Source organism: Corylus avellana, chromosome 2 (genome assembly GCF_965113065.1).
Source record: "Corylus avellana chromosome 2, dhCorAvel1.hap1.2, whole genome shotgun sequence".
Lineage (NCBI taxonomy): Eukaryota > Viridiplantae > Streptophyta > Magnoliopsida > Fagales > Betulaceae > Corylus > Corylus avellana.
The window spans coordinates 33540589-33611821 of record NC_142491.1 but is presented as its reverse complement, the minus strand read 5'-3'; the positions used below and the strand labels follow the sequence as shown (position 1 = coordinate 33611821).

The 71233-nt window shown below is 35.9% G+C and overlaps 7 protein-coding genes and 2 pseudogenes across 12 annotated transcripts in view; 7 read left to right on the top strand and 2 right to left on the bottom strand.

The window, feature by feature from the left end:
* Positions 1-2105, top strand: part of LOC132164410 (Signal recognition particle, SRP9/SRP14 subunit) — a 4316-nt gene extending 2211 nt beyond the window's left edge. For all 3 annotated transcript variants that reach the window (XM_059574921.2, XM_059574937.2, XM_059574929.2), the window contains exon 4: positions 1404-2105. In XM_059574921.2, coding sequence (XP_059430904.1) covers positions 1404-1559 — 156 coding nt within the window. In that variant the 3' untranslated portion in view covers positions 1560-2105. The remainder of the gene's footprint in view (positions 1-1403) is intronic.
* A 2540-nt stretch (positions 2106-4645) lies between these two features.
* Positions 4646-8231, top strand: LOC132162028 (uncharacterized). Of its 2 annotated transcripts, XM_059572276.2 has the most exons (3): positions 4646-4746; positions 5877-5928; positions 6076-8231. In XM_059572276.2, the coding sequence occupies exon 3, from the start codon at positions 6361-6363 to the stop codon at positions 8131-8133; it is 1773 nt and encodes a 590-aa protein (XP_059428259.2). In that variant the 5' UTR covers positions 4646-4746; positions 5877-5928; positions 6076-6360; the 3' UTR covers positions 8134-8231. The 2 variants fall into 2 exon arrangements, with proteins under 2 accessions (XP_059428259.2, XP_088369867.1); XM_088513741.1 differs by having other exon boundaries at positions 5877-8231.
* A 2507-nt stretch (positions 8232-10738) lies between these two features.
* LOC148587672 (zinc finger BED domain-containing protein RICESLEEPER 2-like) lies at positions 10739-13075 on the bottom strand (annotated as a pseudogene).
* A 5945-nt stretch (positions 13076-19020) lies between these two features.
* Positions 19021-23065, bottom strand: LOC132181444 (uncharacterized). Of its 2 annotated transcripts, none has more exons than XM_059594667.2 (4): positions 22911-23065; positions 21469-21766; positions 20028-20291; positions 19021-19487 (listed from the first exon to the last, which is right to left on the bottom strand). In XM_059594667.2, exons 2-4 carry the CDS (start codon positions 21709-21711, stop codon positions 19221-19223), a joined length of 774 nt encoding a protein of 257 aa, XP_059450650.1. In that variant the 5' UTR covers positions 21712-21766; positions 22911-23065; the 3' UTR covers positions 19021-19220. The 2 variants fall into 2 exon arrangements, with proteins under 2 accessions (XP_059450650.1, XP_059450659.1); XM_059594676.2 differs by having other exon boundaries at positions 22968-23064.
* Positions 23066-23216: 151 nt separating this feature from the next.
* LOC132181436 (diphthamide synthesis DPH2 family protein) lies at positions 23217-34586 on the top strand. The gene is made up of 10 exons (XM_059594653.2): positions 23217-23336; positions 23818-24041; positions 24252-24360; positions 25587-25941; positions 26738-26807; positions 26980-27047; positions 27737-27852; positions 27923-28029; positions 32859-32995; positions 33897-34586. The coding sequence occupies exons 1-10, from the start codon at positions 23256-23258 to the stop codon at positions 34151-34153; spliced, it is 1524 nt and encodes a 507-aa protein (XP_059450636.2). The 5' UTR covers positions 23217-23255; the 3' UTR covers positions 34154-34586.
* A 4317-nt stretch (positions 34587-38903) lies between these two features.
* Positions 38904-40685, top strand: LOC132177504 (endochitinase EP3-like). Its single transcript, XM_088513309.1, has 2 exons — positions 38904-39356; positions 40115-40685. Exons 1-2 carry the CDS (start codon positions 38936-38938, stop codon positions 40519-40521), a joined length of 828 nt encoding a protein of 275 aa, XP_088369435.1. The 5' UTR covers positions 38904-38935; the 3' UTR covers positions 40522-40685.
* A 3913-nt stretch (positions 40686-44598) lies between these two features.
* LOC148587671 (uncharacterized) lies at positions 44599-45216 on the top strand. Its single transcript, XM_088512751.1, has one exon. The coding sequence runs from the start codon at positions 44599-44601 to the stop codon at positions 45214-45216; it is 618 nt and encodes a 205-aa protein (XP_088368877.1).
* An 8059-nt stretch (positions 45217-53275) lies between these two features.
* LOC148587670 (endochitinase EP3-like) lies at positions 53276-54831 on the top strand (annotated as a pseudogene).
* Positions 54832-60492: 5661 nt separating this feature from the next.
* LOC132177519 (endochitinase EP3-like) lies at positions 60493-61605 on the top strand. Of its 2 annotated transcripts, XM_088513525.1 has the most exons (3): positions 60511-60595; positions 60716-60910; positions 61199-61605. In XM_088513525.1, exons 1-3 carry the CDS (start codon positions 60511-60513, stop codon positions 61603-61605), a joined length of 687 nt encoding a protein of 228 aa, XP_088369651.1. The 2 variants fall into 2 exon arrangements, with proteins under 2 accessions (XP_059445868.1, XP_088369651.1); XM_059589885.1 differs by having other exon boundaries at positions 60493-60910.
* Positions 61606-71233: the final 9628 nt, after the last annotated feature.

Here is a 71233-nt window from a genome sequence, read left to right as displayed (position 1 = left end):
TAACTAGCATGTCAAATCGATGCCTGGTCCAAATATTTTGTTGGACTGAATGGCTTTTCAACTGAAAGCTTTGATAGTCTGTTAGGGTCCATCTGTTATTTTAAAATTGAAATAAGCTTTGATTTTGTATAGGATTAGGATGTCTATTGTAGCAGAAGTTGCAATCTCCTTGATGAGCAAGATGTCATGTAAAAAAGTAATTGCCTTTTTGTTAACAATTTGAAGATGTCATGTAAAAAAGTCTTTTGCCCTTTTGCTTGATTAAATGGAAGCATTTCTTACTTTAAGGTAACAGCTAATGCAAGGTATTGTAATTGCCTTGCATTTAAAGTAGCTTTGCTCCAAATTACAGTAGTTATTTTGCTTTATCATTTGGAAGTAGCTTGGAATTTCTCTTGTACCTAGGGGCGCCTTACGCTTTTAATAAAACACTCTTTACTTATCAAAAAAAAAAAAAAAGTAGCTTGGAATTCAGGACCTCACAAGGTACCATGATTACCTTGCTGGTGCAGCTGTGATTTTGGACTACGCTATACCATCATATAGCATGATGATTCTGTAGTTTCAAAACATATATTAGATAAACAAGGTGGAACATATTTCTGAGGTTTTGCTGCCAGCTCTTTTCCAGGAATTTTAAGCTCTTTTTAATAGTGTAATTTTCTTCTTTTTTTCCTTCCATGTGTGATTGCTTTGGAAACTTAGGTGTGATTGCCTAGGTTTTACTTATTTAATTTTTTTTTTAGAAAGCTATAAAGATAATCTATAATTCCCATCCGAAACAGTTTTTCTTTCTAGATCCAACCATCCTTGAACCTACAGACTTTAAAACGAAACCTGTAATCCCCCTCTACAGTTCTGTTATTTTAACATTTTGCATTAGAATCTGGAAGCTATGCTCATTTTTACTGGCACTTTTATTTTTAAATCAAAGTTTCCTAATCAGAATTCTTTGTGTTTTTCATGTAGCCATGTTCTGGCAGAAATTCAAATGTTCTTGGGAAAAGAATATTTTTTTTTTGAAATTCAAGATAATAGATTCTTTTAGGTATCACCTGCTAGAGTGAGAAAAGCATGTAGTTGCGGCCACATGGTTGTGGTTGGAGGTTTCCTCGTTCTATTTGATGATAGAGAATGATTATAAGTGGGTGTTTAGGTTAAAGAGAAATTGATACTTTGTGGAGAAGCATTACAAAATTATGTAAAACGTCTGTGATTTATTTCATAGGTTTTGGGCCATGGTACCAAAATAGGGTCCGAAGCTAGAGCATTCTCTTGTTTGTGCTAGGTTGATGGACATTCTTTGTTTTTTTTTTTTGACTTCAATGGAACTTTATGCTTGTTGAGATTACAGCCTACTTTTAGTGCATGGCTTACAGTTTTCACTGGTTTTGATTGGAAAGGTTGGAGCAAAGGATCATCAGCGCTTTCAAGCTTCTTATGCAACTATCCTCAAGGCCCACATGACAGCTCTAAAGAAAAGGGAGAGAAAGGATAAGAAAAAAGCTGCAGAGGGTGATAAGAAAGAAGGGGCTGCGAAGAAGCCCAAGAGGGTGTAAATAATTCCCCTTTTTACTCCTTAGGCTCCTCCTCCTTTTTGAGAAAGAAAAAGAAAGAAAAAAAAAAAAAAAAAATCAACTTGAAGCAAGTTTAGGGACGAAGTATAGGTTTTTTTTAGATGTTACCTTTTGATTGATGGTATTTTCATGACCTGGTTGAATGGAAAGATTTGGAAGGTAGTCTTTAATGTTCTGCAGCTAAAATTAATTTTGAAAAAATTGTAGGATATATTTATTTTTTTGTTTTCAGCCTTGCGTGGATTTGTGTTCTCAAATTTCCTGAAGTTAACATCAAAAGATACAAATTGCACTAAAATCGATTGATTGGTATAAAGTGATTAGTAAACAGATGATATGTAATCATATTTGCTTAAATAGGATATCTGGATATGTGCTTCTTCATCTTTTAACAGATAATGAGAGTAGTATGTTGGTTCAGATTTATATATTCTTGGCCAAATGTAGATTATTTTTCCAGACATGACCAAAATCTGTATGTTGTTGGATTATTTGCAAGATGCTGTAAAATAAACCTTCAGTTTTTTCGACGGTCCAAATGCAAGAATGATGTGTGGGGCTGATATTTTGTAATTACCATCACATTTGTTTGGACAGATTGGCACGTTCCAAGTTTGGGGTCATGACCCATCTGAACAGAATTTGGTGCTTCTGTCGACTGAAAACATTTTTCACTTATTTCACATGAACTTACGCTCTTTTTGCAAATACTCTCTAATGTTCAATGTCTCTTACTTTAGTGTATTGAATTTTCGTTTCGTTCCAAATATCACTTTACTATTAGATATTGCAGTTAAAACAAACGGTGAAATGAGTAAAAGACTTTTATACATTATACTCCTAAAAATTTTTAAAATTTCAAATTTACCCTTATTCATAAATAAAAAATTATTATATTAAAAAAAAAAATTTGGCGGGTCTGACCCGGTGGGTCATAGAGGGCCACTTGGTCACTTGGTGACCCATCGTGGGCCACTTCTTTATTTTTTTATTTTTTTTTAATATAATAATTATAATAATATGACCCGTGGGTCACAATACAGGTGGGTTAGATCCACCGATAAACCCACGGGTTGCAATCTTAAAAAAGTGACTATTTTTTATTTATTTTTTGTATAGATGTTTGCATTCTTGAAAATGGTTTGAGAAACTCTTTTTGGGTGTGCTGCAAGAAAGAGAGAGAGCGGAGGAAAAGTGTGTGACAATAGACCGTTTTCATGGATAAAATTGAGATTTAGTGTAATTGTGTCATATTACTTGCAATTTGAATAGACAATTGTGAAAGAGCCCTTGTGAAGTCCATCTTCCTATGTAAGTGTTCAGGCAGTCCGAGACCTGTTCGGATAAGTATGCCTTATAAGGGACTTTCTCACAATTGTATGCTTGAAGTCCATTTTCAAGTAGACAATTTGGATAGACAATTGTGAAAGAATCCTTGTGAGGTGTATCTTCATAGGTAGGCGTTCGAAAAGTCTGAAATCGGCTCGAGTAGGTAGGCCACATATGGGATTTTCTCACAATTGTCTACTCAAAGGTGTAAGAGAGCGGCGGAAAATGATTTACGCAAATTAAAAGAGTAAACTATTTTATATTTTCAAGTTGACAAATATTTTGTGTTACATCATGCATTCAAAATAAGAAAAATATTTTTCACCCAAAAAAAACAAAATTTTGCCTGGTACCAGGGGTCCTGGTTGTGTCATGGACAGAAGGAAAATATTTTTTACCGTCAAATCCATGTACAAATAGTAGCTCCAAAACCAGGATTTTGCCCTTGTTGTTCTGGACTTCTAGGTGATAGAAAAAATAGAAATACAATCACAATAAGATTGTCAGTAATATTCTTTCCTTTTTGTTTGCAGAAACCGAAATCCCAACATACCTTAAACAATTTTTTTTTTTTGGTTGTATAATAGTAAATCGAGGGTAAATAAAATCAATAAAATATCCTCTTTTGTAAAGAAGTAAAAGAATAGTTGAGTCTCTCGGCTCAAATAGAATCTAACCAAGATTTTATTCAATTACTTTTTCTCTTCTTGCTTTGTTTCTTTTTTGTTGACTTAATCGATTAATCTATTATTCAGTTTGGAAGACAAATAATACTCTGTCCAACATGGCGACTTATTCACAATTTTTGTGTGAATTTTCAAGAAACTTTGACTCAAATAATATTTTCTCCAACTATAAAAATGGAATAGGTGATGAGATTATGAATTCAAATCCGTGCAATTTTTCATAAACAACAGTAAAAAAATTAGAGAAAAAAAAAATATTTAGCGTGTACTTTATCTGTGATGAGAATGTGAAAGATGAAAGAGTTTTTTTTTTTTTTTTTTTTTTGGGTGGGGGAAAAATTCAAAATTTGTTCTTGTGCTTTACCATATTTAAGTATCAAAATGAACTAAAGTCCTTAAGGTATGCCAAAAAAATAATTTAGTCTATACAGTTAAATTTAGTCCAATAATTTAAAATGTTCTGTTAGTGTGACACTGATTTAAATATGACAAATATTACAATTTTATTGGCTCTAACGTTTCACGCTATCAGAATCTGTTAAGTCAGTAAACGCAATTTGGCTGTAGAGACTAAATTTTTTTTTGGCATACATCAATAACATTTGAGTTTATTTTGATACTACCAGAAGTAAATTGTAAATCAGATAAATTATAAGGACTAATTTTACAATTTTTCTTTCCGTTTTTTTTTGATAAAAAATGGTTAGTATGGTCCACGTACCGGAGTCGAGTATAGTGTTGGCCCCATTATAAGGACATGTACTCCATTTTGAGAAAAAAAATGTTACAAAAACTCTCAAATTTATAATCTCAAATCTTACTCTCTACTTGATGTGACGGTAAAAATCTAATGGTAATTTAACCAAAATGAAAAGAGAAATACTGCAAAAAATACACAATAAAAATTAATATTAAATTTTAAATAAATTACTATTAAATTTTAAATTTAATAATTTTTATTGCGAAGTATTTAAATAACATTTCTCATTCCATTTCGTCGCTTCCCATAAAATCGTAACGAACTGTTGAGTGAAGAGAGAGAGAGAGAGAGAGAGAGAGAGAGAGTATTTATCACTATAATGTTGACACTGTAAATGTTATTTGGATAATACGTGCACATGATTTCTTGGATTAGGGTTTTGGCGGCACTGAAGGTATGTCATGTTTATTCTACCTTTTTGGAATTTTCCAGTTTTTACCATTTTTTTTTTTTTTTTTTTTTTTTTTTTTTTTTAAACTGTGTTTGGTTGTTGAGAAAAACTCGTGTAAAGGAGCGGGAGTTTATTAATGTTTCATGTTGTTTTTTTGGTTTCTTTTACTTGTTTTGTTAATAAAGAATGCTTATGTTACGTTTGTTGAAGCATGTTACCTAGTCCTTCTAATCTGTGTTTGAGGACGAATCTAGTGTTTGGCTCTGAGGAAAAAAAAGGATTTTTCGGATTCTTTTTGTTCATTCGAAGTAATTGATAAACTCATTGATTTTATATTTAGTTCGTTAATGTTTTGTGGGTTGGAAAACTAAGTAAATAGACGTGTTAAAAAGAAAATATTTCATGTTATTAGTCATTAGGGTTCGGATTTATTCATGTGTTGTTTATTCTCCAATGTTTTGTATGCCTAGGTGAATAAAGAAAGCCGATTTTATAAGTGTGATTTGGGAGTGAAATTTAGAGCTAAGTCAAAATAATAACCAATTGGATTTACAAAGGAAAAAAGAAAGAAAGAAAGAGAGAGAATGACACAGGTCAAGGGCGGAACTAGGATTTTAAATGTGAGGGATGAAATTATATTAAAAAAAAAAAATTAGGAGAGTAAAAAGTTGATTTTAAAAATTTTGAGTAACAATTTCCCAAGCCTCTTAGTAGTTCCGCCCTTGGCACGGGGTGCTTGATTTAGCTGAAATTTTTGGACAAATGATTTAGTTGATTCTGTTGAAATGTGTTTAAGTGATGAATATGCTGGAAATGATCAAATTTAGCAACTCATATCTACTCAAGTTTAATTGAATTGTATATATTAAGTTAATTTTTCCAATATAAGTTTAATGTGTTCATAGTTTAGTTGGGTATCTGGACTTCAGTGATATTTCTTATCTCCTTTGTTATAGCCATGGTCTTTGAAAGCAGTGTTAAGGTTTGACATTAGCTTTGGTTTAGTGGTTTCTTTTATTGCAGGGAGTCTGTACCCTTCTTCATCACTTGCTATCATTTATAGAGGGCCAGTTTTTTTTTTTTTTTTTTTTTTCAATTTGACTTTCTGCACTGATACAGTTCACTTGTTTCAGCTTGGCTGTACAAGTAAATGGAAGAATCTGGGTTTTGATGAGGCATATCTCGGTGGGTCAATTGTTTTATTCAATATGTTTGTTGAAATCAAATGGATTAGAGAATGATGAATGGGGAACTCATTTGATTTATTCATAACCTATTCCTTGTCTAGTCAAATATTCCTCTGAATCGATTTTGTGGAATTGGATGAATCAGGTTCCTTATATATTTCAAGTACTTTCTTCTGATCAGTTCTAAGATGAACAAAATATATGGTTGAATTTGCTTTACTGAGGCCAGATAGGTATTGATAAGTGTACAGAATTTTGGGAGGAATTCAATTGAGGAGGGTATGCTTAGTCTAGTTGTGGTTTTGATTGTACTTTTTGGTGGTAAGACTCAATTTGTGGTGATTTAGTGGATCTCCCCACAACAATTAGCTATCAGAAAATTCGAATAAGATTGGATTTTGACAACCACTTTGCTTCTAATCTTCTCATCATGTTGCTAGAATTTCTTGCACGCCTTAAGAATCACTGCTCTTTTTCATCAAGCAAGGTTGATGATTTGAAAGATTCAGACAGAATAGTCCGTAGGCTTTCTTTATCTGAGCAAACAAAGCAGTTTGTTTATGCCATTTATGAACCAGAATCGAAGGCTGTGGTTTATGTACTAGCTGCACAGAACTTATCTGAACGGTCAGTTTCTGATGCAGTGTCTCTCATAAAGGAGGTTCGGCCACAGGCAGTTTTGGCTGAAATTTCTCTGTCCACCCTAGATGAGATTCTAGCTGAGAACAGCAATTCAAGGGGTGATATGGTGAGTTCAATGCCAACAACTTCTTTTGGGGTTCTCAAAGATTGTGTTCTCAATAGGATCAGTAAAGAGATGCATGAGAAAGTGGCATCGAACTTGGTTTTGCAAGAAATATTTGGTGTTGGTTTTCATGAGCATGTCATTGCAGCCAAAAGGGCTGCAGAGGAAGTGGGTTCCTGTTTCTTTTTGTTTAGATCTTCATTTGTAAATGATGAAGGGAATGGCTGTAACAAATCTGATATACAGGGTAAGTTTCAACCTCCAGTTCATGAGCAATGTGGTTTGTTTTCACAAAAATCAGGCTGTGTTTCCCCAAAGAGATTCTGTCTCACTGATAATTTTCAGTTGCAGAGTGCAAAATCCTGTGCACCAGAAGTTGAAGTTGGAGACTTTCTACCTAGATGCAATTACCAGGCTCCCCCATTTGCTCAGCCCATTTATCCTTTGCTGACTGATTTACGTGATATTTTTGTTGATCTACCATCCTTACGAATGGCTTTGGTTCATGCACAGAAGATGCTTTTTGATGTGAACCGTGGAGAGTTCATTGATGCACAAACTCTAGCTGAAGTTCAAACCTTCAGAATTGGCGTTGAAGGACTCAGAATTGCTCTCAACAGTGCCGCCAGGCGCCCCATGATCAGCAAAATGAAGCTTTCTGACCTACCCAGAGTGAGTTTCTCTGAGCTTTCTATAGATGATAACTCTCATGTCCTTTTAGCACAAGCCCTTAAGAGCCAGACCAAGAATTTCAAATCCATTGTGGCTATAGTGGAAGCCAAAAGCTTAGCAGGGCTAAGGAAAAACTGGAAAACACCTACCTCGTTGGAGGTTGAGGATCTGGCCAAACAATGCCTTACAGAGTACAAAGGTGACAAGAAGAGCCTAGCTATTGAAAAGAAGTTAACTGATGATAAAACAATGGTGGCAGTTGGGGCTGGAGATATCTCTATATCTACTTTTCTCAAGCTGGCTGCCCTGAAAGCCTTTGTTTTACTTGAACTCTTTTCTAAATACATGCAAGATTCTGCCATAATTGCCTTTGGGAAAAACATTGGCCTATCAAATGCTTCTGCCTTGAAGGCTGGTGCTTCTGCCCAGAAAATGCATGCACTGGTGCACAGCTTCATAGCCTCTGCCGAGCGAACAAGCTTTCAGATCATGCGGACGGCATTCTATGAGATAATGAGGAAGCGAGGGATGCAGCCAATTGGGTCAATGTTATGGCCCACCTTTGGGTGCAGTTTGGCCATGTGCTCTGGGCTGTTTGTTTATGGAGAAGGGGTTGAATGTGCTGTAGAATCTCTTCCTGATGCGCCCTCAATGGCCTGTTTGGGACGCGGAGTTCGTAGCCTGTACCAGGCATCTCAGGAAGCTAGTAGGGCAAATTGCTCAAAGATGCAAGAGAGAATAAATTCCCTCATGTACAGTTCTAAAAGCATAAAGATTTATCAGTGAGAGTTCAATAGTTTCCTTTAGTGTATATTGTTTGAACTATTCATGAATTTTCGTTGCATGGATGAAGTATTAGAAATTGTATGTCATAATTCCCAATACCAATGTTTTTTATTATAAAAAATTACAATCATAAAGATGTAAGCATGGAAGATATTGCAAAAAATTGAAAGTTTGATACTATAAATTAAGATTCTCAAACTATTATTCTTTTTGACCGGACTCGGTCAAAAATTCAAAACTTGTTACCGAACTCGAGCTGACCCGAGTCAGGAGCTGACCAGGGAGGGTTTTGCCCAGCCCTATTTATACCTTACATACTCTGTTAAGTTAGCAAACTACCTTGGATTTTGCTTAGAAAAAAATAAAGAAAAGTACCTTGGATTTTATTTGCTATTGCTACTTATCATTAGGCCAGTAAATGAGCTGAGCCGATCCGAGCTTTGGCAAACTCGGACCGGCTCATTTAAACATACAAAGAAACGAGCCGATCTTGAGCTCGAGCCGAGCTTGAAACCCCTGGCTCAAGACCGACTCGTTAAGGATTTTTACACACTCGGGATCGTACTCGGGATCGCTACCTGAAATATTCGAGCCGAGTCGAGCCCTCGAGCTCGAATTAGGGACATAACTTACAAAAGACTGACATCGAGACCGAGCCCGAACTCGAGCTCGAGCTCGAGCTAGAAAGCATTTCGAGCCTTAAACGGGTAGCTCGGCCCGTTTAAGGCTCATTAACATTTATAGGCAAGAATGGTATTCCATTCCAACACATTTTAGTTCAACAATGTTTCAAGTTCATTCCAAATGCCAATTACAAATCAGGTAAGATTCACTAGAATAAGTTATATTCAGGACAAATATTACCAATGTAAAATTCAGGACAAATATAACTTACAAATTACAATAGCATTATAGCAGAAATTATAAACACCTAAAATTACATGCTTAGACAATTATATTAGGGCCTTACAAATCAAGCAACTTCAAATTGAAGAAAACAAATTAATTTACAAATAGAAGAATTACAAATCAAATTGAAGAAATTATAAATGACTGAAATGAGTTAAATGACCAAAAGCCAAAATTCATCTAAAGAGACTACTCTTCATCCTCGCCACCAACTATCCACACCAGTCCATTGTCCACACTGCATTCAATGAAGAAAAGAAATGTGTTAAATGTTTTTAACTCCCTTGCAAGATGTCAAGGGAGTTTTATCACTTAAGATTGAGTAATTAGCAAGTATTCAAAAATAAGATGAGTAAATGCACATAAAATTAAACATTGCAAAATGAGGATATCAGGAAACAAGATACGTGTAATGTGTTCCACTTGCCAGTTGACACTGACCAGCCTGACCGTGACCCATACCCACACTGCTATCCATGTTTAAAAAAAAGGAGTTAGCCGTTTGGTGTTTGTAACACTCTTGCAACATAATTAGGGTGCTTTGGAAATAAAACAAAATTGGTAAGGACTTTCTATAGCCAAATAGCCTAAACCCACACATAACAAAGATCAACATGTACATCAAATTATAGACTTATAGTAATTAGTAAAACATGCATAGAACTGAGAAGTGAAGTGTGATGTACATTGTACATGAAAGCAATAGATGGTATAATAATGGAATAATAGATTATGTACTCAAATAGTCAAATGTGCAAAACTCAAAATAATAGAATCATGTTAATCAACCAAAACTACTAATTATATACAACCTATAAGTATAAAGAATAATAGTTGGTAAAAAAAAAAATCAAGTAATCTCAACAGATAGCAGCAGCATAAAACAAATTAGAAATTGAGTCACAAGCCATAAACATATACTAGAAGCAGTAGCATAAACCAGTGTATCACAACTAATCTCAACAGATAGCAACCACAGAAGCATAAACATAATTGCATAAACCAGTGTATGATGTGTATCCCAACTAATCTCAAATCAGTAGCATAAAGAAATAAATATGATATTTATAACTTATAAGCACATTTTTTTAGAGATTTTCAGGTATATAAAATGCAACTTAAAAATACCAAACTAGTAACTAGCATATGAAAATATGTGGCAGCTTTTAATGAAGTTTCTTAAAAGCAAAGACAAGGACCCAAGGAATGAATAATCACTGCAAACACAAACAAACCAAAAATATTGTTAGCAAATTTTTACTCCCTTGCATTTAGTTAGTCAAAGACGCAAAAAGTCTTTGACCTTTAATAAACGAGTTAAAGGAGGTTCAAATAATCAAATTTTTGCAGCAAAATGAAAACACTTAAATGAACAAGGAAGAAAGATATTACCTCAACAGGCTCAAATGATCAAGAGAGTTTCCAACAAAAGCACAATATAGCACTTAAACATTTCAAAATAAAACATAGTTATCAAAATACAGACTTAATAAGCAAAGGGAGACTGAATCCAAACATTTCAAAATAAAACATAGTTATCAAAATACAGACTTAATAAGCAAAGGGAGACTGAATCCAAAAATGAGGTGTTCAAATTACAGACTTAAACAAGGAAAGGATTGAAATAGATTGATATAGAAATACACTCCCTGTCTAAAATTCTGCATCACATCACATTCAGGTAGTTGTAGTTGTAGGCAACTCCACTTCAACCAATTTCTACAAAAACAAACACAAATTTAATATGGCCAGTTCATACATAAATAAAATTTAATAAAACTCTAAATAGTCTAAATACATAAATTATAAACAAAACTTACTTCACCAGCAGATTTTTTTCTTGAGGCCATGAAGTGCTCTCACCCAATCTGAACCACATAAGAGCATCTGAACAGTGTCAGGGGATAATGATGCTCTATGGGGTTCAATAACCCTACCACCAGCACTGAAGGAGGATTCAGAAGCAACTGTACTTATGGGAACAGCCAAGATATCCTTTGCCATTCTAGACAAGATACGGTACTTCAAGGCATTGCATTTCCACCATGCCAAAGCATCAAAATCTGTTTCCATATATACTCCATTCTCATTCTCACCACAAATGTAGACATCCTCTTCAAGATAAACATTCAAATCTGTTTTAATGGGCCGGATGATGTCACTACTTCTTATATGGTCAGCAAACCTTGATCGACCTTCAGAAATTTTGGGCACCACATCTCTAACAAGTGCACTTGAGGAAGAAGAAGAAGGAACATTTACTTGGGCAGTTTCTTGCAATATACAAGCAGTATGGGCAGAAACATATGACTCAAATAACTCCTTCAGAACTGCCAACACATCTTTAATGCAATTACCAGCTTCGGTCACAGGATAGATGATAGGAAAACAGAAATTGATCAACTTCATCTTTTATCTAGGATCCAAGACAACAGCTATGGACATCAACAAATTCCTATCACCCCAATACTTATCAAATTTGTCAATCATCCTAATTGCCATTAACCTCATGTACTCATTCCTATCATCACACTTGATCATCAAAACTTCTTTCATCCTCCAAACCTCAGGTAAATACAGATTTGCAGTAGGGTACTCACTACCAGATACAACATTGGCTACATCGTTGAAAACTGACAAAACCTGGTTCACATTATCCACCATTTCCCACTGTTCTGGAGTTACAACCCACTGAAATGCTTGCTCAACTCTGTGGTACCTAGGGAACACTTCTTTAAACTTAATTGTAGTGTCCAACATTAAATAGGTGTTGTTCCAACGTGTGGGGACATCTAAAATCAGCTTCTTACAGGGTAAATGCAATCTCTTTGCTATCTCACTAAAGACATTCAACCTACTTTTAGAAGCCACAATATATTTTATGCCCTGCCTAACATCATCTATAATATCCCTAATTTCAGCAAGCCCAGATTGCACCAACAAGTTTGTAATGTGTGCACAATACCTAACATGAAACAACCTACCCCCAACCAACAAAGCATTCTTCAACTCAAAGTCATCTTTTATAATTCTAATTGCAGAATCATTAGCTGAAGCATTATTAACAGTAATGGTATGAATTTTATCCTCCATTCCCCAAGCAGAAAAACAATTCCTTAATGCATCAGCAATCACAACACCAGAATGTGGAGGAGGTACATTACAAAAATTTAAAATTCTTTTTTGGAGGCACCAAGTTGAATCCACAAAGTGGCAAGTCACCACCAGATATGACACTCTTTGACAAGAGGTCCACATATCGGTGGTGATGTTCACCTTGTCAACCAATTTCAAAAGTGTTCTCAGCTTCCTTTTTTCATTTTGGTAAGTAGTAATGCAGTCATTCCTAACAATTGCACGGCTTATTTTTTTTCCAGTGGGGTGTGCAGGCCCTCATGAACTTATTAAAAAGTTCATACTCCATCATATTAAAAGGGTACTCGTGAAGTAGCACCATATGGGCAGCAAGTTCCCTAATCCTACTCTCTTTGAAACTAAAAGTTGTCAAACTTTCCACACCATCATGGTCACTGCTAGGCTCAAATGACAAGGTATTTTGCTTTTTAGCACTACTAAACTCCACATATCTAACATATGAAGTCAAATGCCTATTTAGGGTTGAGGTAGTACTAGATTTTCCAACAGCAAACAATCTCTTACACCAATTGCATTGTGATTTTTTAACCCCCCCTATTGTAACAGAAACAAAGTCATTTCAGACTTTGGAAGTCTTTTGCCTTTCCTTCTTTTGATATTGTCCATTCTCACTCAGGCCACTTCCATCCCCATCCCCAGCCCCAGACCCAGCACCAGCCCCAGCCCCAGCCCCAGCCCCAGCTCCAGACCCAGCCCCAACACCAACCCCAGCCCCAGCCCCACCAATAGCAGGACAAACAGTGTTAATAAGTTGGTTTGGGTTATTTTCAGTGCTACCAGACTCAACAGATCCAGGTGTAGGGATCACAGTAAGTGTATCATCTTGTACATCAACTTCAATACCTTCCAATTCTATAGACTGACTCGTAATCTCCATAACTGTTAATTAAAAAAATTTAATTGATGAGAAACTTCTAGCTTTCTATTTTCAAATTTTGAACATGGCAAATTTTTAACTAACTTAGATAATTGTTGTAATAGAATCATAGATAATTAGATAAACATAGCACAAAGAGGTAGAGAATCATGAGTTCTAAGTTGAACAGAGAATCAGAGAATGAGAATCATAGATAGACAGCAAAAATTTTAACAGAACATAATCATAGTTCTACTTCTAACAGAGCAATTCATGTTCTAAGTTCTAACATTAAACAGAAAAATAATTTATAGTTGTAACACTAAACAGAAAAATAATTCATACTTCTAAGTTCTAACACTAAACAGAAAAATAATTCACACACTAAACAGAAAAATAATTCATAGTTCTAACACTAAATAGAAAAATAATTCACACACTAAACAGAAAAATAATTCACAGTTCTAACACTAAACAGAAAAATAATTCATACTTATAACACTAAACAGAAAAATAATTCACAGTTCTAACACTAAACAGAAAAATAATTCATACTTATAACACTAAACAGAAAAATAATTCACAGTTCTAACACTAAACAGAAAAATAATTCATAGTTCTAACACTAAACAGAAAAATAATCCATACTTCTAACATTTGTAAAATAGTAACATAACAATTTAACATAGCAAGTTTTTTTAAAAACCTCAAGGTTTAAGCAATTTCCAAAAGCCAATTGGGATTGTAGCTTGCAAATCCGATAGACCTTCCTCCGTGAAATTAAGAAATAAGAAACATTAGTTTCCCAAATTTTCAAATAGCCAAAACATAATAAATGGAATAAATAAAAAAGACTTGCCAAAATTAAAATAGTTAGGAACTAGGGTTCAGGAGAAAAACATAACTTAAATACAGAAGAGACTAAGAGAGGCTCTTCAGATTCTCAGAAGTCAGAACTTTTTCTCTTGTTAGCAAGAAGCTAGAGCAAACAAGTTCAAACTTATTCAACTGAACAACCAGAGTGACTTGCATACATTATAGGTTCATATTCGAGTATAAAAGGGCGATGGGGGGGATTTGGGAATGAATAAAAAAATAAACCTATGATGACAGAAAGTCCAATACTCAATTGCCATTTCTGTCACAGTCAGATCAAGAGCCATCATGTTTGTCTCTGTCGTCGGTATGAGCTAGGGCTTGGAGAAGATAACTTGCCAGAAGACAACTCACAACATGTCAACAACCAAAATCACCAAACAGTTGAATGAACAGATTACAGAAATAAAAATTGAAAGAACACAAAAAAAAAAATGGGGATTTGGCGACGAGATTGGACGGTATAGGAAAAAAATTAGTATCCTCTTCTAGTTCGAGTCACACGATATCTAAAGAGAGTTTCTCTCACAAAACTAGTACGACTGCTTAGAACGCCATTAGATCAATATCAGATGACCCATCAACGGCTCGATTGAGAATCTGAAAGGAATGGGTTGTTGGGAGGGGGTTGAGAAGGATTGAATGCGTGCATTCAACTCCCCAACGATGATGGGAGATGCATGGAATGCTCACAGCAGGCTGCATTCAATGGATCATCTCTCTCTCGCCATCACCCTAGTAATCTAGCCCTCAAACCAGTTCGTCAAACAGCTCTCTGGTATTGCCGTAGTGGTAACTAGAGAGACTGGAATGAAGAGAGAGAGATAGAGAGCGACGAGGGTGAGTCAGTGAGAGTGACGAGGGTGATGGTTTGAACTTTGAACTTTGACTGGTTACTGGTTAGTGGTTTCTGGTTTGGTTTACAATTTACAAACGTTTGGTTTCAATCCTATAATCTCAGCTGTTAGATTTGTGAAAATATCAAAAATTTTAATAAATGAATTGTTGGATTTGGAGAGAGAATTAGTTAAATCGATTTGGGCGTGCCACGTGTCGAAACCTTTAGTTTACCAAAACATTATTCACATGCGGCCGTTTGTAATTGAATTTGGTGTGCTTATTTAATAGAGTCCGTCGATTCTATAAATATTATCAAGATTTAATTTCACTCGTTAGATCGAATCACTCATGGCATGCTTATGGAGCTTGCGATACACCATATAACTCCCACGCGATTTAATTGATTACAGCTAGTTTCCATTAAACCCATCCAACGGCCAATATTTCATCAATAAATTTGGAGGGCTGAGATGGCTTGTGGTCATACCGAGGCGACTGGTACACTGTCAGTCTCAATGACTGTGCGTGCGTGCGACCTTACAGCTGTTGATGAATTCCTCCGAGTGCGATGGGGGGTTTTAAGTCATTCGATCATCTCAACCAGGGGAAGCTTACGAAAATTTGGATGCACCAAATAAATCCTATGCGAGAAAATGGTCAACAGCTGGTGTCCACTACATGCATCCAACGGCTAAAATGAAATAAAAAAAAATTGGACGGCTGTCATCCATTGCGTGCAAACCGAGAGAGTTGACGCGTTGTCAGACTCGTAGACAGTGCGTGCGTGGGGTAGATTTCCGAGACTGAGTGTATCGTCCACGTGTGTGTGTTGGTGAAACCGGTTCCATACGTTATCCAATAAATAATCTTGACCATTTATTTCAATCTTTATTTTATCATTCAATCAAAGATGTTAGATTAGTGGGCTCATAGTGTCATGTGCAACACCATATAACTCTCACCTTCGTAATGGATTACGGTTGTATTCCATTAACTAAATCCAATGGCTCGGATTAAACCAAATTAAATCGGATGGCTATGACTAAATGTATAAAATTTCAAAAATTCAAATAATCAGAATAATCTAATATGGGTAATTTCAGGTGAGCTCGCCTCTTTAGTTATCCAATAAATAATCTTGACCATTTATTTTAATCTTTATTTTATCATTCAATCAAAGACGTTAGATTAGTGGGCTCATAGTGTCATGTGCAACACTATATAACTCTCACCTTCGTAATGGATTACAGCTGTATTCCATTAACTAAATCCAACGGCTCGGATTAAACCAAATTAAATCGGACGGCTATGATTAAATGTCTATAATTTCAAAAATTCAAATAATCAGAATAATCTAGTATGGGTAATTTCAGGTGAGCTCGCCTCTTTAGGTATCCAATAAATTATCTAAACCGTTAAAATTAAATACAAATTTGTATCAATTAAATCTTAACCGTTTAATTAACTAAAGTACTAAAGAAACCATGTGTGCATAGTAGTGTAGTACTATATAGTTATTATTATGAATATAATAATATTTATTATATAATAATATATAGTAGTAATTAATACTAATTTACTAAACGGTTGAGATTCTTGAGAGTTGAGATTATTATTATTATTATTATTATTAGTATTAATTAATACTAAACGGTTGAGAATCTTGAGAGTTAAGATTATTATTATCATTATTGTTAATACAAAACGGTTGAGAATGTTGAGATTATTATTATTATTATTATTATTATTAATATGATTAATTGATTATTATGAATATGATTATTATTATTATACTATACCCTTGATCTTAATTGAACCTATGTACACACATTAATATGATTATTATTATTATTATTTTTAACTTATGAATTGGACATTGGACATTAAACCTATAAATAATAACATAGTCTATACTCTACACTAACTTAGTGATATACTTATACTATACCCTTGATCTTAATTAATTAATTGTACACACATTAATTTAACCCATGAATATGATTATTGTTATTGTTATTATTATTATTATTTTTAACTTATGAATTGGACATTGGATATTCAACCGATAAATAATAACATAAGCTATACTCTATACTAACTTAGTTATATACTTATACTATACCCTTGATCTTAATCAATTTTTTTTTTTTTTTTTTTTTTTTTTTTTTTTGAAATATATCATACTCATTCATTGATAAAAGTTGCGACCCTAAAGTTCTTACAAACAGAGCAAAAAGTTCTGAAGTAAATCATAGTCGAAGCTAAAGATACAGTCATTAACAACAGACCAAATCAACCAAAACACAGCATCCGCTAACCTATGACTAAATATCAGGTTTAAAACTCAGATCTGCATCAAACAGACACCATCTAATGCATAGGTAGTGCTTACTCCTCAGCCTTGAGAGCAAAACCCCCAAGCCGATACTTATTTCTCGGCCATGAGAGCAAAACCCTCAAGCCGATACTTATCCTCCTCGACTCGAAAGCCAGGATAAAGTTCACATCCACAACCCAAGGGCTTGGACCAATAATAATGGCCAGTAACCGGGCGTAACAAAGCAAGAGGAGAGAGCCTTATTACAAGCATAAATAAAACCATACAGGAAAATAAAGGAAACAATAAAACTAATGCAGGAAAAGAAATTACAGCAAAGAAAACCAAATACAAGGTAACTCAAAGGAAATACAAAACAGAAAAAACAACAATATAGGGAAAAAAACGCGAAAAACACTCAAAGCGGGTCACGGCAGCCGGAGGAGGCCGATCGCGAGCTGGCCGGAAACCGCCGCGGAAGGTGGCACAAAAAGTTTGGTGCGGGAGGGGCGCGTGAAAAGACCCGACAGCGAACGGTGAGCAGCGAAGCGGGCGCAGAGGAGATCAGCGGCACACACAAACAAACAGGGAGGGGGAGAGTTTGAGTGAAAACCCCCAAAAGCAGTACCCACCGAGAGAGAACACAAGCACAACATAACAGAAAACACCAAAGACAGAAACAAGCCTAAAACAAAAACCGGGAAGCAAAGAAGGGAGGAGGGATGCAACGGGTATCCCTCCTCCCTTGAGGCGGCGGCGCTCTGGAGGGGGGCTTAAGGTTTCACAAGGCTTAGGGTTTCTCTGGAGGGGGGCTTAGCTTCTAACACCTTAATGAATTAATTGTACACACATTAATTGAACCTATGAATATGATTATTATTATTATTATTATTATTTTTAACTAATTAATTGGACATTGGACATTAAACCTATAAATAATAACATAGTCTACACTCTATACTAACTTAGTTAGATAATTATAATATACCCTTGATCTTAATTAATTAAGTGTATACACATTAATTTAACTTATGAATACGATTATTGTTATTGTTATTATTATTATTATTATTATTATTTTTAACTTATGAATTGGACATTGGATATTCAACCGATAAATAATAACATAGGCTATACTCTATAGTCTATACTAACTTAGTTATATACTTATACTATACCCTTGATCTTAATCAATTAACTGTACACACATTAATTGAACCCATGAATATGATTATTATTATTATTATTATTATTTTTAACTAATTAATTGGACATTGGACATTAAACCTATAAATAATAACATAGTCTATACTCTACACTAACTTAGTTATATACTTATACTATACCCTTGATCTTAATTAATTAATTGTACACACATTAATTTAACCTATGATTATTGTTATTATTATTATTATTATTATTTTGGAATTGGACAATGGACATTAAACCTATAAATAATAACATAGTCCATATAATGTTAGTTACACTATAGCCTTAGATCTTAATTAGTTATTTGTATACACATTGAAGCTATGATTATTATTGATTTAATAACATGTTTATTTTTATTTTTAGTTACATTGTCGTGTGGGTTGGGTCAGGTCAGATGATAAAACAGGTCGAGTTCACGAGCTCTAAACAAGTCGGGCGAGCCGGGTAATTATCGAGCTACACAAGTCAAGCTCACGATCCCTTAACGAGCTCGGGTGAGCCTGCCGATCTCGACTTAAATGAGTCGAACTCACGAGCCCCCGTCGAGTTTACTCGAGCGAGTCGGGTATGTGTCACTAACTAATCGAGCAAGTTTCCACAGTAACGAGCGAGCTAGTACAGTGTCGAGCTCGAGTTCGGGTCGAGCTAAGTCGAGCGGGTATCGAGCGATCTATCGAGTGTGTCGGCTCATTTACAGGCCTACTTATCATAAGCTTTCACGCAATGCCAAAGAAACCAGAGAATTTTCATATGTTGACAATCACAGAACAATTTCAGCGACAAAGCCTCTCACCATGTCTAACCATGTCTAACCATGATTTATGTAAATTTTACCAAAAAATTGATACCATCTTGCAACACTAGCAGGAAATGCAATAACCTAAAGGTAGGGAAGGTAGGATGATACAACTGAACTCCTGATTACTCATCAGAATTTGATCCTTCTGATCCTAACGACATAATGAGACGCCGGTACTTTTCAGGGCTGTCCCACCAAGTCGGGGTACCGATAATTGCCTTTTCCAACCAAAACTTATCATACTTCTTCTTCTCCGTCATCTTCTTGTAAAACCTTCCCCACTTGTACATGGCACGCCTTAAACGATTACTCCGACTTCCACCAAATAAATACTTGATGTAGTCCTTTGCTAGCCGGGTCAGCTCCTCACCAGTGATGATGTAAACGTACTGCAACGAAACAATTGAGCAAAAATTGTTAAGAAATGGCACTTGCAGACAACTAGCAGAACCAAGATCCCTTTGAAGTCGTTTCTTTCTGGTTATACTTGTTCAACTAGAGAACAAATAATAAAACATCCACATAGATGACATTTCAGGAATCCATATGATATTTAAACAACAGAGAGGAGATCCTTAATTTACTAGAACATGAAAAATATAATTATTCTAATTACTATAACAAGTTCATGAGATCAGGTTACTCTTTGGACAAGGACTATTTTCATTTTTCATGCAAGCAAGAGTATAATAACCTGGTCCAACAATTAAGAAGTAGATCAACATAGTAGTTTGTACTATTTCGTTGGGCTCATAGCTAGATTTATGTTAAACGGCAAACAATATGTTCACTTTTGTGCATCTTTTCCTCATGTTCTTTGCATACTCCAATTCTCTCTCCTAATAAATAGATATATTTCAATTAACAAATTGTAGTTGTAAGTGATCAAGTGCGCTTCTCTCAGAAGAGAGAGACAAAGAGATTAATACCAGGAAAATAAAGCCGATGGTCGCTAAAATCACTTGAACAGTTTCATCAATGATTCCAGCAAGGCCTTCATCCTCTGATTCACCAGAACCATCCCCACCATCCCCATCACCACCACCACCTCCTCCTGGTGGACGCTTTATGCCACTGCCACTGCCACTGTCATCATAGAATTGTTTCTTCTCAAGCTGCTGCCGTAATTCACCTTCTAGTGACTTTCCCTTAAACCTTCCAAAAACGTTCTTAAGAGCTTGCCATGGAGAACCCTGATGACATTTGAGAAGCTTAGTCAAATTATATGGTTTTCCTGACCAAATTATAATGAAAATACATTTACTAGGGAAGATATCTGTGAGCATCTCCTCCTCCCTTCCCTTTGCTAATACAACAGGGCCAATCACTATACAGCACTGAAACATGACATCCCTTACAATGCCCTTCACCAACTATTTGCAGCAATACTTTTTCTTGAACATTGCTTAGCAAAAATTATATGACAAAGCAAACAATGCAATATATGTGAAATATGTCAATAACTATATAATTGAAGCTTCATCTCGAATGCTAGGAAGAAACCAAGGAAAAAAAAGGGAAATTTAGGATATTTGTAAGAGTAATGATAGATGTCACTCTTTTGACAACCCAAAATTGATGTGTCTTTTAAAATTACCATTGGATTTGAGATAGATCATTATTAAATTTTGATCCAATGGTGATTTTAAAAGGCACATCAATTTTGGGTGGACACAAGAGAGATCCAAGGATGACATCTGTCATTATTCTATTTGTAATAAAAATAAAGTTTTTAGACATTAGAAGAAGCCCAAGTAAGATTAAAAATTAAAATGATTGAGCTCGAAGATAATTTTTCATATATTCTGTGGGGTCCAAACGGAATGAGACAAAAAGTATACTAGGAGCAAAGTTCTAATTGATATTCACAGTAAGCCAATAAATAGCTATTAATAATAGGCAACAATTTTATTTTTGCTAGCCTTGTCTATTTGTTGAACTCTATTATCGTCCTGAACACAACCTTGTAGATGAACAGTCCCATGCTAGCCACAATGATTGTTGCAACATCAAATACAGTTAAGTAGCTGCAACTGAAAACTAAGAGACTAGAGACTAAATTTGCTGATATCTACTTGTAATCTACTTGTAAAGTAAATTTTGCAGACCACCTACAATCAGGACCTGCATGTGATATCTCATGGGGCACAGAAAGATCAGCCAAAAACAAAACAATTGATTGTCACAATAAGAAAGTCACCATAAAAGTGAAAATGTGCAGGAGGGCTGAGAGCATGGACACAAGTGCATATTAACGAGTTTTTATTAGACATTTGGAGATGTTTTCTTACAAATTTGAAATATAATCTTGACACGATCTGAGCATTATAATCCAATAATAAAATAGAAATCAGAAAAAACGCCACTTACCCCATTGCCACCTTCCATGCTTCCTTTAGCCCCTAACAAGCAAACAGGCATGTTTTGCTGGTACTTCGACACAGGCATGACTTGTTGGTGATGTGATGCATTCGGGGCCAGCCTCAAAGAAGTCCTAGGGACAAAATCAGCATGGATGGGTAAAATACATGGCTTAGAAGGGAGGCAGTGCGATTGAGGTCTATTTCCGGCATAGAGTTTAGGCCGGCAGGCAGTAAGCTGCATGGTGCTCATATCCTTCAACAAAGAGCTCAGCTGCTATGTAAATTACACATTAAAGCTCCAACACCTATACCACAACACTTGAAACGTCATTGAACAATAATTTACCCTCACAAGTGCATTTAAATTCCTAACGCCATAACCAACATACATATCCATATGCAATTCCACCAACATCACATATCAGCATTTTGGGCATGCAATGCAATGCAATTTTCTAGAACCAACAAAAAATGAACCAGAGCATAAAAAGGTCCAGTTCAATATCGCTCAATCAAGGGACCTCACCAAAATCATAAAAATTTTAGGTCCACTTCAACAAGGTTTAATCAAGGAGACATCATCACAATGAGGATCAAACCAGCAACAAGCCTACAAGTAATAAGAACAATTATCATCTAATATGCAGTTGCATCCAAATTGAGTATAGCTCCTAGTTGATTAATTTTGCAACATGCGCATATCATAACAACATAATTTTTTTTTTTTTTTAAAAAAAAAATCCAAACCATCAAAACTAGGGAAAAAAAAATCCCTGAATTGCACTTATATGCGTGAACTTGGACATAAATCTCATGTTCATCAATTACAGGAAGATGACAAAGCAACCATGACGCTGTAAATGGTTAATGGGTACCCACAATCCTGTATCAATGCAGATGGTCCCAGATTAAACATGTACACATTGATGTTTCCCTTCCTTCTCCTTTTCTCATTTCCGAAAAAATAAAAGGGTTCCTATTAAATATGACAGAAAAAAAAAAGTATAAATTTTTCCTTTTTGTAAAAAAATAAAAACTCACTTTTCATTTCTCTGAGCAAAAGGGTCCTAAATTCTGAGCAAATAAATAATTCATACACACTTACATTAAAAAAAAAAAAAAAAAAAAAAAAAGCCATAGAGACATAAGAATTTTACTCCTTTGATGCGAAATTCTATACATGTATATCTGCAATGTGCATATAAGCGTACATACACACAAAAACATAAAAATTTCGTCCACTTTTCAAAGCCTACATACCAACCTGAAAGCTCCCAGAAGATAAAATAGAGCGACAAAAACAATATAAGAATTACAAACAAACTGTACATACATATATATGTCTGCGCCAAACCCTGGGTGAAGGTTGCTAACAGAGCTTAACATGTCTCAAAAGCGAACCCAAAAAATTCCAAATTAAATGTGATTTAAAAGCGCAATTTCGAATACCTAATGGAAAATGGTAGGCATAGAGAGAGAGAGAGAGAGAGTGGCGCGTGAGCTCACTGTTCGTTGTGGGCGGTTGGATTCGCCGAAGACGGTCGGGTGCAGAAGGCGAAGTAGAAAGAATAGATAACGAGACGACGAGGAGGGGAGGCTGGGGAATTGTTGGGAGCTTTTAAACAGTTTGTGGGCCGGCAGGTATTTATATATTGGGCTCAAATTGGAGCCCATGAGAAGCCGTATCCTCGTCACTCTGCTCGCGTCTTATGTATTTATAAGTTTATAACATCGTTCTCTCGTGTTTCGCGGCAGATACCAGACGGAGGAGGCAGCTGGCTTTACGTTTCGACCATGGACTTGGAATCTAATTACGAAATTGCCCGCACCGCCGAGTTTATTCATTCTCGGAACTTCACCAGAGTCGCTTTACAGGTAACCGAAACAACACAATAAATAAATAAATAAATAAACAAAAAAAGAAACTTCCTATAAACCCTGGAAAAACCTCTCATGTTTGAGTCGTCCGTTTGGTTTCCGAGAAAACGAAAAAGAAAATCTTGAGTCTTTTGTGTTAATACGATGATAATCAATTGGCTGAATGAAGGTAAAAGAAAATAATTCGATGTTTAATTCTTGTGCTCAAGTTTCTCATGTTCGTATAATGTCGAAATCCTTAAACGCAGCCCTTATCTTTATTCTCTGTTTGGTTGCTGACAAACTGAAGGATATGGAAAGAAAAAAGTTACTGACTGTCACTGACAAGTTAAATGCGATTGATTTACTGGTTTGAGATTCTTTCTTCAAAATGCTATTCCTAAATTTCTCTAAGTGATCTCAGTGTCAAGAGATAGGTTTAGGGGTTAATTCTCGTGCTCATTAAACGAAATTGGTCTGCGTTTTATTTGAATTTCAGTTCCCAGATGAACTATTGAAGGATTCAACGCTTGTGGTGAGAGCTCTGCATGATCAACTTCGGTCGCTGAGAAAATGTGATGCTGATCAGAATGGTGACAACAAAGATGTTAGATTGTTTGTAATGGCGGACACAACATACGGTAGTTGCTGTGTCGATGAGGTCGGAGCATTGCACGCCAATGCTGAGTGTGTTATACATTATGGGCATACGTGTCTCAGCCCGTGAGTACTCATTGACAATTTTGAGTAATCTATATACAAATTGCTGAGGCTATGAATTTAGTTCTCAGGACTTATTGGAGTGTGAATCTTCTGGGGCTGTGTATCAATAAAAGTTTAAGATTTGAATTTAGTTCTCATAAGATTTGCTACTGTAATACTTGAACTCTGCTTCATATGCCGTTCTATTGAAGGCCTCTTTTCTGTTTGCAGCACGACAACTCTTCCTGCATTCTCTGTCTTTGGAAAGGCTTCCATTAGTGTAGCTGATTGCGTTGAAAATATTTCAAATTATGCTTTGACCAATGGCAAGCGTATCCTGGTATGGCAATTAACTTGAAATGCTTTTTTTTTCTTCTAGAATTCTTTAACTTGGCAATAAAAGAATTTTAACAATGACAATGTATGCCTAATGTATCCTCTTATAAGTTTCCTATAGTATCATTTTTTAACTTAGCAAAAATGAAAGAAAACTTTTAAGTCTTTATTTCATTCCTTACTTTCATAAACTTCATAAAGTTTTCACACCTCAGACACATGTCGCCTTGCTCAAAATGTGGAAGAGCAAGCCAATCTAATGGTATTCACGTTGATATGAACTTATTGCATAGAAGGCAAGATTCAAGTCAACCAAATATAGTGGATGCTGTACTAAAAATATAGTGGATACTGTATAGGCTTTTAGGGCCTATGGATTATAATCAATATGGTAGGAGCTTTTTCAAGAAATCCTACATATGTAGGTTCCAGATATTCATGCCCCCCACCCATCAACCCCACCCTGCCAAAAATAGAAAGAAATTTATGGTGTGTTAATGTATGTTACTACTGACATGCATGTTTTTTTGTTTGAACTTATGACAGACATGTAGGATTGGCATACTTAGGCAAATTGGTCAATTGTCTCTTCTTGTTCCCAGAACAAGTTCTTGAGATGTTTTAAGTCAAAGGCCTCCCCCCACCCCCACAAAGAAAGAGGCTGTCCACTCCTGATAAGAGCTGAAATCAGTCCTAGTTATTATTTTTTTTTGATTTGTAAGTTACACATGCACTCGGGGGGACTTGAACCCACGACCTCACTCTCCACTTTACTACAAAGGGAGGAAGTACCATTTAAGCTAAAGCCCATTGGCTTCCCATAGATAATACACCATTGTACTAGCTGGCATCTTCGGACATTTTATGTTAGACATTATTTGTACTTACCCTTGAGTGTTGAAGAACCTCACATTATGATGATTTATCTGTCCTTGCCTCCTAAAATATGGAGATTAAGTGGTTTCTTTGTAATATGCTACCAACTCAATCATGTGGCTAAGTAAGCCACAATTTTGAAGTGCATCCCACTATGTGGCATTGACACTCACTTTGTTGTTCGGCATTTTTCACTACTTTGATAACAGGAAAGATTCTTTCTTAGGATGCTTTTGCTTTTACATCCCACACTTTTGTTCTCTATATTTAATCACTTATTATTTTGCTTATTGCCTGGCAGAACTATCACATAAATTTGCTGTAAATGTTACCTGTCTAACTTCCGAAGTGCAGGTTCTTTATGGCCTGGAATATTCATATTCAATAAAGAATGTTAGAGAAGCACTGGTAGAAGCGTTGAGGTTGTCCGAATCCAAATCTGAATTAGGAGTCCATATTGCTGATGTTATGTGTTCAGTTACTAATCCATCTGATGATAATAAAAGCTCCAATGGGCTCGTGGGACCAGCTGGTGACTGTACTGAAGATAAAACTTTTGGTATAGCACCTGGCAATAGTTATAGTATTGGAGGCTTGATCTGGACGTTACCTGATGGACACAGAATGGAGGACTACTTGCTTTTTTGGATTGGATCTGACAATTCAGCTTTTGCAAATGTTGTGTTGACATTTAATGGCTGTGATATAGGTAGACAAATTGCCATGCTCCTTATGTGTTTGCGTCTATTGTGCCGCATGTGTGTTTATGTTTCAAATGAATTTTTTTATGATTTTTAAATGTGTTTGTGTGTGTGTGTACCTCAGATCTCAGCATGTTGTTTCACCCACCCAGATGTGGTTGACAAAGTTGTAAGGGTGGAGATATTTTTGTACATATTTTACTGGCGTTGAGTGTTTATTGACGCAACTGTTTAGTGTTGCTAAATGAAGTTGCTCCTGTGTGCCTTTTGGTACAATGCAGCATATATGTTGTATACATGCACATATTTTTCCATCTCCATGTGGACAATTGCCTGGTTGTTTTCTATTTCCCCCCTTCCCTTGTACTGTTGCAATTAGTTGTTTCATTGCTCATATGCATGTATTTGAAGATTAACTTGTTTCTTTTCCACCCTGGTCATCAAGTCTTTGGTTGTGAATTCAAGCTGTATAATTGCACCTTTTTTTTCCTTTTCACTCAGAGCTTCTCCACTGGCAATAAAAACCATTGTAGCGTGTATTAAAATAGCTTGCGTCATTGTTGCTGATTTTCATATAACTGAAAATTCATTGGTTAGGGAAATTTAATAGCCAATATTAAACAATCACTTCTGGAGATATTTCTAGTGTTCATATCTTGATTTTCTATTCCCTCAAGCTTCTAGTATATGTAAACATAATGCTGGTTGCATTACCTGTCTTCTATTTTTTTTTATAATTAACAATTGCTTTATATTTTGTGATTTTTTACTCATCAAAAGGATATTTTCTGATGGTCGTTTTAGTCAGATATGATGCAACAAAGAATTGTTTGGTGATGGATGTATCTCAACAGAAAAGGATTCTTAAGCGCAGGTATTATATGCAGCATAATCACTCTTCCAGCATAATCTCTGTCTCTCCTTAAATGTCTATTGATTTACGTTTAGCATGAATTTCTCTGTGTATCCTTTTTTCCCCCTATTTGTTCAATTCATGCCATGCACTTCATTTATGTGATTTACTATGGGAGTTATGTTTCGTGCAGATATTTCCTGGTTGAAAAAGCAAAGGATGCCAATATTGTTGGGATTTTGGTGGGAACTCTTGGTGTAGGTAAGTTCCCCTTTGGGATGAAAGATCAGTTTGTATGATTCTGTACTGTTTGCTAACTTGGTTCTATATCATTCTAAGTAAGTTTATTTGCCATACAGGAATTGCTACACACATTTCCCTCATACAAGCAACCATGTATTCCATGCCTAAAAGCTAATAAATAGATCTTGGATGAACTACATTGTTATTGCTATACATCTTTTTTCATTTCTTCAATATTGATCATATCGTTTTTTCTTCTTTTCAGCTCATAAATTCTGATAATGCTCTATTGATGTGAAGTCAAATTGACAATGACTTCTATTGTGTGATGATTTCATATCATTTTGGTATCTTTTGTGTGTGTATGGTTATTTGCTTTCTTTTAACTCTTAACTCCTCCAATTAACTCCTTGTTTGGTGAACTAATTCTCTAATTAATCTTGAGAACTTGAAATGAAAAGATTTGGTAAGCTCTGTTCATATTCCTTTTTCACTTTAAAACAGCAGCAGAATCTTGATACTGTGATAGTTCCAGACATAAAGCATTAAATTCCTGTCTGTCTGTTATTTTTCATATAATGTTTATATTATTTCAGAATTTTACCATGAAAATTCAATTTTATTGAGGTTCATGCATATCTACCACTCCGAGTATTCATAATAGTCAACTTGAAGATATGTGATTAATTCTGCAACTATTGATGCAGCTGGTTACCAACATATGATTCATCAAATGAAAGAGCTGATCACAGCAGCTGGAAAAAAGGCCTATACTCTTGTTATGGGCAGACCAAACCCTGCAAAACTTGCCAACTTTCCTGAGGTAAACTGAGATAGATGCAAGTTGATTTCAGAACGTACGAGTTTTATTAACAAACTTCCATTTGTGGCAGTGCAATGTTTTCATTTATGTCTCTTGTGCCCAAACTGCTCTTCTGGATAGCAAAGAGTATTTAGCTCCAGTTATTACTCCATTTGAAGCCATGCTAGCTTTCAACAGGTACCCGTGTACGAAATACTTTATAGTTGTTTCCTAAATTCCTAGTTATGAAACTTTGTTTACCCTTTCTTTTGCTCATAAACTGTTTATAGTGCTATTTCTTTCTCCTTTATTCTCTGGTCTTGTAGCCTCATCGAGGTTCTATTTTTTTTTTTTATACATTTCTAAAGGTGAATAATTCAAAATCCAGCGTGAAATCGATAGTCAGGTTAATTTTGGGCCATTTAAATGCTCCATTAGGAAAGAGGCCTTGTGTTCTAGGATGATGATAGGATCCCCAAAATATCCTCATGATATTCTGCAGTAGATTGGGAACTCGAAGGTTTCTATTGGTTGGAAATTAGAAAATAAAAGGTTTTGAGTTCCTAATTTCCCTAGGAAAGTGGGTACCATCGCTAGGCTTGTGGTACTGCAGTCGATTGGGTTGTTTGTTTGTCATGGGGGGTGGTTGATGGTGGTTCCATGCACCTACAGTTGAACGTTTGGGGCTATCTGACAAGGTGGTAGTGCTATAGACGAGGAGTGTGCTGCGGCGATGACGTGCGAAGCTGTGCATGGTGGTCCAGTTTGAGCATTGAGGAACCGTGTGAGTGGAGAGGCTATGTGAAAGTTGTATGGTGGTGCTGTGCAATTCAGCCGTGCAAAGTGGGTGCAGTGCTTGTGCGGTGGTGGGTTCTTTTTGCGTGTTGGTCTAACCATGATGGCGACAGTGAGAGTGCCAGCCTATCTGTGGTGTCTGTGGGTGCTATGCGGGCTAGTGGTGACCTTGCGAAGGTGGTGTGGTGGTGGCTGTACGAAGAGGTGGGCTTTTGTGGTGGCTGTGCAAGGTATTGACTGTGTGCGAGAGCTGACTGGCAAAGCAGCGATTGAGCAATGGAGACCAAAGCAGTGCCGTGTGTGGTGGCACGAGGAGCTGTGTGTCAGGTGTAAGAGGAAGAAGAAGGGTGTTTGGCTACTAGTATTTTCTTTCTTATTTTGGTTTAGAGGTGTTTGGCTTTCCGCATTGGGTTATCTTATTTTGGAGCTAGGATATCCTAATGTTGGTTCAGAATAGCACAACCTTGGTTTAGTTTCTATTCTGGCTGCTGTTAGGTTCAAGGACAAACTAGTCCCTACACGAAATTACTATAATCCGGGGTTAGGATCAACCTTGTGCTAAAAACAAGAAGAAATGGCTTCCAGTAGCAATGTTCGACAAGAAGAGGCTTTGCCGCTTGACTCAAAGTTTATTAATCCGCTAAAGGAATCAATGGAGGAGTCCATCAAGCGATCCATTGTACGAGCCCTAGACTGTCAAGTGGTGAGCTCTAGGTTCGTCGGAAATCGAGTTTCATTGGAAATTCGATTGTGAAGGGAGCAAGAGTATGGATCTCCACGTATGAAATTGGAGTTTCCATGTTGGGATGGTTGAGATCCCTCTGGTTGGGTATCACAAGCAGATCACTATTTTTGATTTCATCAAACACCATAAATATCAAAGGTGGAGATAGCAGCAAACAATCTCGAGGGGAAATCAATACAATGGTTTGATTGGCTGGTAGCATGCTTTGGAGAGCCATCCTGGAAGGAATTTGTGGAAGGGCTCCGTGTTTGATTTGGTCCCTCAGCATATGAAAATGGGGATGGTGAGCTAGGAAAAATTTGGCAAACATTAACAGTTGAGGAATACTTAAGTCGTTTTGAGCAATTATCTAATCTCGATCATAACTGATACAAAATACAGTTCGTGGGGTCATTCATTGAAAGATGTCAGCCAAAAATCTGACTTGAAGTCAAGGCTCAATGACCCTGAACCATGATAGTTGCTATTTCATTTGCCAGGAGAGAAGAAGAGAATCGGTGAGAAAACAACTGCCCAATAATTGAAGTGGTAGCATAACAACTCAGAGAAAAAGCACTAACCACATCTATACTATCACCTAAAAAGGACTAGTCCATTTAAAGCTTCCCTAGAATCCCTTATAAAGTTTAGTTTCACATAGTAACTAATCAATATGGGACTTAACACTCATGAATGTCTTTCTATAAACCACCCACTCTATTTGGGCAACTCCTCTTCCCAATATGAGACCTGGGTATCACAAAAACCCCCTCTTAAACTCTTGACGTCTTTGTCAAGTCTACGTCATGCGGTGCTGACAGTACTATATGGCACATTATTAGGTGACTCTGATACCATTTGTAACGACCTAGGGAAATGCGCTAGCCACATTTGCACTATCACTAAAAAATGACTATTCAATTTGAAACTTCCCTACAATTCCTTATAAAGCATAGCTTCATATAATAACTAAACAATGTGGGATTTATCACCCATGAATGCCTTTCTGTAAACCACCCACTCTATGTGGGCAATTCCTCTTCCCAATATGGACCAGGGTGTTACAGGTAGATAAACCAATGATTGGCAAAGGTAGTTCAGCTTCTTCCTTAGCTTGCAAACGTCCTACCACACAGGTGGAGTTAGTTATGACAAAGGTAAATGTTTTGGAGTTGGAATTCACTTCATCAAAATTTTCAAATGTCTTAATTATTGAAAATTGTTTTGACCTTGAGGATATCAAGAATCCTGTGATGCCCTTTGGGCAGTCATTTGCACCCATGATCAGCAATTTGTTCATACACTAAATCACAATACGTTGATAGAGAAAAGTGATAATATTATTGATGAAAAACTCTGATTATTCTAATACAACTGATCTAAACTTATAGTAAAACCCTAAATTTACTAAAGGTAATAAAATCCTCCTAAGAATGTAAATAAAACAAAAATAAGAAAAATACAATAGTTATAGAAATACTTGATGGCAAAGAAACCTAAATATGGAAAATTCAAATAAATGGTAAAATCCTAATTTAAAATAAAAATCAACATAAATTATTTTCTTTGTCAACCAAATATGGTTGAAAATCAACTAGGATCTTGATAAATTATTTCATTCTGTATTTCCATTGTCTGAAAACTGAATAAAAATCTCCTCAAACGGCGCTTTCCCAATATATTTTTTTGTTATTTTTCCTAATTTAGAAAACACCGAAAGTATGTGTAAATGTTGTCCTACACTAGACACCCTCTCTTTAAAATAAACTCGACCACGGGTTACTTTTGTGATATGGGTATTTGGAGAAAGCTATGTAGACAACATCAAGACACGTCTGTTCCTTTTCGTCTCATTCCTTAAAATTTTTTACAACAATTTCGTCTTAGATGTTACCTTCAACTTCATCGTTTTCTTCAAAGTCACTATTGTTCTTTATTTCTGTGGTGATTATGATGAGCTGTGCCTGTGGTGGATGGTTTTCCACTTGCTTTGTTAGCTGTTAGCTCAGTCTAAGCCAAGAGAGTTCAAGCCCACTCTAGAGAGAATTGTTCTTTTTTAGGCTGCTTGATTGGCTTGGAAGCTGTTCAAGCCTCGCTCAATAATCATTAAATCATGTATCAACATGTCATTGGTTTCTAGCCATCAACAATTCAAAGGGAAATAAGTTGACTTCTGTTTGTCTTAACCCCAAGCTGGGCAGCGCCTGATTGGTTGATTGGGTGGCACAGCTCCTTTAGGAACCTAACTGAGTTTTGCTGAAAATAAGGTAGTTGACGCTCGCTAGATGGATGAGGTAATTGAGCTAGATTTCCTTTCAATTGAACATGTCGACAGTCGTAAGGCATGGCCACGGGAAAATTTTAGGATTCTCTATTGTTTCCTGTTTCATCTTGTATGCTACTACTCATGCTTGCACATACGGATGCAGGATATAGACTTTGCAGAAACAGACCCACCAAAATGGTTAAAATCTTGCAAAACATGGAGAAACAACGATACATAAAGAGATGCATGCTTTAATGACTCCTCTAATCTGAACCATAGGGAGCAACTCCCTTAGTACGGGGGAGCTTTTTGCCGTATTTCTGACATAGTTAGATTTGTCCTGAAGTGGCCACCGTGTCCAAAAAGTAATGGTTTAACTTGTAGAACGTCATTGCATATAGAAGTCTGTGCTCCTTCAAAGTGACCATGCCATTTTAGTGATGTATAGAAGACAAAGGCAAATTATGGAGCATTTAGAATGGCAGAGATCAAACATGGCACTTGCCTACCATCTGATGGAGATGGGTTGTAACTTTTGATCTGATTTCCGAGAGGATTTGTGGGGCCCACAGTATGTTGTGAATAAGCCATGCTGACAGCTTTTATGTCAAGGCAACATGATTTTAGGCCTCCTATTTTTCGTTCTAATGAATCTTGATGAATTCATTAATTGTTGTAGACAATATAGGAGAATATATTATCTATCCTCACATTACAAATAATTGGAAAAGTTCAGTATATATGGTCCTCTTGAAAGTTCCGCCCATTTTCTGGTACATCTTCAAATTGTTTTCCTTGAGCATTGAGGAGTTTGGTCTTGCTTCAATAACGGCTACCCGAATCTGCTTTCATGTTCCATTTTCTTTTTGCTTGAAGTGAAGTTGTAATTAAATGATAAAATGCTTTCTCTACTGATTTTATGATCTTCTAAAGTCGCCCTCAGTTGCCGTAGTGATATCGCTTAAATTGCTATTTATCATATTAATTAGTTTCTTGATACCCGGATCACATATCAAGTGAAGTAAATCCCTTCTTCTTGATATATGATTTACAGTATAGCAGGAAAACAATAAAAATGAAGTAATATATTGTGGATTTCGGTAAAGAACCAAACGAATTATGAAGGATAATATATGGGTAAATATTGCGTATTAGCTTTCATGTTCTTAAACAAGTTTATTTCTATAGTTTGGTACTTTTTTATATATTTAATTGCTAAAGCTCAATATTTCCATGCCTCAGAGGAAGTCAGTGGACAGGAGCATATGTAATGGAGTTCCGGGATTTGATTAGTTCAAGTCCAGTGGAAGTAACCCAGTCGGAAGAGGCACGATTTTCCTTTTTCTCTGGTGGATATGTGGAAGATGTCAACCTCCAAGGTAAGTTATCTCCCTTGTTTGGTATTCAGTTTGTTGCAATGGGAATGATATCATCAAGTAACAAATGCATGGAGTTCAGATTTTTTAAGTGATGCACATGTTTCTGTAAAACATTCGAAACAACTTGCATAAGTTTCCTTAGACACAAAAAGATTTGGAAACAACTTCCACCCATATTTCTCCATGCTTGATAAAATTGAAGTCAAAGTCTTGAATTCGAAGAGATGTGCAAGAAGGATTTTGGCTGTTATCAGTTTCTTTAGAGTTTAGACACAGCTTAATAATACTAAGAATAAAAATTGCTCCTTGGAAGCTTGTTTGAGCTTCTGAAAGCAAGGTGTTAGGAGTTGCAGTCTAGTATTAGGCGCAGCAGTTACTCAAGCAGCAGTTCAATCTGTTTTAGAGAGAGAACACTGAGTTCCTGAAGCCAGCTGAGCAATCTAAGCTGATGTTGCTTGCAGTTGATTAGCTGATCTTGCTTCCCCTTGCTTAATACCCCTGAGGGGGAAGCAGTGGGGTAACGATCCGACTTCGGTTTTTGCAAAGTATTCTGTTTGAGGTAATAAATGAAAAATAATAAACAAAAGAATAATAAATAAAAAATAAAAACCACACTCACTAAGATCTGTGACATGAATCTCCCCTTTTGCCAAATGGTATATATGAAAGGTCATTCAGAAAAGAAAAAAGAAAAAGATCTTTATGAATGATGTATGCATGATTTATGTATTTTTTACTTGTACATTTTTTTTTTGGTATAAAGAGATTGAATCTGGAATGTTGAATGGACCTTCATGGTTGATAAAATCAATGATTCAATTCACAAAATAGAGAACATCTTATGTTGGCAAGTTACTTTATTTGCTAGATTTTATTTTATTTATTTATTTATTTTTAACAGAAGAAGAGAATGATAAGGAAGACAGTGAGGGAGCTCTTGCTTTAGCCAATGCAACACAGAAGGTTCTCCGATTGCGTGATGACCCAAAGTCTTTAATCAAAGGAACAGCTAGATCTGGACCAGAGTATTTTGCATCCAGATCTTATCAAGGTCTAGATATGCACTCCAACACTTCCTTGCCAGAATCATATTTAACTGGGAGGAGTGGGAGGGCATCCGGATATCGGGATGAGAAAAGCAAATGTGACGAAGAGTAATGCTATTTAGTATACTCCTGTACAACTGCCACACAACTAAATGACGTGCCAATAAAAATCAATCCTTAGATCAGCACATCGGAAGAGGGTTGATAGGAGAGGGGGAAGAGCCTATTTTGCAAAAATCTCCCCTGCTGGTTTTGAATAGGCAAGCTACTCTACTTTGGCAGGCAAAAGGATACTCATTTTGACTGAAACTGCTTAAAAAGATTCGTCAGCCAAGCTGCAATTACATAGTTGAACCTGATATTTTAGAATGTTTGTGAAAGTTGGTGCAACCTTGACCTCCAGGCCATGGCATCAGAGGGCTGGTCTTCTTTGCAGTAATTTGTGTTTGAGGATGGGTTTGTTCTTGTTTCTTATTTATTGAGGATTAGAGCAAATGTCGGATTACTTCCATGGTATAAGATTTATTACTTTCTCAATTATGTTCTTTTGCTGTTACTTCAGTTTTATTTGCTTTGAATTGTAATGGGGAAAGCGGGCGGACTCACACATAGCTTCCTTTTCCTCTCTTTCGTCTTTTAATCGTCCGATCGAGTGTAGTATCTTACGGCTAAGACTATTCACAACAGTTTTCTTTAAATTTTTTCTAAATTTAGAAAACTAAGAATTCGCTGGTGCTGGTATAATAGAAGAGTATTTTTATTATATTTTTCTATATCATTAGAATATTGTTATATTTCTTTTTATTATTTCTTTATAAAATGAGAAACTGTAGCAAAATGTTAAGAATAAAAGAAAGTTAATTATACCCACATGATTTTGAGATTCTAGGTAGGGGGTCGTACACTAACTCGTACAAATCTCACTATGTCAAAGATCCACCAACAGTTCCAACCAATACAATTCAACCTCCTATATATATATATATATATATATATATATAGGACCCGAGAGATAACTACTGAATTTATTAAATTTTCTAGTTTACAAATTTCAACGAGAAATGTTCTTTTAAAGTTGTGAAAACTTGGAGTGTTTGAATATCAAATCATTTATGCTTCAGCTTTGACCGACGTGAGCGAGCGGTCAAGTCAACAAAATGCAGTCAATTGTGAATACGTAGCTGGCATGCACACCACAATAAACATTGACCTTTTGCTCGCTCTTTCCTCATCGACCTCATCAAGAACCTTGTTATTAGAATTTTTTTTTTCTTCTTCTAATTTGTTGATATTATTATTATTATTATTATTATTGTTTATCTTCCTTGATAGTTTCTTCAGTAAGAAATTGTAGATTGTGACATGAGAAATTATATAAAGCCAGTTGTGATTAAATTGTATTGAGAAATATTACATCTTGCCATCTTTGTGTTCTCTTGGTTTTATATAGATATTATTTTAAAAAAATAAAAAAAAAATTATTTCACTGATATCTCAAAAAAATAATATCCACGTAGAATAGAAAAATACTAAAAGAACACCATAGAGAACTTAACATTCTTTAATTGTTGTTGCGGATAAAAGATGAGAATTAATTAACCCATATTAATTGCATTATTTAAGAAAAAGAAAAAGAAACTGCTATAGCCTATCGCCTATATTTCTTCTAGATCAGAAGTTGGAAAACTTAATTGGACTTTACAATTAGACTAGAAGATTTGCATTAAGCGACTAGCATAGGCTGCAATAGCCCCTATGTTTGATATGCAAAGAGCTGACTCATTCTAGATAAACAGATTGTTCAAAAAAGATTGTTTTGACTTGTGATTTCTTTTACCTTCTTCATCATTTGCTGTCATTTTCTATCGTCATCTGGATCACATCAATGGTTTGAAGAAAACTGTAGATTGCGTGGTCATTATAGGGCTTACAAGAAGGCTTGCTAGGCAACTAGGGGCTGTTTGGTAATGCCCATAATTTCAAAAAAGTGGCATGGGATTGTAGAAAATTGATTTATGTGAAAAAAAAAAGTAAGAATGTTTGGTATAAAAAAAGTACAAAAAATTTATTTTGTAGTATTTTTTTTTAATTTGAATAGTAATAAAAAATAATTATGTGACGTAAAAAGTAAAAATATTAAGAATTGAATTTTGGATGAATAGTATGGGACCAATTTTTGGCCATTACAAAATAGGGCCTAAGGTATCCGCCTAAGGTATTCGCCTTAGGCGCTCAAGAAATAATACCCTAAAAACTAACATTAAAAGTCCCCAAAGAGATTATGTTCCATACAAAATAGAAGGCCACCCTTCCCCCCTCACTTGTGGGTTCAAACTCCATTTTAATAGATAATGCTTAATACATGAAACATTTTAATTTAGGTAAGAGGTAAATGACGAAGACAATGTTAAAACTTAAGACATTTGACTTTGATATCATGATAAATCACCACTTATCCCCAACAACTTAAGTTAATAGAAAGATGTTTAATCATTTAATTAATACTTTAACAGATTAATGCTAGAAAGTGTGCGATTTAGATAAGGTCAAAGCTTGTAGAACATCTAGGAGAGCAAGAGATGGAAGAAAGAAGAGAGGCGGGAATGAAGGAACCCCTTAGTTTTTTTGTTTTTTGTTTTTGGGAGTTTAACGTCCCAAGAGGTAAATCTCTCAAATTAAGCTTGCGTTTTTCGTTCATAACAACACTATCATTTCATAAAATTTACTGGATATGTTAATGGGTGGGTGTGAGTACATGCCAATATGGTAGTTATGGGTATAAAATCAAGAAAAGGTTTAAAGCTTTATTTGAAAAACCCTAGCTTTAAGGTGGACCATGTTTTAAATGAACTAAATGAGACTAAAGACGAGCCTTAGGGTCTGTAAGCTGAGTATGGACTATTTAACAAAGCTTTTAGTGAAAGAATGATGGTGAGCATGTCGTGACCGGCACAGCCACCCACAAGTAGGGGTCACACCTTGCGGCCTCACTAGTTGAAAAGATCACGTAGGGTTGGATTCACTATATAACTATAGCATGTGTGATTTTACTCCTACGTTTCAAAATGATTGGATTCACTATATAACCGGGTTTCATGCGTGATCTACTCATTAAGTTGTGAGCTTATCGTTTCAATCTTTTTCACATGTAAAACAACCTGTTTTATAGAGAAGCTAGTGATTTGAGTAAGGAAGATCTCAATGTAGATGCAGCTACTTGCCATGAGATTATCGACCTTAGAGCATTCCCAATAGAGTCCCTATAAGGGAGTCTGTTCCCTATGTGTAGAGAATATGTCTAAAAAATTTACAAAAAACGTTCCACAGCAGACTCTCTAAATGAGCCTCAACTATGATGATCGCTGCAGTGAAACCCAAAATATAGGGTTCCACCATTACAATCTTTATGATTATTGAAATAATAAAAAAAAAAAACGTTTCTCTCTCTTCTCTACACTCTCTTCTCTCCTCTTATGATTCTCTCTCCGCTCTCCTCTCATATATATATATATATATATATATATATATATAATATAAATAAAAAAACAAATATTTTAATAATATAAAGAATGATTAAGGGAAACTATTGTAGTGTATTTTGACATAAATAAGTTAAAAGTAGTTTGAATCCTTAAATGTAGGGAAAATGACGAGGAAGCAGTTGTGAATGCTCTTATACCACTTGAGGACTTATAGATATATCACTCGTGGTAATTATTGCCTTTAGGTAAAGTTATAGACTTCATGATTTGAGATAATTTTGTGTATTAAAATATAACTTAGACCTACTTTATGGTAGTGATGAATATCATGTAATAATTATAATTACTTAGTGAATGAGACTGAGTTTAACTGGTGGAACTCGTTTTGAACTATTGGATCAAATTCTAATGAGATGGGTGAGTTTGAATTGAAAATGAGAGGCGAGAAGGAGAGAAGTAAATGGGAGGTGTGCCAGTCCTTTTCTAGGGCATCTGCGTTTTGGAATAAATACAATCCCTTGTTCTTTTGAACCACTAGTCTCCATGCACCCCGCCATTTGTCTAACTCAATTATTAATTAAGATTTGGCCACAATTTTAAATCATAACCATAAAATATATACAATTCATTTTATTTGAAACGAAGAAGTCTATTCCGTAAAGTACTTTGGCATTGCTATTTCTAGAAGCCTGCCTTTTTTATTTTTTTATTTTTATTTGAGTGATTAACTTATGGACCCCTTGAGCTAGGTTGTCTTGTCTTTCTTTGTTGTACTTTGGCACTGAAAAAAAAAAAAAAAAAGGCTTTGGCATTGAATCCTACCCAATAGACATTATTAAGTAAACTATTTTTTTTTTTTTAAAAAATTTATTTAAAAAAAAAGGCTCATGATCGATTAGTTACTTCTTACAAGCTAAGAAAAAATGATTTTTTTAAAAAGGTTAATTGGACGGCCAGTCAAAATGATTAGAGATGATATATAAGAACAGTTTAGTATACTCAAATTCATCATTGCTATTATTATTGTTGGCATCCATATTTTCTTTCGTAATAACGTACACCGACACTTTGAATTAAAAAAAAAACACCATCACTTGCAAAACTGTGCCGTATCATTTACCACTTAGGTATTTAGTGTTCCGCCAACTAACTTTCTTCTCCGCGTGGGAGTACCACCGAATTGACTTTTGACTTTATGAACCCTTTGATTTCAGAAAAAAAAAACACCTTTGTCATGATTTAAAAAGTCCACTCACATACACACAACTTACACGGCTTCTAGAAAACATTATATTCAGATTGAAAGTCAAATTATCTCACCTTAATGCCACTATAAATATCCAACTTTCTCTCTTCATTTTTCCTCATCACCCAGTTTGTCCTCCATTCTTTTGCCCACACTCTCTCCAAAAATGGCTGTAGCTTCTAACATGAAAAAGAATCTACTATCTCTTCTCCTGGTTGGAATTATAGTTGGTGTGTTGCCAAGATACTCGGAGGCTCAGAATTGCGGTTGCGCCACAGATCAATGTTGCAGCCGATGGGGTTATTGTGGCACTAGCGACGACTATTGTGGCACGGGGTGCCAGGAGGGCCCTTGTTTTGCTTCCCCTCCTACTAATGATGTTTCGGTGGCTGATATTGTGACACCAGAATTCTTCAACGGGATACTCGATGAGGCAGATGCAAGTTGTGCGGGAAAGAACTTTTTTACACGAGCAGCTTTTCTTGAAGCTACCAATTCATATAATGAATTTGGTAGGATTGGTTCTGTTGATGATTCTAAGCGCGAGATTGCAGCCTTCTTTGGCCATGTTACACATGAGACTGGACGTAAGATCTTGATCCATCCCTCTCTCTCACTCTAACCTCTAGAAAGATCATGTTCATACTGCATGCACAAGCCTAAAAATTGATATTTTAAGCCCTTCTTATTATTCTTATAAATTAATAATATCTTCTGTTGGGTATCCTCTCATTCTTTAATAGCATCTTCAGCAATAGTAGCTAAAATACTTGGTAGAAAACTGCAACTCTCTTATTAACTATTTTTCAATATACACTCCAACATATTTTCTATTCTCTATTTAGTTTTAAATATTATTTTATATTCTTTTATAATTATATTCTATTTCTCATATTTTCATTTGGAAGAAAGAATGATGGTGAGAATTAATATTTTATTTGGATATTGTACTACAGTAAATAGCGGGAGATGTATTTATCTCACCTCTAGCTAATATGCTGAAGGTGAAAAGGGTTAGCTACTATTGACATTTTACCTAGTCTATTGAAGATGCTCTCAAAAAACAAACTTGGTTGCATAATCCGTAGTAGCTTTCAATAATATTTTTAGTACTTTATTATATTTTTCAGGTCATTTGATCCATTAAAGCAATCTATATCATCTTTTGAGAGATCGAAGAGCTCAATTGTTAACATATATAAATTCCATCGATTATATATATATATATACTAAAACATTTCTTGATATAGAAGGCCAAAAATTTAGAATATGATAAAATAAAGAAAAGAAGAAAAAGAAAAATTATGAATTGAAGCAAGAAGTTTATTTTTTCTTCTATGTGCAGACTTTTGCTATATAGAGGAGATAGATGGTCCTTCCAAGGACTACTGTGACGAGACAAACACAGAATATCCCTGCAACCCAGAAAAAGGTTACTATGGGCGTGGACCAATTCAGCTATCTTGGAATTATAATTACGGACCAGCAGGAAAAAGTATTGGGTTCGACGGGTTAAACTCTCCTGAAACGGTTGCGAATGACCCTATTATTTCATTCAAGACAGCCTTATGGTATTGGATGAACAATGTTCACCCAGTCATAAACCAAGGATTTGGGGCGACAATTCGAGCCATTAATGGTAACCTCGAATGTGATGGTGCAAACCCTACAACAGTTCAAAAACGTGTTGACTATTACACTGAATATTGTAATCAACTTGGTGTTGATCCTGGCAGCAATCTCACTTGCTAGTGTAACATAGTTTGCTAGCACCGTGTGGTGTCTTTTTTTTTTTTTTTTGTTTTTTCCAAGTTAACTCTGATCTCTTTAGCTCAAATAGTTATTTGTTGCTTCTATGATTACTTGTTTAGATTTGATGTATGTTCTAAAATGAAATAAAGGGTATAATTAATGAAGCATCAATATCCGGATTTGGCTTCCATGCTAGTATTTTCCCCTCTTTGGGTCATTAATCTTGGCTCCTTGGACTGTGTATATATATATATTGAAGTTAGGATCATTTATAGATCATTTTCGTACAAAGGATTTTTTATTTTTTATTTATTTTTTCTTATGTAAGTAATCTTGCGTTGGATTTAAGTTAAAGGAGTAAAAAATCTCTCTTTCTGAATCCCCAAATCTGAAATAACCTCTCTCCCTAAGTAGACTAACAAAAACTCTCTCAAAGTCCTCCTAAAATCAATAGCATGTCGTCGCTTTTTACGTTGCTATTTTGTTTTTGTTCCCACAATTTTCCCTCTATAGTTTATTTTTTGTTACATAGTTCTATTTTTGTGAATTTGGCCACTGTTGTTTTGGTTTTCTTCTGTGTTTATGTGTTGATAGTTTTAATGAATTGGGAGACAATTAGACAAGTGGGTCATAAATGAGTTAGTCTGATTTTGTTGTTTTTCACAACGATTGTTCTTTTTGTACTTGCTCTTATTAGAATGCTCATGTTTAGTTCCTAAGGGGTAGCTTAATCGGTTGAGGATTACGCCTTATGCAGCGAAGGTCACTAATTCGAATCCCTCCTCATCCCTCTTGTGTGGATGTGTCAAAAAAAAAAAAAAAAACAGAATGCTCATGTTTAAAGCTAGGGAGCCTATGAAATTAATTAACTATAAATTAAATCAGAGTGTTACTCACAACGTCTCTAAATTAATTAACTCGTAATTAACTCGAACTGCTACATGCATGTGTTAACAAATATTACAAATGCACCGGAAATGAAACATTGATCTAGACTAAAAAGCTATTCACATGTGAGTCATTATTCGTTTATAAATACTGTCATAAAGAATGATGTACATGACTTAACACTTACTCTAAATGCTAAGGAGTTCGTGAACTCAAATGTGAAATGTAGGTTACTTTGATATATCAAGGAGTGATATTTTTTGCGGACAAAAATCTTAATACATTGGATAATCGTATGCAATAAGCATTATGGGAATACTCGTTTTAAGAATGAATCCAAATCATTTGTTAAAGAACAAAGCCATAAAGAATATTCCCCTTGATTTAGATTTAATGGTAAATAATAATTATATTATCCTGAAGCTCGGGTTTGAGTGTTTCAGTGAGTATACCGAAACTTATGTATGTATAGGGTAAGATAAATTCTCACAAGTACATAAGGATACCATGATTTTACATCAGTTATTCAAGGAAAGAGGTAGTGAACAAAGTGACAGTCCATAAACTTTGGTTCAACTACGAAATGATTCTATAGAAGAGTAATATATATTAAATAAGTACATTGCGATGATTAATTGATTAAATAAAAAAAATACTTATTAGAGTGCAATCACAATTACTTAGTGGAATTAATTGTGATTAAATAGTGTCGTGTGACATGGTCGAGAAACACATGGTCACATGCCTATTCGAGTTCATAGTATTTTTTTTTTCTTTACGTCCTTTTTTTTTTTGGAAGTGACTTTAGGTCCCTCTTTGAGTTGATGTAAATTGACTAGTATATATTTATATTAAGGCTCAGTTATATACTTATTTGCTTGAGTTTTTATTTTATTTTATTTTATTTTAATAAAATATGGGCCAAAGAGATTTTTAATCTAAGTCACTGATTGTAGAGAATTGGGCTTAGAAAATTAAATAAAGCTATGGAGTCAAGATTTAATTCTTATAGGCTTGAGCATAAGATTTGGGCTCAATAGAATTATTATAAGTTGATTTAAATGAGTATTGGGTTTGAGGATAAAACCAAAGCTTATGCAAGAAGAAAGCATGTTAGAGTGGATTAGGGTTTTCCCTAGGTGCATGGGGAGAGTATTTTCTCCCCATGGCCGGTTTTCCTAGAGGGCCAAAGGCAGGCCTTTTTCCTCCCTTGGTCAAAATCCTCTGTGGCTTTGTCTCCTACTTCTATCAAGATTCTAGTATTATAAATAGAGGTTTAATTAATTCTCTCTAGGAACCAAATCCTAGGTGAGAAGTAAAATCTGCTTTAAGTCGAATTTTCATACGGCTGTGAAGGAACTCTACGTGAAGGAATAATCTGAGTGTTGGTGTAATCGGGATTTGTCCATCGGAATGGCTGAAGATCTAACACGGTTGTGGGGTAATCTATCCCTGTCGGTGGAGGAGAATGAAGAATTGGAGATTGATGCCGGAGCAGTGGAGGGAGTAGTAGCAAGAGGAAACTTTTGTTGTATTGGAAAGCTAATTACGGATCGAATTGTAAGCAAGAATACTATCAGGCCAAAATTGACACGGAGTTGGCGTCCATTAGGAAATCTGTCGTTCACAGTAGTGGGGGACAACATATTCCTGTTGGATTTTGAACATGTTTGAGATAAGGAAAGGGTAATGGAGGGGTGCTCATGGGTTTTTGAAGGAAATCTCTTCGTGGTGGAAGAATTTGATGGTATCACAGCGCCAAACAATATTGATTTCAAACATGCAGCTTTTTGGGTGAGAATGTTCAAACTCCCGCTAGCTTGCATGAGCAAAGCTGTGGGTACTCAAATTGGATCGTCAATGGGGGTGGTGGAGGATGTCGATACGGATGAGGAAGGTCTCGGGTGGGGTGTGTATTTGCGAGTGGGGATTAAGATTGATATCACCAAACCCTTACCACGTGGGAGGCGATTGAAACTATTGGGCAACTCATTTTGGGTTCCTTTCCAATATGAAAGAATTCCCCACTTCTGTTTTCACTGTGGTACAATTCAACATGGCAAAATGGGGTGTGAGAAGAGGAACAGGTCTCAGGTGCAAGAGGCAGCGCTGGAGTATAGCCCTTGGCTAAGGGTTCCATCCCAAAGTGGATGGAAGGACTATGAACGGGAGGCGAGAAATGAAAGAGAAGGCTGTCAATACCCGACCTCAGGAGGTGACTGGAAGTGGAAAAATCGGCACGAGGAAAGCTCAAACAGGAGAGATAATGTAGTGGAGGATGGGTATCGGAAGGAGGAGCTATAAAATAGGACTCTATCAAACTCCAGCATTGGTGGTGGCTGCGGCGAGGCAAGCCCTAGTCCGGTGGGGGTAAGGGAAGAGACCGAAATGGAAAATGATAGCGTGAATCATGCGCAATTAAATGCAACTTCCGTTGAAAATGTTGAGCTAGCGGCTGTGTCTCCAGATTTGTTCTGTCAAGGAAAGGAGGGCGAGATTCTAGGAGATATGGGGAGTGATACTCGGTGTGGTGAAAACGGCCAGAAGGGCACAGGAGCGGCTGACCTGGATCAAACTATAAAGGAAATCTTTAGGAGTATGAATGGTGAGGGACCCCATCAGTCTGCGCCAAAATCAATAGTAGTGGGAAAAAATGGAATAGAAGGAATGGAGGGGCCCTCACGACCTAGAAGTGAACCAGATTTTTACATGGGTTGGTGTGCAGTGGGGGCCTAACATAATTTAAAAAAACAGTCCCATGAAGGTTTTAGCTGAAGCCCATGCAGAGGGTTACGTTCAAGCAATAACACCACGTTTGACTTGGAAAAGGAAGGCAAGAGCTGGATAGATTCATCCTCAACAGACAGAATTAGTTCATCAAGGGGGAAAGCAGAAAAGAGGAGGGAAAGAGGTTGTTGGGGAGATGAAGAAGAGAAGGACACAAGGGGAGTCTCTGAAGAACATGGGAGAGGAAACACATGGATCGGGTATGGCAGTGGCTGTTAAACAGCCCCGCCCACCGCAATGATAACACTTAGTTGGAACTGCCGAGGGCTTGGGAACTCTCGGGCAATCAAAGACCTATGCCAAATAATTAAGGTCAAGAAGCCTAATGTGATTTTCCTAATGGAAACCAAAAAAAACCAAAAAAATATGGAGAGAATAAAATCCCGGACGGGGTTTCGCAATATGTTTGTTGTGGACTGTGTTGGGAGGAGTGGGGGTCTTGCATTATTATGGAATGAGGAGGTGGGTCTGGAGATTCAGAATTTCAGCCGGCGTCATATTAATGCCACTATCAAGCCGATTCACGGAGGTGTCCCATGGAAGATGACAGGCTTTTACAGCCATCCGCAAGCACATAAGAGGCATGAGGCATGGGAATTACTGCGACATCTAGCTTCTTTATCACCGGAACTGTGGATATGCTTTGGAGATTTTAATGAAATTCTTAAAGCTGATGAGAAAAAAGGTGGGGCAGTACACGCAAGAGGTTTGATGGAAGCTTTTAGAAATACTTTAGAATTTTGCGGCCTAGCAGATTTGGGAGCCAAGGGGCCAAAGTTTACATGGAATAATGGAAGGGAAGATGCGGAATTCATGCAAGAACGGCTTGATAGAGTAGTGGCTAATGCTAAGTGGCGTACAGAATTTCCGGAGGTATCGGTGTCCGTGGAAGCAAACCTTAGCTCTGATCATGCTCCAATTATATGGAGTTTGCATGGGGCAAATGGAAGGAGGCGAATTAGATGTACTTTTAAATATGAGGCGAGTGCAAAGCCATTATTAGAGAGGTATGGCGGGTGAAGGCTTATCAAGGAAGTAGGTGGCAGCTCTTGTTCCAAAGATTGAAGACTTGTAAGGAGGAGTTGACCCTCTAGAATAACAACACACTAAAATCAGCCGAATTGGAGATAAAGAAGAAAACTGAACAGTTGGTTTTGTTACAAGGGGAAGAGGACGATTATGATGGGCAGTAGGTGGGCCTTCTTAATGAGGACATCCATATGTTGCTAGAGCAGGAAAATATAAGGTGGCAGCAAAAATCAAAAGAATTGTGGCTGAAGAATGGAGATAGGAACACAAAGTACTACCATGCATGTGCCAATCAACGGAGAAGGAGAAATATGATAGACAAGATTATAGATGCAGGGGGCTGTTCGTGGGACAAGGAGGAGGAGATCCAACAAGCCTTCATAAAATATTTTAGCAAGATGTTCTCTTCGAAATCAATGGGAGATATGAGCCATTGCTTCAAAGGAGTAGAAGGCTGAATTACTTAAGAAATGAACATGCAGCTCACTTAGCCATTTACGACTAACGAAATTCGGGAAGTTGTTTTCTAGATGTCCCCCTTGAAGGCCCCACGGCCGGATGGGTATTTGGCTGGATTTTTCCAAGAGAATTGGTCTATTGTGGGAGATGAGGTTTGCCAAGCGATCTTTACTACTTTTAATTCTGGTATTCTTAATATAGATTTGAATTTCACTTATATATCGCTTATACCGAAGAAAAATATTGCTGCTTGTGTTTCTGATTATAGACCTATAAGCCTTTGTAATGTCCTATACAAAATTATTTCCGAAGTGCTTGCAAATAGGTTGAAAGTTCTTTTGCTATAAATTATTTCTCCAAATCAAAGCGCATTCATACCGATGAGATTAATTACGGATAACATTTTGGCGGCATATGAATCTCTCCACACAATGCACGCACGCATGTACAGAAAGAAGGGATACATGGCTGTTAAGCTAGATATGAGCAAAGCCTACGACAGGATGGAATGGAATTTTTTGGAGGCGGTTATGTGCAAGATGGGGTTTGCAAGGTAGTGGGTAAAGCTGATAATGATGTGTGTCCGAACTGCAAACTATGCTGTATTGGTTAATGGCAATCCTGTGGGTAAAATTTGGCCTACACGGGGGATTAGGCAAGGGGATCCCATTTCCCCCTACCTATTCCTCCTATGTGTCGAAGCCTTGAGTTCTCAATTGACAAGAGCAGATGATGAGGGTGTTCTAATGGGTGTCCCAACCTCTAAACACGGACCCCGAATTAATCACTTGTTCTTTGCAGACGATAACCTTTTATTTTGCAAGGCGGATTTGAATCATTGGAATCGGTTATCAGGAATCTTAAATACATATGAGTAAGCGTCAGGGCAAAGGTTGAATAAGGAGAAAACTGGAATTTTCTTTAGCCAGAATACACCCATGGAGATGCAAGAACAAATCTTGAGAGTGGCGGGCATCCCATCTTCCTAATGGTACGATACATATTTGGGTTTACCGGCTCTAGTGGGAAAATCAAGAATTAGCGCTTTCCATAGTATAAAGGATCGGGTTTGGTCTAGGCTGCAAGACTGGAAGATCAAATTTTTGTCCCAGGCAGGCAAGGAAATTCTTCTTAAAGCGGTCATACAAGCCATTCCAATATACAGTATGAGCGTATTTTTGCTTCCAAAAACCCTTTATTTAGAAATCAATTCGCTAATGCAAAAGTTTTGGTGGGGACACCAATCAAATGAATCTCGAATTCATTGGATATGTTGGAAAAGATTGGGAACACCAAAGGCACAAGGAGGGATGGGGTTTAGAGATCTTCATTGCTTCAACAAAGCTTTGCTTGCAAAGCAATATTGGAGATTATGGGAGAACAGGGACAGTTTGGGAGGCTCAGATTATAAAAGCAAAATATTACCCGAGTAGTACGGTACTTGAGGCGAATTTGGGTAATAAGCCGTCATTTGCTTGGTGGAGTATAATTAATTCGGGGAATCTTGTGAAGGAAGGTTTGATATGGCGAATTGGAAATGGGAATAATGTTCAAATTTGGAGAGACAAATGGTTACCAATCCCGAGTACATACAAGATCCAATCTCCTACGGCTGTTTTTGAACGAGGAGGCTAGGGTAAGTGAGTTAATCGAGCAAGATTTACAATGGTGGAATATAAGCCTCCTAAAGCAGATTTTTAATGAAGAAGAGATAAAGGCAATCAAATCTATACCAATTAGCTTAACAAATCAGCCGGATGTTCAAATATGGAGGGGTAAGGCCAATGGAAAATTTTCTATATGTAATGCATACCACCTAGCCAAGGAGGTAGAAAACCAAGCAAAGGTTGAAAGTTCGGATTGTAAGAGAGAGAGCAAGGTGTGGAATGGAATTTGGTCTATGAATGTTCCAAACGCATGGAAAAATTTTATATGGAAGGGATGCCAGAATCTTCTCCCTACAAGAGAGAATCTGGTTAAGCGTAAAGTTATTAAGGAGCCTTGGTGTCTAGTCTGCAATCTGGAAGCTGAAACCATTTTCGACATTTTATGGGAATGCCCTTCTGCGAAGGATGTGTGGGGGGCTAGCAAAAAGAATTTTCAGAAGCAAGGTTGCATGGAATCTGATTTTTTCCATCTAGCGGAAGATTTTTTCCTAGGGTGCAATAAGGAAGATTTTAAACTTTTTGTGGCAATTGCTCGAAAAAATTGGTTTCGAAGGAACAAGCTCGTCCATGAAGGAGTTTTCTCCCATCCAGATGATATTGTACGTGAAGCAATAGTAGCCATAGAAGGCTTATCATCAGTGCACCAACAGGATGGTTTACAAATTAATGAAACAGAGAGAGAGGATACCAAAGTATGGAAACAACCCCTTGAGGGATGGGTGAAAGTCAATTGCGATGCGGCGTTGGATACTACCAGAGGGTGTTTTGGAATGGGCATTGTCGTGCGAGACCACGAAGGGAAGGTGAGGGTAGCACAATGCTTATACAGGAGGGGTACGTTAGTACCTGCAGTGGCTGAAGCGATGGCTAGCTTCTATGGGATCAAACTCTGCAAGGAGAAGGGATTTCATAAAGTATGGCTGGAGGGTGATGCAAAAGTGGTGTGTGATGCCCTGAATTCCAGAACCCCCAACAATAATAGAGTGGGGCTGCTTATAGAGGATATAAGGGTGGAGCTTCTTGCGTTTTCTCGATGGCAATGTTCACATATCTGCAGAGAGGCAAATATCGCAGCACATACACTTGTAAAGGATGCTCTCAATTGTGCGAAGGATAGGATTTGGGAAGGAGTAATCCCTGCCAACATCAACTTAATTGTAAACCATGAGATGGTGGTTTTACATGGATAGTATCAATGGAGCTCTTATGCTTTGTTCTTGATTGTACCCTTAGAGCATTTGCTCTATTTTGATTTTCCTCAATGAAAGTTATCGTCAATTTAAAAAATAAATAGAGGTTTAATTGAGAAGCAATAAAACATAACTTGAGATTTTGTGAAAACAAAACTCACAACTCTTCCCCACTAGTGTGATGCACGGCCTAGGGAGAATCTTCTCTCTAAGTTTTGCTTGTAGGTTTTTTTTTTTAGTCATTGAGGAATGTACCAACTGATCATTGTTCGTCGTAAATTGATATGTTGTTATGTATTGTGCTAACTATACTCACTAATCAATCAATGCTTGGGAGCTGATTTACTGGTCCCCATTGATCAATTGGCTCTAGCTAGGGTGGTGATTGAGCAGTATTTGGCCATAATGAAGAAAATGATGTTTTAAGGACTAGAGTTAGGGTCACAACTTAGTAAACCTTATTAATGATAGAATATATCAAAGACAAAGAATCTGTGTATTTGAGGAATTTTTTACAACCAAGCTAAATAAACTCACGTGAAACTCTAAACAATGATTTTTTTAGCATACCTATGTTGGTATAAAATGTGCATCCTTGTACTGTCATGAAATGTTTTATGATTCAATGTTGTGAGCCTGAATTTCTAGTACAGTTCAATGATTTATGAAATAAATGTCTGCATTAATCTCAACTTACTATTTTACATGCATGGAAAATGAAATAATAATATGTTTGTATGACATGGCCACATTTGTAAGCAATGTGAAACTTTTTGTGAAAGAAATCCATGACATGTTTACACTAAACTATACCCTATGTCCTAGTTGTGAGATGAGTGATATCGACCATGAATTCGAGGGTTATTGTGACCGGCACCAACCGCCCACAAGTAGGGGTCACACCTTGTGGCCTCACTAGTTGAGAAGATCACTTAGGGTTAGACTTGATCAATCAACTAGAGGTGGTTGGATATGTAACTCGGCCTGGGGCACTAGGGTTGTACCATATTTCCTTATGGACGCACAAATCCTACCGCGATGAGGAAAGGGCCTGGAAATGACATAGTAAGGCGATTTTTACTTGTAATATAATTATATACTATGTAGGTATACTTGTGCATCAATTTCTGCCTTTTCATATTGAGAAATTTACTGCTATGTTTCTAAACGATTGGATTCACTATATAACTGGGTTTCATGCGTGATCTACTCATTAAGCTGCGAATCTTTTTCACATGTAGAACAATTTGTTTTACAAAGAAGCTAGTACTAGGATTTGAGTAAAGAAGATCTTAATATAGATGCAGCTACTTGCCGTGAGATCATCGACCTTATACCACTTGAGGACTTACAGGCCACTCGTGGTAATTACTGCCTGGAGGTAAAGTTATGGACTTCATGATTTGAGATAATTTTGTGTATTAAAATATAACTTAGATCTACTTTATGGTAGTGATGAATATCATGTAATAATTATAATTACTTAGTGAATGAGACTGAGTTTAACTGGTGGAACTCGTTTTGAACTATTGGATCAAATTCTTATGAGATAGGTGAGTTTGAATTGAAAATGAGAGGCGAGAAGGAGAGAAGTAAATGGGAGGTGTGCCTGTCCTTTCCTAGGGCATCTACGTTTTTGAATAAATACGATCCCTTGTTCTTTTGAACCACTAGTCTCCATACAGAGTAATGATATATAAGGAGAACTAGAGTCATCATAGAACCCTCCCAGATGTGATGTAGTTTTTAAAATTACTAATAGATTAAAATTCAACAATGACGATCTCAAATTAATAAGGATTTTAAAAGCCACAACACATTTGAGAGTATTCTAAGATTACTCTAATCCTCATTATATAACTACTCATCCATACACCCCATCATTTGTTTAACTCAATTATAACTCAATTATTAATTTTATGGGAAAATTACACTTTACCCCCCTAAAGTTGGCAGCAATTTTCAATTCAAACTTCAAAGTTTCAATTTTTGCAATCCACCCTCACAAAGTTTTAATTTTTTTTCAATTCAGCCATTCCGTCAGTCAGAGCTGTTTTGACAGACGGAACAGTGATCACGTGCGGTGCACGTGATCACTTATGGCCTTTTCGTACGCAAAATAACCCCATCCCTGTTTCTTCTCCCTTTGCCTTTAGCAGCATCTGTAGATGCTCTATTTGTTTCGCGAGAAAATGTAAGAAGGAAAAGCAAAAGGGATTCATCTTTTTATTTTTTTCGATTTTCTGGATTCTTGGTTATTCATGATTAGTTGGAAGTTACTTTCAACTGACGCTTTTTGGCATTGATTTCGTTTCTCATTCACAAGAAATAAGATTTGTTTGCTTCAATGCTCTGTTTGTTTCCCTAGAAAATGTTGAAAGGAAAAGGAAAAGGACACTGCAAAACCCAACTCATACTTCTCTCAAAATTCACAATTGAGAAAAGCAATCCATACCCATCTCACAAATTCACGAGAGAGCCATACCCATTTCGCTAAATCTACCCGAATCCAGAGTGAAACCCGATAATAATCAATCAAAACAATGACGAACACGGTGTTCTTGAAGCTCTCTGACAACGTGGAGCTCAGCATCTTCTTCAAGCTCGAGGAAGACTCGTGCAACTGAAACACAGGGCAAGAACCTCACATCCCTTCGCAAACACCTAGACCTCTCTTCTTTGGAACCCTATTAAGAACAAATTGATCTTATGGGCATTGAGATTTCATTGTAAAATTCTATTATACTAGATTTCACTTGAGATACAAATCATATTATTGGCCTCTGTTTTGTTTTATAGAACAGTGGATAAGCAAGAAGGGAGGAATGGGGATGTTTCACAGTGGCCATTGGAACCCATTGCCGATGATGAAGCTTTTTCTCTTCATTGACAAGCGTGCGTGCGTTTAGAAGGGATGGTGGTATTTTGGGTACGAAAAGGCCATAAGTGATCACGTGCACTGCACGTGATTACTGTTTTATCAGTCAAAACGGCTTTGACTGACCGAATGGCTGAATTGAAAAAATTAAAACGTTGTGGGAGTAGATTGCAAAAATTAAAACTTTGGAATTCGAATTGAAAATCGTTGCCGACTTTAGAAGGATAAAGTATAATTTTCCCTAATTTTAAATCATAACTATGAAATATATACTATTCATTTTACTTGAAACGAAGTAATCTATTCCATAAAGTGCTTTGGCATTGCTATTTCTAGAATCCCGCATTTTTTTTTTTTTGGTCATTTTTATTGAGTGACTAGCTTAAAAACCCCTTGAGCTAGGTCAATAGACTAGTAGACTAAAAAATTAAAAAAAGAAAAAAAAAAGAAAAGAAAAAAAGAAGAGCTCTTAATCGATTAGTTTACAAGCTAAGATAAAATGGTTTTTAAAAAAGGTCAAGTGGATGGCTAGCTTCGAATTAAAAAAAGAAAAAGAAAAAAGAAACACCCATCACTTTCAAAACTGTGCCGTATCATATACCACTTAGGTAGTTAGTGTTCCACCCAGAAACTTTCTTCTCCGCGTGGGAATTTGATTTCAGAAAAAACCCAGTGTCATTATTTAAAAAGTCCACTCGCATACACACACCTTGTAGCACTCACAATAATGTAGTCAAATTTTGATGTAAAATAGCTTTTTAAAATTTATTTTATCTAATTTAGTTAATGAATTTTTAAAAATTTTTTACATCCACTTAGTTATATTTTTATCCATATTATTATTATTATTATTAATTTTTTTTTTTATAAGGATTGGATTTTTCTTAAAGATCATACTTTTCATCTTTTTGAAAAAAAGAGAGGCGGAGAGATGAATAGTATAAGAAAATTTTAAGAAAAGAGAGATACGGAAGAGAAATAGTAGGAAAAAATTTGGGAAAAAGAGAGATGTATGTGGAGAGACTAGAGAGGAATAAAATGGCTCCTGTGAATAGTGTCGCAACATGTAACATTTTTTTTTTTTTGGCTAACCCAATAAAATATCCATTTTGTATTTTTTTTTTTTGTTAATCCAATGTGGGGGTTTTTTTTACAAATTTGATTAGCCATTTTAGATAAAAGTACTATTTGGCTCCTCCATTGTGAATGCTCTTAGAGCATTCATTTATTACGTATATTTTTATGCAAAATGACTAATTAAAACTCACTATATCTAGTTTAGCTAATAAGTTTTAAAAGACACCATACATCTCATTATCTATATTATTAAAATTTAATTTTTTTTTAAATTTTTTTTATAAGGACTGTATTTTTCCTAAATATCCTATTTTTCAACTTTTGGGAAAAAAAGATGTGAAGAGGGAAATAGTAAGAAAATTTTGGGAAAAGTAAGATGTGGAAGAGAAATAGTAGGAGAAAATTTTGAAAAAAGAGAAATGTAGAGAGAGAAATAGTATACTAATGAGATAAATATGTAAATAGTGTCCGCTACATGTAGCGGTGTACTGTTCACAAATGTAACAAAAATGTATTTTGCATTTGAGATGCATAATCCAATGTATAGGATATTTTTAGTGTTTTGCTTATCAATTTTAGATAAAAGTAAAAAATGACTAAACTATTGTTAGTACTCTTACACGGCTTCTAGAAAACATTATATTCAGATTCGAAGTCAAATGATCCCACCTTAACTCCCACTATAATATCCAATTTTCTCTCTTCATTTTTCCTCATCACCCAGTTTGTCCTCCATTCTTTTGCTCACACTCTCTCCAAAAATGGCCGTAGCTTCTAACATGAAAAAGAATATACTATCTCTTGTTTTGGTTGGAATTATAGCTGGGGCGTTGCCATGATACATAGAGGCTCAGAATTGCGGTTGTGCCACAGATGAATGTTGCAGCCAATGGGGTTGTTGTGGCACTAACAATGACTATTGTGGTACAGGATGTCAGGATGGCCCTTGTTACGATTCCCATTCGACTAATGATGTTTTAGTGGCTGATATTGTGACACCAAAATTCTTACGGGATACTTGATGAGGCCGATGCAAGTTGTGTGGGAAAGAACTTTTTCACACGAGTAGCTTTTCTTGAAGCTATCAATTCATTTAATGAATTTGGTAGGGTTGGTTCTGTTGATGATTCTAAGCGCGAGATTGCAGCTTTCTTTGGCAATGTTACACATGAGAGTGGATGTAAATTAATCTTGATCCTTCTCTCTCTCTAACCTCTAGAATGCTCATGTTCATACTGCATGCACATGCCTAAAAACTGATATTTTAAGCCATTTTTATTATTCTATAAATTAATAATATCTTCTGTTGGGTATCCTCTCATTCTCTATTAGCATCTCCGGCAATAGTAGCTAAGATACTTAATAAAAAACTGCAACTCTCTATATTAATTAACTACTACTTTTTCAATACACACTCCAACATATTTTCTATTATATTCTCTACTTAGTTTTAAATATTATTTCTAATTCTTTTATAATTATATTATATTTCTCATATTTTCATTTGAAAGAAAGAATGATGGTGAAAAATTAATTTTTATTTGGACATTGTACCACAGTAAATAGCAGGAGATGTATTTATCTCACCTCTAGCTAATATGCTGATCGAAGGTGAAAAGGGTTAGCTAATATTGACATTTTACCTACTCTATTGAAGATGCTCTCAAGAAACAAACTTGGTTGCATAATTCTTAATGGCTTTCAATAATATCTTTAATAATTTATTATATTTTTCAGGTCATTTGATCCATTAAAGCAATATATATCATCTTTTGAGAGATCGAATAGCTCAATTGTTAACATATATAAATTCCATCGATTATATATATATATATATATATATATATATATATATATATATATATATAAGAAGAAAAAGAAAAATTATGAATTGAAGCAAGAAGTTTATTTTTCTTGTATGTGCAGACTTTTGCTATATAGAGGAAATAGATGGTTCCTACCGGGACTACTGTGATCAGACAAACACAGAATATCCTTGCAATCCGGAAAAAGGTTACTATGGACGTAGACAAATTCAACTATCTTGGAATTTTAATTACAGACCAGCAGGAAATAGCATTGGCTTCGATGGGTTAAACTCTCCTGAAACTGTTGCGAATGACCCTATTATTTCATTCAAGACAGCCTTGTGGTATTTGATGAACTCTGTTCCCCAATCATAGACCAAGGATTTGGGGAAACAATTCAAGCTGTTAATTATGGTGACCTCGAATGTGATGGTAGAAACCCTGCCATAGTTCAAAAACGCATTGACTATTACACTGAATATTGTAACCAACTTGGTGTTGATCCTGGCAACAATCTTGCTTGCTAGTACTGTAACATAGTTTTCTAGCACTGTAGCACCGTGTGGTTTTTTTATTTTCTTCCTTTCCCAGTTAACTCTGATCTCTTTAGCTCAGCTAGTTCTTGATGCTTGTTTAGATTTTGATGTATGGTCGAAAATGAAATAAAGGGTATAATCAATTAAGCATCAGTATCCGAATTTGGCTTCAATGCGAGTATTTTAGTGTTTTTCCCTCTTTCGGTCATTAATCGATCTTGGCTCCTTGGACTAATATATGGGAGCTAGAATTTTGGCTTAGGGGGTCAAGGTTTTTTATTTTATTTATTTTATTTTATTTTATGAAAAAGAAACTAAAATTGAAAAACAATCCGATTACAAATATTAAAAAGCTTTAACTATGAAATAAGAAAATAATTCAACAAAATTTAATTATTGTTATAAATGTAACATACAATTTATTTTGTGATGCTCTTCGGATTTGATTTCTAACATTATGATGGTAATCAAAGTTCAGACATCCTACTTGAATCATTTGCCCTGATGTTTGATGAGTGGATGTTGATTGCCCCTCATCCGTAGTTGAGGGTGGGCAACCATATATGACATCCAATGAATTTTACACTACATCAAGGAAAAATTTTGGAGGACCCCCCCCCCGGCCCTTGTCACAATTATTTAGTGAAATTAATTGTGATTAATTAGTGTCTTGTGACATGGTCAATAAACACATGGTTACAGGCCTATTCAAGCTAATAACATTTTTGTCCTTTACGTCCCTTTTTTTTTTGCAAGTTTCTTTAGGTCACTCTTTGAGCCCATGTAAATTGACTAGTATTTATATTAAACTTCAGTTATATATTTATTTACTTGGATTTTTTATTTTATTTAATAATACATGGGCCAAAGAGATTTTTAATGTAAGTGAGTGATTGTAGAGAATTGGGCTTAAGAAATTAAATAGAGCTATGAGTTCAAGATTTAATTCCTATAGGCTTTAAGAATTAAAAAGACATTGGGCTTAGAGATTTAATTCTTATAGGCTTGAACATGAGCTTTGGGCTCAATAGAATTAATTCTAAATGCCTAAGCTGAGTTAAATCAGCATTGGGCTTGAGGATAAAATCCAAGCCCGTGCAAGAAGAAAGCATGTTAGAGTGGATTAGGGTTTTACCTTAGGTGCATGGAGAGAATATTTTCTCCCCGTGGCTGGTTTTCCTAGAGGGGCAAGGGGAGGTCTTTTTCCTCCCTTGATTGAAATCCTCTATGGCTTTGTCTTCTACTTCTCTCAAGAACCCAGTATTATAAAGTGAGGTTTAATTGAGAAGCAAAAAGACATAACTTGAGATTTCGTGAAAACAAACTCACAACTCTTACCCACAAGAGTGATGCACGACATAGGGAGAGTTTTCTCTCTAATTTTTGCTTTTATATATATATATATATATATATATATATATTTTAGTTGTTGAGGAAAAACTTTGTGAGACTACACTCATAGTCATGTTCAATCATTAAAAAGAACATCACACTTTGCGTCTATGCGTGTGGTTTCGTAAAAGAGATTTGCAACATGTTTTGGGCGAGGTTTTGAAGCACGTATATAGCCTGGCTGGGTTCAACCCTAGGTGGGCCATGCTACTAGTGTTGTTTGTCTATAAAACCATTGAATGCAAAGCCAAACAATAAACATAAATCTTTGGACCATTGTGTTAAGCCCATATATACACAACCCTCCACCTGTGCCTGACGATCCACATTATATGTTCAATTATTTTAAATCATTTAATAAGAAAATATTTGTTTCAATGCAGTTATAAATATTTGTTCGAAACATTAGGCTTATAACATATCGCATGGGAATGCATTTAATTGTTTAGTTCGCATTTACTTACCTCGATAGATTATCCTCAGTCGTAGGCATCTTAACTTAACGATACATGGGAAAGCACTTAAGGGTGGTCGACCACCCACCGTAGAACTTGGGGGTGGTCACACCACCCTCAGAGCAAGACCCTGTAGGTGCTTCGGGGGTGATACGACCAACCCTGGTGAATTTGGGGTTGGCCATGGCCACCTGCAAACGTCATCGGGGGTGGTCAAGGCTCACCCGGAAGGCACTGGGAGTGGTGCAGCCATCCCTGGATCTTATCACCCAGAAAAATCAGGCTTTTTTTTTTTATTTATTTTTTTTAAAAATTTTAAATTCGACTTTTAGGAAAAAATTGGAGTTTTTTTTTGGTAATTTTGGTCCAATTTCAATTTGGATATATTTATTGTTACCGAACAAAGGAATATGGGAAACCTCAACAAGCTGTAGTAGAGTGAGGATTTTGATTTAGATGGGTTAGGATTATAAAATAAATTAAAATAAAAATTGATTATAAATATTAAAAGATATAACTAACTAAATAAATAATCGATATAATAAAATTTGATTATTATTTAAAACATATAAATGTAAGTTACAATTTCTTTTGTCACGTCAAACATTAATTAGAATAAATTTATTCAGTTGTCCTAATGTATCTACAATTATATATTTTATACAAATAAAATATGTAATAAAAACCATTTCATAAACTATTAATTTAAAAGAACAATATAAATATGAAAGCTTACGTAAAAGTCTAAATATATACCTAAAGCTTGTCAAAAAACAGAAATTGTAAATTTGATAGTTGTTGTATATAACTGTTGAACGACTTGTTTTAGACTTGAAGTTTTTTTTTTTTTTAATCGTAACTCAATGTTCCCAATATCTACTTTAGGGGTTTTTTTCTTTTTTCTTTTTTTTTTTTTTTTTTTTGGGTCAGAATTGATCTAGAGTCGGTGGACAACAAAAAAAAAATACTAATAAAAATCAAGACGCAAAAGAAAAGAAAAAAGAAACAAATAAAAGGACATCTCACGCTAAACTGATCGAGTCCCAGGACTTGAGATAAATATAAACGAAGTTGCAAGTGGGCAGGCATAATGTAATTGGGGCTTTGAGAGAAAATGGGATTTTGCCCTTTGGTTGTGGGAGGAGGATGTGTCTTTAATAATGCAATTGTCTTTGTTGACTAAGGGTGTGTTTGAGATTGTGATTTCGCAAGAATAATTTGTGTTTTTAAAAGATATCGCAAAATGTAAAGTGTTTGGTATTACGATTTAAAATGCGCTTAATCTAAAATAGACAAAAAATCTGTTATTTCTATAAGTAGGTTAGGGAGTGTTTACTTGAAAATGTGATAATTTAAACCGACATCGCGATTTTGCATAACAAATATTTAATAAAAAATAGATTTTAATATGTTTTACCAAACGCCTTTACGATTTTAAAAAGTAGCGATTTCAAAAACACAATTTTTAAAAGCGCACTTATTGAAATTGCAATCCCAAACAGACCATAAGCAGACTAACATAGACCAAAAAGCAATCACTTCATTAGTTCGTTTCATTCTTAACAAGCAAGTGCTTTAACGAGAATGGTTTGAATAAGTTACTATTAAAGGAGTGTTTGGCATTGCAATTTCATAAACAAAAAAATATGATTTTAAACCAAATTGCAGAAAATTGATTGTTTGGGATTGAATTTTTAGAAACTTGCGATTTGAGAACTCAAAAAATATTCGATTTCATATTGCACGTAAGAAGGTTTTTTTTTGAAAACTGAGAATTTTAAATGTTAAACTGCGATTTTAAATACCAAACCGTGATTTTCACAAAATGCTTAATTGTGTTTTTGAAAATCACATTTTCAAATCTCACATTTTTAAATTGCAGTTTTTGAAATTTAAAACTCAAACGGACACTAAGACTTTAATAGCTTTTCACTCCAGCTTTTTCTAAAATTGAAAATTTGGGAGTTTATAAGATTTTTAATTCCTTCACACGGATCGATGACGTGACTCCATTTGAGCCGTTGTAGATTCTAAAAAAGCCGCCACAGATCTTAATCCGTGTGAAAATATCATAAGAGCAATATTTGCAGCATCACTAAAACTATTTTTTTTTTTGTTGTTTTGGTGAGGCAATTTGGCGAAAATGCTTAAAAGAATATTCAGCCTCACCAATTTGAAGGAAAAAAAAAATGGTGAGTAAACGGTGCTCCCTATCCAATTGAATAAAAAATAGTTTATCTCTCCCCTTTTTTTCTTTTCCGTTTCTCTCTCATCCTTTATTAGTTAGAGAAAGAATAAACAAAATTTTTAAAATAATATTTAAAAAGAACAATGAAAATTGATTGTTAAAATAGTAAGGCTGCGATGATTGCTCTAAAAAAATGAGTAGTTAAAATAGAAAAAATTGTAATTTTGATTATTTTAGTGAGTAAAATTTAGTGATTCTGTTAATAATGCTTAATGTCTTTAAATTATTATTATCTATGAGGAGACCCACCCCAAGGTCTCCTCGATCTCCATGACCCGGGTCTCCTCCTGACCCATGGCCGTGGGTCTCTCTCTCTGTGCAAGATTTTATAATTTAGTGAAACTTTCTCAACACTTTGAAGAGGTTAATTGGACCGCATTTCAAAACGATGTTTTTATGTTTATTTGTTTCAAAACAACATGTACATTTTAAGTTGGCATACTTGGTATAGGTTAACAATTTTTAAGAATATTTTGCTGGCTCTTGACTCGATTGTTTAATAGCAAGGGACGTCATGCATTAGACCTTATGAAAGGCTACTTCTTGGGTTAATCGGACTCAAATATGTGTGTGTTACGATGATAGTGATTCCAGCAAGGCCGGCCCCATTTTAAATAGAAATTCATAGACACAGAATCTTCATCACCTACTTATTGTTATTCCAAATCCTTTTCTTCTTTTGTCCTGAGTATTGCAAGTCCTGATTGATTATATTATGCGAACAAGAAGATGTTAAAGGTAGTAATTATCTTGTTACAATAAATTACATACTGTGATTTTATGTTCTTATTATATATATTATGCCACTAGGAAGATGTTTAGGTCCTTGTTTTTGAACAAAATGACCTCATAATGATCTTAACTTATTATATTTTCTATTGGAAATTTATAATATTTTATGGAAATTATTCAAAATACAATGATTATATGTGTTGAAACTAGTAGCTCATATTCTCTCAAGCATAAAGAGTGATATTGGAATACCAATGGTTGGTCAAAACCCATATTTTGGGGGTTTCCAAAATACGTCCGTACAATTAGGGTTTTCTTATATATATATATAATATTGTAACCTTGAATCATTAATAGAAAAATATAGTCCCACTTTCTATGAACATAGGCACATTGCCGAACCATGTAAATTTGTATCTTGACTCTCTTTTTTTATTCCATATTATTTATTATTGTTATGTATGATAGCAACAATACGCATATATTGGTGATGGTCTTTTAGCATCTAACAGTTGATGGAAGATGGAATCTTACACTAATTGAAGAGCTGTCTGGTCTGAAGACATGGACTCATTGGACCGTATATCAAAATGATGTTAATTGGTTAATGTTAATTGGAGCGCATTTCAAAATGATGTACATATATACTTATTAATTAGTTCATCTTTTGTAATGTTGGCATTGATCTTTCTTTCTTAATGATGTTACACGCCCTCTGGGAATCATCATATTCAGATTAAAAAGTCAAATCTCACCTTAACTTGCACTATAAATATCCAATTTCCAAACTTCAATTTTTCCCATCACACATTTTCTTTTTTCGAAATGGAAGTAGCCTTTATGATGAAAAAGAATGTTCTAACCCTTGTCCTAGTTGGAATTATAGCAGGGGCCTTGCCAAGATGCATAGAAGCTCAACACTGTGGTTGCGCCACACATCAATGTTGCAGCCGATGGGGCTATTGCGGCACTAGCAAAGACTATTGCGGCACAGGGTGCCAGGAGGGTCCTGGTTACACCTTACCTCCAATTAATCATGTTTCATTGCCTTTTTTGACACAAAAATTGTTCAATGGGATAATTCATCAGGCCGATGCCAGTTGTCCTGGAAAGAAATTTTACACACGAGCTGCGTTTCTTGATGCTCACAATTCATTTTATGAATTTGGTAGGATTGGTTCGGTTGATGATTCTAAGCGTGAGATTGCAGCCTTCTTTGGCCATGTTACACATGCGATTGGACGTAACATCTCTCTCTCTAATCTACATAATCAATTTCATACAAACATGCATACATGTGCCCAAACTTGGTTTTATAATTCTTAATAGATTATTATATATATATGTTAGAATATATGAAAAATTTATTCTAACAATATATATATATATATTCCTCAATTCTTATCATGAACTACATATTTCATGGTACAAAAGGCCTTAACTTGACATAAGAATTAGATTAATAGAGAAAACAAGAAATAGAAAAATTAAGAACTAAAGCAAGATGTTTGCCTTTTCTCTTTGTGTGCAGATTTTTGCTATATAGAGGAGATAGATGGTCCCTCCAAGAAATACTGTGACGAGGTATACACAAAAAGTTATCCCTGCAATGCCAACAAACGTTATTACGGTCGTGGACCACTTCAGCTAACTTGGAATTTCAATTATGGAGCAGCAGGAAAGAGCATTGGGTTTGACGGGTTAAACTCTCCTGAAACCGTGACAAATGATCCTGTTATTTCATTTAAGACAGCCTTATGGTATTGGATGAAATTTGTTCACCCCGTCATTGGCGAAGGATTTGGGAAAACAATTCGAGCCATTAATAACCTTGAATGTGATGGGCGAAACCCTGCAAGAGTAAAAAAGCGTGTTGCGTATTACATTGAATATTGTAAACAACTTAATGTTTCTCCTGGCAACAATCTCACTTGCTAGTATAACATAGTTCGTTAGCGTCCTGATGAGATCCTTCACAACAAGAGTTCTTGTAAGAGTAGGAATGCTAATCCAAGATGCATGGATTAGCATTAGCCTAAGAGGAGGAGGAGTAATTTTTTCTTTCAGCAAGTAGTATATTAGTAACCTATCTTTATATATCAGCACTAGTGGAAGTAGTATTCTATCCTAATATTTCAATAGTAAAGTAGTAGTTGTATAAGAACTCTACTAGTAGTTGTATTAGAACTCTAGTCAACTATATAAGAACACATAGGTAGAAAGAACTATCATTGAAGAATTATCCCAGCACTTATTGTAAACGGTGACTCCTACCTTAAGTGGAGAACTATTAATATCAATTTTCCTTTTCTGTCTTTGTCAATCATCCATAATTCATCATCCACGTACCATCCTATCACGCACCCCACCCCCCTTGGGTGGTTAACTCTGATCTCTTTAGCTTAGTTGTTGTTGCTTCTATGGTTACTTGTTTAAAATCTAGGGTTAAATACTTTATTAGTACTTGGGTTTGCACTTTTTTTTTTTTTTTTTTGCTTACCTGGGTTCAAATCCTACCATAAAAGGTACATGACTTACGGGAAAAGACTAACTTAGTATTTCCCTCAGGTTCCGTAACATGTGTCATCACATAGAATTGTCACGTGTTGTTTAAATATCTATCTAAATTAATAGGCAAATAATTGTATGTTTAACTCGCAAGTGCACAAGATCAGTCTAATAGTATATGATGCAAGTACGAGATCATTCCCATAAGGATTGCTAAATTTTGCTTAAAATAAATTCCGTAAGTAAAACAAAACAAAGATTGATTTTGAGTTGATAATAATAAAACGTAGGGCATTCATATCTACCACTAATCATATTTAGATAATATAACAATATGCTAATAATCCAATCATATTATAAATACTTAATGTTTGCTAATCTAAGGGTATGGGTGTCTACTCCTTAAGCTATTGATTTCCCTAAGCACCGAATTAGGCATGGGTGTCTACTTTAATTCTTTTATTTCTTAAAGGATTTAGCATGGGTGTCTACTAAGTTGTTCTTTAAGAAAGCATAAATCTATGGAAATCGACAAACACATAAGGCATAGGGCATGGGTGTCTACTCTCGGTTCCTCATGTTGATTAACCCAAGAACCCGGTGTGGATTTTTTTTGTTACTCTTATTAAACCCAGAACTCGATTATCCAAATTGATTTAATTAACTAATCCATATCACATGCATATGTTGATCAGACAAACACATATGAGAAATTCAAGAAAACATGAATTAATCAAGTTAAGCAACATAATATGATTATCACAAAGGTACCAATTTTGAAATATTAAATAAACATAATTAGGGCTTCAATCTAGCCCTACTAAGTAATTTAGTTACACATGAGTTTGATATTAAACATCTTCATAAAAAAAAATAGAAAGAAAAAGAATAAACCCGAAACTTGAACTTGAAGAGCTCCAATTCTTCTCCTTAGAAATTGTGTGTTTATTCTAAAGGTTTAAGGGTCTACTTATAGGCCTTAGGAACACTCTAGAAACCCTAAAACTCGTAGGGTTTGAGCCATAGTTCGCACAAGGCTTCAAAACCCTAAAAGAAAACACTTTCCAGAATAGGACTGCGGCTGACTTGCTCTTCACGCATGGGTGTGCTTGATCGCATCCCGTGTGCGATCGATCGTAGGATTGTGATCGATCTCCTGTGTTGGGTGCTCGATCGCAAATGCGAATGACGCTGCTTGTTGTGCGCATGAGCGCACGCCTTGCGCTCGTCTGGTCCTCTTGCTTGTAGTGCGCTTGATCGTCGCTCCCCTCTGATCGATCACACTACCAGAGCCTCTAGCTTTTCCCAAAATTGCTCTTTAAGCCCCATACTTCCAGATTTGCTTCTTTTTCCTCCAAAAACCTATAAAACTAGGAAAACACAAAAATGATATAAAATTGTATAAACTAACTAAACTAAGGAATTAACACATATAAGTTAATGGCTAAAATATGAATATTTTGGTGCATAACACACCCTCAAACTTACATATTGCTAATTCCTTAGCAATACAAAACTAAATGCAAAATGAAAAAAAAAAAAAGAAAAAAAAAAAGCAGAAAACAAATATAAATCCATCTTTCGTGGGATGTACAATTGCATTTAGCATATGCAATAAGCCTTTTAAACCCTTAGGAATTCCCTAAAGGATGAGTGAAGTCTCTTGATGGTTTTCCAGAAATGTTACTCACAAACATTATGCATAAGTTCATGTTATCCAAAATTAAGGTATCACTCAAGATCATGATTTTCATTCATTAGCAAACTTAAAAGGATAAACTCCATCTTCACAATGAATTGAAATTTGAAAGTTTAATCACTTACAAAAGACATGCTAAGACATCACAAGTTTGAAATAGTGTAAGGTGAGCTAGCACATAAATATGAAGCTTCCAATTATTTTCAATGTGCAATGTCTCAATATCTCAAAGTTCACTGAAATCCCTATTAGAATGAATATCTATGGCATAACTTTCTTTTTTCTCTTTTTTTTTTTTTTTTTTGGTCAGGCTGTGGAATGTTTGGTTCCTTTAAGCTTTCTAATTGACCCATGTAATGAGTGTTAAGTCAATGACTCCCAAACTAGATGGTTTTAGGGCATTAGGTGTAAAACACCTCTAAGGACTTACTAACTTGAGTCAAAAAGGCTACGAAACCAAACTAGCCATGACTTTAACCAAATCAAAATTCTTCACCTTTTGACATGAATACTCAATGCTTTGAGATAAGAGGTCCAGTTACTTAGTGAAAAGCTTATCAATCATCATTATTTTTTTTATTGCGTGTATATATATATATAAATATATATTTTCAAACAACAAAACTAAAAAGAAAATGAAACTAGGATAGAGTGTGTGTAAAGTGTTCCCATACCCCCAAACTTAAATTACACATTGTTCCCAATGTGTCTATAACATGGAAAGAATTTACCCGGGATATGGACGAAACTATTTAGAATAGCATGGCTCATAGCACACCCTCAAACTTGAATTGAAGCACACTTGTCCCTGCAAAATAAAACACTAAAACAAATAAAAAGGAAACAAAAACAAAACTAAAGATAAATATAAAAATAAATTGAAAAACAAATAGAAAAATAACTGGATAAACAATGGGGTGCCTCCCATGAGTGCTAAGTTTAACATCTTCAGCTAGACTGCTGTTCTCCTCTCATTGTTGTCCCAAAGAAGATGCTTCTGATGGTGGTGGAAATCAGTTTAGAATGGACTGCATTAGTACTTCTAGGTCGGTTAATCTTTGGTCTATCAAAACTTTCTCCTCTTGAGCCCCCCGTCTTTGATCTGCTAGCTCTTGTCGGAGTTTCGCCACTTCTTCATTGATAGAACGATATTGTGCTACACGCAGAGTGGCAGTCTCCTCCTCTTATTTTGCTTCCGGCTCAACTGCAGGTTCATCTTCTTCCATAGGCTCTTCCTCAAACTCCTCCGCCTCGGCTGCAGGTGCTTGAGGTACCCTTGACATGTGTGAACAACTTTGATTCCATTGTCTAATGCCAAACCGCGGGGTCTTGGTGACTGGTTCATTTTCTAAGGTTGCCTTTATGCCCTTTTTTCGAAGTATGAAAGTGAGTAAATATGGAAAGGGCAGCCCCCATGAGTTGGTGTTCTCAACTCCCCCTAAATGCACCCCATTCTAGAATTTGTGAATTCGGCTCCAAACAATAGCAGGAATGGAACACCAAGCACCTTTATGAAAGGTGCAAAGTGTTTGAAGGAATAGATCTCACCTTTGAGTTTTGTGTCCAAAGGGAAAGGCATTGCGATGTAGAATAGAGTCCATAAGCTAGAGTTGTGGAGGCATCTTGGCCCTACTGCCGACATTATTATGCGTGTCTGCAAACTGCCCTTGACACATGTTCGCAATTATTTCTGCAACATAGAATCTGAGAGGTTGTGCTGCAAGATGTGCTTCCTCTGGAGGATGCACATCATTGCACTTTAGAGTAGTGGCAATGTCGGCTAAAGTCATCTCAATATCTTTGCCTTGAATTGTTGAGGACAGGATACCCGGCCTGGTGCAGTTGAAAGACAATTGCTTATAGAACTCTGCTATAAATTTCTTATATGCAGTGGAGGTGACGGGCTTGAACATTTTCTTTAGCCCACGGCGTTTGAATTCTTCAACCACCTAGCGAGTAGCTTCAAGGTTTTGAAAGTCTTCTCAAATTGCAAATGTTGTCTCAAATAGAAGCTTCCTCTCATCACAAGTGGGTCAGGAGACAGTGGTTTGAGTTTCAACAACCCAAGAGGATGAAGCTCGAGCTTTAGGCATTGTGCAACTTGGTTCAAGAATTTTGTCAAACACCTGGTGTGCAGCTTCAAAACCAAGGGTTGTAAAATCATAGTAGAATGGTACCCAACCCATTGCAAAACAAGAGTAAACCAATATAGAGGACAAGCACAAACAATAATGATGGGCTGTGCTTGCCAAAACAGAGAAAAATGGAGAGAGAATGGGAGAAATCAAAAAAATGGTTTTGGGCGAAAATGGGGAAAAACAAAGATGAAGGGATGGTGGTGAGAGTGTGTGAGTAAGGGTGGCGTGCGGCAGTGGAGGGCGGTGCAGAAATGGCCGGTGAACGGTGCTTGATGGTGTGGCAGTGTCGGCTGACTGAGGTTAGGGTACTGGTGGTTCACGGAGCAAGAGGAAAGAGTGACAAGGGAAAAAGGGGAAAAATGACCTAATATAGGTCACATGACCCTTTGCCCGAGTGCGCTCGATCGCGCGCAAGGTGCGCTCGATCGTACTCGCACAGCGGTGTGCGTGTGTGGTGGTGATGCGCTCGAATGCACGCAAGGTGTGCTCGGTCGCACAAACAGAATGTCAAATTTTTATTTATTTATTTTTATTTTTTTTTCACAAAGAATTGCAAAATGAACAACATCGTACTGAATTATAGAAAAACAGACACCAAATTTAAATAAGAACACTAAAATTAGTACAAAAAATAACAAAAAGATAAAAATTGACACAATGTAAAGGAAACCAAAGGATAGAGATTTGTACCGCACTTAGTGGCCTTAGTACCACTAATCTGAACAGATGCGCTTGAGCTCTTGGACTGCTCAAACGCTTTCAACAGTAGCGTTAGTGCCACTGTTTTGGGGGGATGCACTTGAATTCCACTGATTGTGGCTCAAGAGCTCTTGGTGGTGCTACATATTGGACAGACTGGAGTGTCAAATCTTGTGATGCCAAATCTTGATCTCTTGGTGTAAAGTTCATTTCAAGGTATGGCTTTACTCTGTGTCCATTCACCTTGAATGTCTGATTCTTCTGTGGACTATGAACCTCTAAAGATCCATGGGGAACACTTGGGTGATAATATAAGGACCAAATGATGTGGTATTTTTGTGACCAAAAATATCAATTAAAAATAACCACTCGCAATAGGACGAATCTTTGTAGGATACGGTTATATTGAGGGTGTCGAACCTCAAGGACTACAGGGGTTTAATTATCAAAATTAAAAGATCAAAGTTAACTTAATTAAAAGAGAGTGATTTGTTTGTGTGAATTTAAAGTGCATAAAATTAAACGGAAATAAAGGAAGTAAATATATGAGAGAGAGAGTAGGGTATTGATTTCACCACGATCCGCACACCAATGGTTAACCATATTTAATTCTAGCAATTCTTTCTATGCATGTTATAATTTAAACAAGAACATATAAATTCATGCAATCAATGGAATAGCATAACCCATCTTCGGTTGGCATGGATCGTCTACCTAAATTACACTAAACTAGGGTGTAGTACGATCCGTCTTTACTAGGTATGGTCTATCTAACCCTATTGATTACATGCCAATTAAGAACCATTGTATAACCATCATTCTTATAATCACAGAAAATAAAAATGATTTGAGTCAATAATAGTAAAATAATTTCTAAGACAAGATAAGAATTTTACTAATATTGAATTGGAATTAAAGAACAATTGCATTTAATATGAAGAACATAAATCAATTGTAGCAATCCTCAGAGTTATACAATCAACATCCATAAATTGAAAAACTAGAAATTAAATATAATCAAACCATTGTGCTTGGAAAGGGTTACATCAATACCCCACAATTGAGTTTAGTTGCTCATGATCTTTTATACTTCAAAGACAATTTTACTGAATTTTGCTCTAGAAAGCTGTGTGTCTATTTACAATGTTTAGAGTCCTATTTATAGGGATTAGGAGAACCCTAAAACCCTAGAAATCCTTAGAAAATCGAAAGTCAGTCTCCCAGTCCAATTGGGAGACTGAAAACCATGTCCATGCTGGAAAAGGATTTCTACCGTGCTGTACACGCCCGAGTGCGCTCGATTTGAGGTCTTGTGCGCTCGAGCGGAGTGCGCTTGAGCTTAACTGTTGTGCGCACAAGCGCATTGCACTCGATCCCTGGCCGCAGACGCTCGAGTGCAGTGCGCTCGATCCCAGGAGTGCTGCGATCGATCCTAGATCCAGAATGCTCAACTTGTTGTCCTTTTAAGCCCAATTTCCAATAGTTTGTCAAACGAGACCTGAAACACACACCAAAAAAAAAAAAAAAAAAAAAAAAAAACAAATAACAATGCTAAGGAATTAACATATGTAAATTAAGGGGCTTGAATGTGGAACATTCGGCGCTTATCACCAAACCATCTAGGCTTAGGCTTACCTGGGAAGAGTCTTAATCTTGAATTGTAGATCAATACCTTCTGTCCCACATAAAACTCCTTCTTGACCAGTGTCTTATCATGGTATATCTTGGTTCTTTCCTTGTAGAGCTTGGTATTCCCATATGCATCACGCCTTTATTCCTCTAATTCATTTAGTTGCAGGTTCCTCTTGTCACCAGCTTGTTTCATGTCAAAGTTGAACTTCTTGATGGCCCAATACGCTATGTGCTCCAACTCCACAGGTAGATGACATGCTTTCCCAAAGCCCAACCGATATGAGGACCTACTGATAGGCGTCTTGTATGCAGTCCTATAAGCTCATAGTGCATCATTCAAGCACAGAGACCAATCCTTTCTATTGGGATTCACTGTCCTTTCTAGGATGCTCTTGATCTCTCTGTTGTTTATCTCCATTTGACCACTGGTTTGAGGATGGTATGGAGTGCCAACCTTGTGTGTGATCCCATACTTCTTTATCAAAGAAGCAAAAGCATAATTGTTGAAGTGGCTACCACCATTACTAATTATTGTCCCTGGCGTCCCAAATCTAATAAAGATGTTATCCTGCAAAAACTTCACAACCACTTTGTGATCATTAGTCTTTGAAGGGATAGTCTCGACCCATTTAGACACATAATCCACACCCACAAAAGAGTTCATGAGAGGCTGTGATTAGAGAGAAGAATTATTGTGAGCCTAGTTGTTCCTCTTAAAGGATCATTGTTAGTTTGATTGTGAGCTTCATTGAGAAGTCAATCGGAATGGTTTGGTAAAGGAGAATCACATTGAAGAAGATTGTGAGCGAGGAGACAAGTTGGATGCTTGCTGATCGTACAGAATCAAGGTATTGCATCGGTTTGTAAGTATTCCTAGTGTTTGTAATCTCTGAATATCTTTTCATAGTGATTTCCTGGGTTCGGCTGCCTCGGAGAGGTTTTATTTTTAGATTTATTTCTAAAAAGTTTCATCTTCATCACCAAAATATTTGTGTCTGCATGCTTTATTGCTTTATATATTTTGGTGCTTGAATTGCTTGTTGCTTCATATTATTAATTTCGCATATTATGTGATTTAAACCTGTTAAGCATTTTTCAATTGGTATCAGAGCGGGTTCACTTTGTGAAGGATTAAATTCTTGAGTGTGATCCTTGTTTCATGTTTAAGATGTCTCAAACCCTTAAAACTGTGCCTAAATTTGTTGGATCTAATTGTGACTATTGGAAGTCCCGTATGAGAATTTTCTTAAAATCCATAGTCGTTTGGTCTGTTGATGAGTGCCAAATATTGTATATTTGAGCCCCTTAATTTACATTTGTTAATCCTTTAGCCTTATTATATTCTAATGTTTTGTGTTTTTAGTGTTTTGTAGGTTGCTAAAGGAAAACTGCAGGTTTAAGGTGCAAAATGCAAAGTTTTGAAGAAAGCACACTTTGAGAAGACCTAGATGATGTGATTAAATTTAACCAAATCAAGGAAAAGAGTAAATCTGAATTTCTCTAATTGGAGTCAAAATCGGATTGGATTAAATTTCAGATTTTGCACACGTCTTATTATTTTGACCATAACTTTCAGCTCAAGTATCGGGTTTAGGTGAAACCAGCGGCGTTGAAAAGTTAACTCAAAATAATACAAATCATTACAAAAAGGATTTTCCTAATTCGGATGTATGCTATGCCACAAGGGTCCCGCAATATAAGAACGGAAATCTGGATGAATCCTATTCTGATTTGTACTAGGATTGCTTCCTAATTTGACCAGGAGAATGAAGTACGATTTTTCTGAAATTTCTAGGGCTTCTAGGGTTTGTTTGCTCCCTATAAATAGGACCTAATGCTTCAAGAAAGGGGAGGAGGCTACAGAGGCTGCAAAGTATGAGGCCTACGTCCGGTGGTCCTCCATGGTACGTCCTTAGTAGAGACAAAGGTATACGTCTGGCAACCCTAACATACATACGGTTAGAAAGGGTTAAGCTTGGGCGTATGCTTCAAAATGAATTTAGGAGTTTTTAGGCTATAAGTGTGGGTTTAGGTCCTTTGTTATAAAACTAGGTTTTACATAAATTCTTTAATCGTTCTTCGTGGAAAATCTTTTAATGAAAACAATTGTGAATTCTCACTTGCAATCATTTTGAAGGATAGAGGCTCACCTCAAATAAATAGCTGATATTGTCAAAGGAGAAGAAGAAGAGCTTCAAAGTCAGTCGGTGGCCAATCCTTATGGACATTACATGGAGGATGAGAGTACTTCCTATTTTGAGCAAGCTATCACCATATTGAGGAGTGAAGAAGTGGTCAAAAATCACATGGAAGAGGACGAGCAGATTGAGGTCCCACAGGATCTACATCGAAAAACAGGAAAGGAAGTGAGCACTGAGACTTCTTCAACATCAATTCCCGAATTACTAAGAGACTAGGAAAGTGTTCTGTTAGTGCTATTAGACAAGCAAATTGAGGCCATCAAGGTACAAAAACTCTCTGAGTATTCTCCTCATGTTATTCCAGTTCATGATTCCCTTTCAGATGAAAAATTGTTTGAGAATACTCAGAGTGATCTACCCCGAGCTATGGACATTTGGAATTACATACCTATAGGTAAAATTCATTCTCTTTGGTCCAAGAGGAGAATAGATTGGTGCTTCAAATTTAAATTTAAGGTTCAGAGAGCACAGAAGGATAAGGATTCCGTTGACTTGGCGGATCCCATATATTTTGATTAAATGAGTCAGTTTCATAGGTTCGAGCACAGGCCCTATGCACTCGAGCCCTCCATCAGGACAGGGTACATGATTTCCATCTAGGTTTTATCTTTTCCATTGTTGTTCTATTTTCATTTTTTTGATTATATTTTTACAACAATGTGTTGCACTTGACGTGTATTTGGTTGGAG

Coding starts and splice junctions, on each gene's coding strand:
- LOC132181436 (XM_059594653.2), top strand. CDS start 23,256: ATGGACTTGGAATCTAATTACGAAATTGCCCGCACCGCCGAGTTTATT. Junction 25,942..26,737: donor ATTTAATGGCTGTGATATAG/GTAGACAAATTG, acceptor TGGTCGTTTTAG/TCAGATATGATGCAACAAAG. Junction 27,048..27,736: donor GGTGGGAACTCTTGGTGTAG/GTAAGTTCCCCT, acceptor CTATTGATGCAG/CTGGTTACCAACATATGATT.
- LOC132162028 (XM_059572276.2), top strand. CDS start 6,361: ATGTTGCTAGAATTTCTTGCACGCCTTAAGAATCACTGCTCTTTTTCA.
- LOC132177504 (XM_088513309.1), top strand. CDS start 38,936: ATGGCTGTAGCTTCTAACATGAAAAAGAATCTACTATCTCTTCTCCTG. Junction 39,357..40,114: donor TGTTACACATGAGACTGGAC/GTAAGATCTTGA, acceptor TTCTATGTGCAG/ACTTTTGCTATATAGAGGAG.
- LOC148587671 (XM_088512751.1), top strand. CDS start 44,599: ATGTTTGTTGTGGACTGTGTTGGGAGGAGTGGGGGTCTTGCATTATTA.
- LOC132181444 (XM_059594667.2), bottom strand. CDS start 21,711: ATGAGCACCATGCAGCTTACTGCCTGCCGGCCTAAACTCTATGCCGGA. Junction 20,292..21,468: donor GCATGGAAGGTGGCAATGGG/GTAAGTGGCGTT, acceptor AAATGTCATCAG/GGTTCTCCATGGCAAGCTCT. Junction 19,488..20,027: donor CCATCGGCTTTATTTTCCTG/GTATTAATCTCT, acceptor GTTTCGTTGCAG/TACGTTTACATCATCACTGG.
- LOC132177519 (XM_059589885.1), top strand. CDS start 60,493: ATGGAAGTAGCCTTTATGATGAAAAAGAATGTTCTAACCCTTGTCCTA. Junction 60,911..61,198: donor TGTTACACATGCGATTGGAC/GTAACATCTCTC, acceptor CTTTGTGTGCAG/ATTTTTGCTATATAGAGGAG.